The 57951-nt window shown below is 36.9% G+C and overlaps 2 protein-coding genes across 3 annotated transcripts; both read right to left on the bottom strand.

Annotated features, from left to right (window-relative positions):
* Nucleotides 1-11954: 11954 nt before the first annotated feature.
* On the bottom strand, nucleotides 11955-25561 carry rhoab (ras homolog gene family, member Ab). The gene is made up of 5 exons (XM_007240433.4): nucleotides 25429-25561; nucleotides 19921-20078; nucleotides 15953-16073; nucleotides 14042-14172; nucleotides 11955-12787 (listed from the first exon to the last, which is right to left on the bottom strand). Exons 2-5 carry the CDS (start codon nucleotides 20074-20076, stop codon nucleotides 12614-12616), a joined length of 582 nt encoding a protein of 193 aa, XP_007240495.1. The 5' UTR covers nucleotides 20077-20078; nucleotides 25429-25561; the 3' UTR covers nucleotides 11955-12613.
* A 5290-nt stretch (nucleotides 25562-30851) lies between these two features.
* tmem115 (transmembrane protein 115) lies at nucleotides 30852-38908 on the bottom strand. 2 transcript variants are annotated; one of them, XM_007240434.4, is made up of 3 exons: nucleotides 38521-38908; nucleotides 35263-36313; nucleotides 30852-31767 (listed from the first exon to the last, which is right to left on the bottom strand). In XM_007240434.4, exons 2-3 carry the CDS (start codon nucleotides 36117-36119, stop codon nucleotides 31542-31544), a joined length of 1083 nt encoding a protein of 360 aa, XP_007240496.2. In that variant the 5' UTR covers nucleotides 36120-36313; nucleotides 38521-38908; the 3' UTR covers nucleotides 30852-31541. The 2 variants fall into 2 exon arrangements, with proteins under 2 accessions (XP_007240496.2, XP_022526702.1); XM_022670981.2 differs by having other exon boundaries at nucleotides 35263-36308.
* Between the last annotated feature and the right edge of the window lie 19043 nt (nucleotides 38909-57951).

Raw genomic sequence — 57951 nt, 5'->3', positions numbered from 1 at the left:
GGGTGGGGACAGGATATTAATAAAGGAGATCCAAGTGCTAAAGATCACATGGGACAGAAAAGAAATAAGCTAGGGAAGACATGCAAGAAAAAATATAAGAAAAGAAGTCTGGCTTCACATATAATTATTCACATATAAACACATCATAATAAACCTATATGCACAATATGGATTAAGTGGACTAGGTGTGGACTAAAAGGGTATTAATGAGCAGCTGTTATACTTCTTTTGTCTACTACCTTAACTGTACAATAATGTGATAATGTAACTGCACCCTTTTTTATAGAGTAATAGACTTTTAGTTATTAAATATAAATATAAATAAAGATATAACATGGAACACTGGTGAACCTTCCCAGGAGTGACCAACCTACTGAAATTACTCCAAAAGCGCATGAAGAACTCATCCAAGAGATCCCAAAAGAACCCAGAACAACATTTAAAGAACTGCAGGATCTCACTCGCCTCAGTTAAAGTCAATTTTAATGATTCAGTAGTAGGAAAGACAATAAACTATAAATATAAAATAATATAAAACACTGCTTTATACTGGCTTATTAATGTTAATTGGCTCTCATAACTAAGTAAACTCAATGTGTAGTAATTTTGAGCTAAGTAAAATTACTGTGGTCATGTTCATACATTAATATGTATAATATAATATATATTTTATATACTGTTCATAACTTCACATAGTGACATAACCTTTAAATATGTCAGAGGAAAAACTCACTTAATTTAAAGATAAAGGGAGAGAGAGAAAAAGAGAGATAAGAGAGAATAAGAAAGAAAGAATAAAAGAGAAAGAGTACTATAGCTTTATCTGACACTCATGACCTTGGCTCCCTCTAGTGGATCCGGATCTCATCACTGTAGTGTAGTTATTCACTTCACTTTCCAACCTGTCTGCTTTCTTGGCACCTGATTGGACACAATATTTAAGTAGCACGATATTAATCAATAATCATTTAAAAACTTTCTTTTTGTTTTTGCTTTTTTAAATCATACTTACATTAAAATGTTAGATTAACAAAAACCAGACAAAGATAACCTGAGTACATTTAAACGTATTTTTTTAAATGATACCCAGCTGGCACACAACTGTGCAAATGCTAAAATGTTAACATTAAATCAACATAATATCCTCAACCTCCTGCCTTTAAAATTAGAATTTTACATTTCATTACTATACAATAAAAAAACAAAAAACAGTTGGATGGAGGGATAAAAAAGTGGTTTTATTTCCATTTGCAGGAATTATTTTTTATTTGACACCAAATTTGGCACCTGATTGGACATAATATTTGAGTAGCAAATAATCATTTAAAAAATGTTTTGTGTGTTTGCTTTTATTTAATCATACTTACATTTTTCAGATTAACAAACAAACTTTAATATCAGACAAAGATAACCTTGAGTACATTTAAAAGCAGCATTAAAATGTGGTTAAAATATGGTTGAAGTAATGTCTAGTGTTGTTCCAAGTTGAAACAATATTTAATGTTAAATGGTTGTGCAAAAATGTAATGTTGCATCAACATAAAGTCCTCAACCTTCTGCCTTTAGCATTTTACATTTCATCACCATGCATTTAAAAAACACGGTTTGATGGACGAATAAAAAAATGGTTTTATTTTAATTTGCAGAAACTCTTTTTTTAATTTGGCACCAATTCTTCATCATACCTGATGGAATGTTCATATTCTATAAGTTTTCCTGTTTTAGTGTTTTTGAGATCAGATGTTGAATCAGATTGGTAGAACTCAGCTTTACCTATAGTGATGTAAATTTGCTGTAACACTGTTAAATCATAGGATTTTAGAGTTTGAGTGAGCTATTTAACCATAACATCAATGTTAATTTAATATTGATTCAACGTTGATTCAAATTGAAAATGCCAATTGGGTCATTTCATTTATTTAGGGAAAAAACTCTATACAAACCAATCTATGTGAGAAGTATTTGTGCCTAAAACACTCACAGCTACTGGTCTGATAGCCATTTATTGATATTTAATGGTGAATCCAACCAAAATAGGACCCAATTTGTATGTGCCAGGTTATCATTGTAAGAGATGTCCCAGGCCAGATATTCTCTGCCAATAATAAACAGTTTATTCAGCTGCCTGATTGGCAGAATAAGCTGTTTATCATTGGCAGAAAAGGTTTGGCTCATTTTTCATTGGCACAACCAACATACTCAGTTCTGCTGCTCATTCCACAAATTCATGTTTCTTCTTAAATGTGGCTCAAATTATTAAAAGAGAAATAAACAGGATTTCCAACAGTATAAGATTTATTAATAAGAAGTAACAAAGAAATAATCTACCAAACACACATTTTTAAAGAACTTTCTGTGCTTTATTTATAAATGGCATATTTTCTGGATAGCTGTTAAAGCTGTTAAAGATTGTAGCTGCATTTAATTTTATGTAACTAATGTTCTAATTTGAAATAAAACAAAAAAGAAGTGTACACAGGGTACAGACAGATCTGAGGTAAAATTAGATAGGCTAGCTAATGCTAACTAGCTAACCACACCTGTTTATTGTTGATTAACAGTAGCTTTTAGGAACAATTTGCAGAAGTTTTCATGAAAATATTAAATTAATTCAACATTCAATCTACATTATTATATGTAGTTAGAGTTCTTATCTGAAATAAACCAAAGTGAAGTGTCCACAGGGCACAGACTGGGTCTGTGGTAAAATTAGATTAGCTAACGCAAACTAGCTAACGACAATCGTGTAACATAGGTTAGCATTAGCATTATTAAGAATTTGAAGAAGATTCCATGAAAATATTATATAAATTAAAATTTGTGTTCCAAGTTTAAAACATTGTGTTCAAAGTGTTAAAATAAATCAAAGAAAAGTGCCAAAGTAAAGAATCTGAGGTAAAATTAGATGGGTTAGCTAATGCTAACTAGCTAACAATAATTATGTCATGTTAGTTACATTAGCTTTTATGAACAATTATGAAAAAGTTTCCATGAAAATATTATGTAATATTAATTATATTTAACTTTTAACCTACATTGTATCATATGTAGTGTTTTTTTTATCTAAAATAAACCAAAGTGAAGTGCCAAAGTAAAGTTTTGAGGTAAAATTAGTTAGGTTAGCTAACGCTAACTAGCTAATGACAATTGTGTGACATTTGTTAGCAATGGCTATTATGAAAATCTTTAAGACGTTTCCATGAAAATATGATATAAATGGCAAATTTAACTTAACCTAAATTGTATTATATGTAGTATTCTTATTATTTAAAATAAACCAAAGTGAAATGTCCCCATGGCACAGATTGGGTCTGAGGTAAAAATTAGCTAGCATTAGCTAGTGTTTTACTTTTCACAGACCAGAGCGGGTAATTACCTAATTTTCTCCCTCACATGTATTTTCTCTGGATTAATTGTTGGAAATTATATTATTTTAACATCAAATTTGAAAAATAAAACAGCATAATCATATTAAGCCTGTATACAATATTAAGTTAGATGGTTTAGCTGGTTTAAAAGCAGGAACAACTTAATCAGGCTAGATAAGATAAGCCTGGTAAATTGATATTATTTTTTTTATTTGTTATATTTGTTCATATTTATAATTAAATTGTGTAAAATTTTACTGTTGTGAACACCATACCATGTCTGTAAGGCTTCGTGCACAGTGTCAAACAGCCGCCAGGTGTCGCTTTAGGATAAAAATAAGGACAATGCCTCTGAAACCCTTACTAGTGCATATCAAAAAATTAGAATATAATTAAAAAGTTAGTTTATTTCAGTAATTCAGTTCAAAATGTAAAACTCATATATTATATAGATGTATTAAACACATAGTGATCTATTTTAAGCGTTTATTTCTTTTATTGTTGATGATTATGAAGCTTGCAGCCAATGAAAACCCAGAAATCAGTGTCTCAGAAAAATAGAATATTATAAAAGACCAATTGGTACTTTTGGTATCAGTGTGCGCAGTGTGCCAAGTCCTGCTGGAAAATGAAATCCTCATCTCCATAAAAGTTGTTATCAGCAGAGGGAAGCTGTAAGATATGAAGTGCTGTAAGATTTTGTGGGAAAACAAAACTGCACTGACTTTAGACTCGATAATAAAACACAGTGGATCAACACCAGCAGATGACATGCTTACATTGCTTTATTTATTTTTTTTTCTTCAAAAATGGCTCATTTTATTTTAAAGGAATTATGTTTTTTAACGAAATTACAGAAAATGGTAGTTTTTGTGAATAATAGTACAAAATGACGTAATAATAATGAAAAAACAGTTTCCTTATTCTGGGCAGCTCTACGCACTTATTACACATTATATAATATAATATTTAAATAATACATCCATATTTAATATATATTTTTTTACATATAATATGTTCAAAATGTTGTTTTATAATTATATATATTAATATATGTATATTTAGTTCTATATATGTATAAATAGTTATACACAGCCTCTCTGCCACGCGAGGAAAATCCGTTCCGTGACGTTGATGAGTAGCGCGCGCGCTCCCGCTTTACTCAGCTGTCTATTCGCTCATCCCCCCCACACCCTACCCCGTGCACGTGTCCTCCGCTCCCTCTCTTATTGGCGGAGCCGGAAAGCGATGAGCTCATTGGTTAAAAATAGTCTCGCTCGCGGAGCTAAAAATAGCCGCGTATAAAAGGCTGGAGTTTCGCAGAGGCGCGCGCACTACACTTCCGGAGCAGCGCGAGGGAACACTGGAACACCCAGAAAGACACACACACACACACACACACACACACACACACACACACACACACACACACACACACACACACACACACACACACACACTCTCTTAAACACTCACACACACACCCCTCTCTTACACACTCACATAGAAAGAGAAAGAGAGAGACTCACACAGAAAGAGACACGTACACACACCAGAGAGATAGAGACATGAGTATAGTGAGAGATGAGTATATATAGAGAGATGAGTATAGATTTGAGTATATAGAGAGAGATGAGTATATATAGGGATGAGTATAGAGAGAGACAGAGAGAAGAGTATATAGAGAGATGGAGAGATGAGTATATAGAGAGATGGAAAGATGAGTATATAGAGAGACAGAGAGATGAGTATAGAGAAAAGAGTATATAGAGAGAAGAGTATAGAGAGAGAGACAGGGCATTGGTCTCCTCGCGGGCTGGTGTTGGACAGATGGAGAAATGAGTATAGAGAGATGATTATATGGAAAGACAGAGAGATAGAGAGAAGAGTATAGATAGAGATATATAGAGTATAGATAGATTAAAGAGTATAGAGATGAGTAAAGTATAGAGAGATGAGTATAGAGAGAGAGACAGGGCGTTAGTGTTGGTCAGATGGAGAGATTAGTATAGAGTATAGATAGATGAGTATAGAGTACAGATAGATGAGTATAGAGTACAGATAGATGAGTATGGAGAGATGAGTATAGAGAGAGAGACAGGCCGTTAGTGTTGGTCAGATGGAGAGATGAGTATAGAGTATAGATAGATGAGTATAGAGAGAGAGACAGGGCGTTAGTGTTGGTCAGATGGAGAGATGAGTATAGAGAGATGAGTATAGAGTATAGAGAGATGAGTATAGAGTATAGAGAGATGAGTATAGAGAGAGAGACAGGGCGTTAGTGTTGGTCAGATGGAGAGATGAGTATAGAGAGATGAGTATAGAGTATAGAGAGATGAGTATAGATGAGTATAGAGAGAGAGACAGGGCGTTAGTGTTGGTCAGATGGAGAGATGAGTATAGATGAGTATAGAGAGAGAGACAGGGCGTTAGTGTTGGTCAGATGGAGAGATGAGTATAGAGTATAGATAGATGAGTATAGAGTATAGAGAGATGAGTATAGATGAGTATAGAGAGAGAGACAGGGCGTTAGTGTTGGTCAGATGGAGAGATGAGTATTGAGTATAGATAGATGAGTATAGAGTATAGAGAGATGAGTATAGATGAGTATAGAGAGAGAGACAGGGCGTTAGTGTTGGTCAGATGGAGAGATGAGTATAGAGTATAGAGAGATGAGTATAGATGAGTATAGAGAGAGAGACAGGGCGTTAGTGTTGGTCAGATGGAGAGATGAGTATTGAGTATAGATAGATGAGTATAGAGTATAGAGAGATGAGTATAGATGAGTATAGAGAGAGAGACAGGGCGTTAGTGTTGGTCAGATGGAGAGATGAGTATTGAGTATAGATAGATGAGTATAGAGTATAGAGAGATGAGTATAGATGAGTATAGAGAGAGAGACAGGGCGTTAGTGTTGGTCAGATGGAGAGATGAGTATAGAGTATAGAGAGATGAGTATAGAGAGATGAGAGTATAGAGAGATGAGTATAGATGAGTATAGAGAGAGAGACAGGGCGTTAGTGTTGGTCAGATGGAGAGATGAGTATAGAGTATAGATAGATGAGTATAGAGTATAGAGAGATGAGTATAGAGAGATGAGAGTATAGAGAGATGAGTATAGATGAGTATAGAGAGAGAGACAGGGCGTTAGTGTTGGTCAGATGGAGAGATGAGTATAGAGTATAGATAGATGAGTATAGAGTATAGAGAGATGAGTATAGATGAGTATAGAGAGAGAGACAGGGCGTTAGTGTTGGTCAGAGGGCTGCTGGGTGGAAGGAAGGCTGGTAGCTGGGCTGCTGGTTCTGGGTGGGTCTGTATGACGGGTTTCCTTCCTGTTCTGAGCTGAACTGAGCTTTTCTCTGCTCTGAGCTTCAGTAACTGAATCACACTGAGCTTCTGTTCCCCAGCCCTCAGTCAGATTATAGAATTGAAACTATATAAAGAGAGTAAAGAGAGAGAAAGAGAGAGAGAGAGAGAGAGAGAGAGAGAGAGAGGGAGCTGTAAGAACCTTCTGATGAAGCTCACAGGCCTCCATACTCAAATCCGGCCTGAACTTCCTCCACAGTACTGCCGGCTGGGTGTGGTCTCACTGCACTGTTTCATTTTTAACATTTTCTCTGGTCTAAAACTAGTCAGTTACTTAATCCTTTCTAAAATACAGGAAGTTTAATAAGTTAGGTTCTTTGTTTTTGCTTTTTTATCATACTTTCAAATACTACTACTACTACTTATAATAAAAAAATATTAATATAGCACATTTTATACATACAAACGCAGCTCAATATGGTTTTCATAGAGAGAGAGTAAGAAATTAAGCACAACCAACAAGAAAGACAACTTGAATAAATATAATACTCAGCAAAAAATGAATGAAAATTATGATAGAATAATAATACAGTCGAAACCAGACAGATAAAAATAAGATGTAATTAAAAGCTAGAATAAAAATAAATTAATAATAAGGTAATAATAAAATCAGAACCAAATAATAAAGACAAGAAACAACAAGAAGGCTCTAATTAAGAGCCAGAAAAATAAGAATAAGGTTAAAAGCTAAAGTAAAAAGAGATGTTTTTAGCTTTTTCTTAAAAATTGTAACAGAGATTGCTTACAAAGGGCAGCTTTTAAAACAATGATTTTATTTATTAAGGTTAAAAAGCTATCTAAACAAAAACAACAATGTTAATTTTAAAAATTAAAATGAACACTAATAAAATATAATACTCAACAACAAATGAATGAAAATTACGATAGAATAACAACACAATCTAAACCAGACAGATAAAAAATAAAATACTAATAATAAGGTAATAATAAAATCAGAGCCAAATAATAAAGCCAAGAAATAATAAGAAGGAAATAATTGAGAGCCTGAAAAATAAGAATAAGGTTAAAAGCTAAAGTAAAAAGAGATGTTTTTAGCTTTTGCTTAGAAACAGTAACAGAGTGGCTTACAAAGGGCAGTTTTTAAAATAATTATTTTATTTATTAAGGGTTAAAAAAAAGCTATCCAAACAAACCTGACCCTTTGTGAAAGAAGTAATTGGAAAATTGGTGTACCTTCTCAGGAGTGGCTTGGCCTGACACAATGACTACAAAAGGGCATGGACAGCTCATCCAGGAGGTCACAAATAAACCCAGAACAGGTCATGGATCATTGCACTGTATATGTAATTATTACAAATCTTAAAGTAATGAGTAAATCTGAAGACCGAGCAGAATAAGGAAGTGCTGCAGTGTGGTGACTTTCCTGGGAAACCCTTGCTGTGTGTGGGTATGTAATTGTTATAGGTACATTATATGTCAATACCCCATTACCTGGATAAAGGACAGATCACATTTTATGAAAAATTTACGCAGAAAACCATTAAATTTCAAAAGGATTACATGCTTTTTCATGACACTGTATGTTTCATTAACATTAATTAAGTGGACAAATGGGGCCTTTAGTTGCTTAGAAGTTCCCTTGGGCACTTTGTGAACTCATGGACTATGGATATTTAACATATTTTCTACTTTTACGAAAATCTAACGTTTTATGTTAAATTTATGCTTAAATATAAACTTCTGTCAATTTCATCTTCACTGACAGTATTTTTTCTACTAGATTCACATTCAAAAGCCCTTTCTGGATTTTTATTTTTTTATCCTCTGTGATTTTATTCCCATCCAGAACGATCATGTTCGTGTTTTTCTCAGACGTCCTCTGAGAAAATTACAGGCTGAATTATCTACTGTTTTTCTCTGAACTCCGTGCTCCTCCGGTAATTTTAGTCCCGTCCGGACTCACATCTCTGAGTTTCGTCTCCTCGCCTTTAGTAAAATAGATATTTGTCCACTGCTGTGCACCGTAATTACACTTTGGACACGCCACAGTTTCCACGAAGATCCACACTAAAAACACAACAGCGAGTGGAAATGGAGGAGCTACTGAACACCGCAATGTCATGTGACAAAGAAAGCAGAAAGAAAAAAATAAACTCACTGATCCTCCTGTTTCTACAATTGCAGTCCAGATGCAGGAGTTTTATCACTTTTATGAGTAGAAATGTGAAATATTTTTCACAGACGTCCCCCTGAGAAAATAATTCCATTTACTAAACAGCTGCAAAATCATATGTTTTTGTGCAATTATTTTAGGCTCATTATATTTGTAATTTCTCTATTACTTGGATGAAGATCAGAGCACATTTTATTACAAATGTATGCAGAAAATCAAGAAATTGCCAAAGGTTTACACGCTTTTTCTTGACACTGTATATTTAATTAACATTAAGTGAAAAAATTAGGCCTTTAGTTGCTTAGAAGTTCCCCTGGGCACTTTGTAAACTGGTGGACTTTTACATATTCCTTATTTGCCACATACCTTTATTTAATACCGGATAACTTCATACTTTTAGTAAAATCTAGGGGCGGTTTCCCAGACAGAGATTAAGCCTAGTCCTAGACTAAAATGGCCTTTTAACTCAGACTAAGAGAAATCTGCTTTCTCAGTCATGGCTTAAAATAGTCCTGCATTTAGTGTAATTCTGAATTATCTAATCTGATTTCTTGAAGGTAGATTAGTGCTAATGCAGGAGTAAATTGAGGCTTAAATAAAACCTGACAGGAGGTAGGTTCAACTTCAGATTAAAGTTGTTTGTCAAAGAAGACACATGGATTACTTGGACTATGTCAATGAAGACCAAAGAGTACCACCAGCTAGACATGTTCCAAAAGTGACCCATTTCAACATTTTGATGACATTAGTTTTCGAGATCGTTTCAGAATGTATAAAAAAGATGCCATGGAGACTATTTCACAATTGAATCTCAAGCTTTCATCTGTGACTCAGCGAGGACGGCCTTTACCAGTTTGTCTCCAAGTGCTCATGACTTTGAGGTTCCTGGCATGTGGTACCTTTCATCGAGAAACTGGGGATTTATTTGGTGTCAGTGAACCAACAGTATGTAAAGTCATTCACAGAGTATGCAGAGCCATTTGTGAACTAAGAGGACAGTACATACATTTCCCTGATGCTACAATCCAAGTGAACTACAAAGTAAGTTTCTATGAATATGGGCACTTTCCAGGAGTCATAGGCTGCATAGATGGAACCCATGTTCCAATAAAATGCCCATCTACTCCAGATGCTGAGGAATACAGGAACCGTAAAAATTGGTTTTCCATAAATGTCCAAGGTGTATGCACGCCCCAGTTACAGTTTTTTGTTTACACCATACTTGCATCCAACAACAGCTGAGCAGTGGCGCTACAACCAGGCTCATATGCGCACTAGGGGTCTAGTAGAGCGCATGTTTGGCATTTGGAAGAGTCGTTTTCAGTGCCTTCGAAAAACACTCAGGTTCAAACCAAGAAGATGCTGCCTGTAACAGCGTGGATGCCCTGATCCTCCAGTTGAAGAGGATGACAATCCGGTTGCACCACCATTTACAACAGATGCCAGAGAAGGACTTGCGTACAGAGATGCTTTTGCACTGTGTCACTTTAATTAGATATTTTCAACATTATCCATTTTCTTTACGTTCTGTTCAAATCATGTACATTTCACATGTAATGAATTAATACATTTTATTTTTAAAGTAAATGTGTACATTTTGTGTGGTGGGTCATAGAAATAATATATCCAACACAACATAATTATTTATTTTATAGATTTATGTACTGCTGTGGCATTTGAGACATTTGAGCATCTCTCCTTTATCTTCGTTTCCAGGTCTACTTGCAGGATCTTCATTTTCATTTCATGCTCCTCCCTAAGATACTTTAACTTATGTTCATGAAATTCAATTGCCAACCTTTCATGAATACTGAGTCTTTTGTTGTACTGACCAGTAGGCCTACTGGCAGGCACTGCTACACTTGTTGAGGATGTGGAGGGTAAACTGCTTTGCAGCTCCACTTCAGTTCTGTCCACATGGTCTTCTCCTTGAAACCACAACAATTCAGATAATTGCAGATTACATGGCACTGACACAAATACATGTTTAAACTTTAGAAATAAAAGGCAATGAATGAAATTAATTGATTAAATTAATGAATTTACCTAAAGTAGGTGCCTGAGATCCATCATCTGAACTGTCTATATGGTCATCATCTGGTATATTCTCCAAAGGTTGCTGACTCTCCATTATTCCTGTCAGCAACTCATCCACCTGGTCAGGATCTTTATGTGCAGGTCCCCCACCTGTCTTAAACCTCTCTCTTCGGGCTTCAGCAGCAGTCTTTTTTAGGCTTATTTTTACATTTTTCCACAACACCTGTATTAAATAACTAATCTCAACTTCAAGTTTCACAAAAGAGAAACATAATAAAGCCATTTGTTCATACCTGGAGTTGTTGTAATGTTCTTGTAGATGTGTTAATTTGCATTGAATTCATTGTAAATTGATTTCATTCCTTTTCTTTGATTCTGCAGATGATGTGTGTTGTTTATCTTCAATAACCGGCTATCTTGAAACTATTTGCTTTAACAAAGTTTTCTCATGCTCAGTATAGTTTTTTGATCGAACTCTCTTCTCTGCAGCCATGGTTTTACTTGTATTTGCCTCTGCAGTTCAATGTTTTTTTAGGCATTTCTGGGTCCATTCCATGTTTTATAGGCAACTGTGCCCCAGCTAATTCAGACTAACACAGGTGGGTTTGAATTAAGCTAGATTACTTTAGTTCAGGACTCCATAGTCCAGGTGTTAATAATCAGTGGTTAATCTGTGTTTTAGAAAGCCCTTTTTAAAGACATGATTAACTATTCCAGATTAAGGCCTAGTCCTAGCTTAAATTAAACCCTGTCTGGGAAACCGCCCCCTAATGTCTTAAATATAAAAGCATAAATATCACTTTTACTGACAGTTTTTCTACTCTATTCACATTCACAGATGTAAATCTAGCAGAACATCTTTAGAATGTGGGAGAGAGATTTGCAGCATTTTTGGACAAATTTTGAAGAAATGTAAGATGCAATCACATCCGTCAAGCTTAATAAAAAAAAGTTAGTATCCTATAACATTATCGTATCACTGTAAAGCATTTCAAACCATCAAATCTATCAATCAACTCATTAAAAAAACAACCCCAGACCAGAACTCCTTATAGAAAGTATTTTATTACATAAGATTACCAAGTCTAGTTTACAAATTCCAGTCACGTAATGACCGTGTGTATACCTTACTACACACGTGCTCATATGTACATTTATGTATACGTATCTACCCCACCGCCCCCCCAAATTTCCTTCTTTTTTTTGCTTCCAAACAGTTCTTCAGTTTAAATCCCGATCTAAAACAACCCATAAAAATGATTCGTACATACAGATATTACAAATTACGTTCACTTATTCAGCCCTGTATCATGGTTGTTTTAAAAGTGAAAAGAATAAAAACCCCAGCGTTTTAAGGCCAGGCTGAGCTTTTTTTTTTTTTTACGTTGGCAGCATGTTGAGACGGATGGCAGAATTTGGCAGGTGGGTGTGGCTTTAATGACGACATCACAAAAATCAGGTAAAGCATCATAAAAACAAACAAACAAAAAACAAATCCAAGTCCTCTGCAGTTTCTTAAATACTGATAAAACATTTCCATGACTAGAGAGAGAGAAATTAAAAATAAAATTAATAAAAGGAAAACTATGTTCTGGGAGTTTTACACTTTCGTCCGAAGCGTTTGGCGAGTTTGAGGAATGAGCGAGTGTTCGGACAGACGCACACTTTTTCCCCCCTCTCGGGGTTTCAGTCCAGTGCTGTGTTTTCACAGCAGAAGGCATTTGTTGCTCTTTTTACCCCTACGCGCCTGCAGCGCCGCCCTGGTGGCCATCTCGAACACCTCCCGCACGCCGTCCTTCGTTTTGGCAGAGCACTCCATGTAGCCAAAAGCTCCAATCCGATTGGCCATGTCCCTCCCCTCCTCAGCTTTCACTGGTTCCTAATAGAAAAACATTAAAATTAAAATGAGTTAATATGTTATAATTGTTAGCTTATTTATATATATTTACTGACACTCCTAAAGTCATTGTACAGCATAGGGCTGGAGGATATGTCCAAAATGTACAGATCATTTGCAAAAGTAATCATATTTAAACTTAAACTTTCACATTTTGTCTCCTTACACAACCACAAACTTAAAATGTATTTTATTGAGATTTTAAGTGACAGACCAACACAGAATAGCACATAATTAAGAAGTTTTAAAAAACAGAAATACAACTACCTATCTGTAAAACCGTCTTTATCAAATGATACCACAAACGTCTTATTAACAGTTAACATTTTTAACTGTATTCATAATGTATGTTTCCAGTAATATTACTGAAAACAAAAGACAAAAGCTTGGAGTCCTGTAAAACAGGAAAATCTAAGGGTTATTAAAATATCACACCACTAAATGATAAAAAAAAAAAATTCTCTCATGTATTTAAAAAAATATGTTTCAAGTGATATTACTTTATCATTTTGGAGTAATGGGATACCAAACTTAGAAAATAATCTACATTCAATTGTTCATAAAATAGATTTTATCACACATTTGCAGTCTTTTGAAAACCTTTTTTTTTTGTAAAGTTGTGTAGCTGATAGTGTAGCTACACTTTGCTCATTCTAGTTGTCCTGTGAACAGATTCTCCTGATCCACCTGAGCTGTGGATCTCTGCAGCTCCTCCAGAGTGATCATGGGTCATAAGGTTTTTGAAACCTAACCCTGCTTTAAATTTCTTCTCCACAACTTTATCTCTGATCTGTCTGGTGAGTTCCTTCCTGGTCTTCATGATGCTGTTTGTTCACTAGTGTTCACTAAAACCACTGAGGCCTTCACAGAACAGCTGTATTTATACTTAGACTAAATTATTACACACAGCTGGATTAACTATATTAATTGATTAAGTTAATATAAGTCAATTCTGAAGGCAATTTATTGATTGTACTGATTGATTTTATTTAGAAGTTTCAGAATAAAGGGAGACTTTATAGGGAGAATACTTTTCAGGTTTTTATTTGATTAAAAATAAAAAAAAATGTTTAATTTTTTGTTCCACTTCACAATTAAGCGATACTTTGTGCTGGTCTATCACTTAAAATCTCAATTAAATACACTGTAAATTAAAAAATTAAAGTGTAATCAATGCTTCTATTTATCTGCTATAATAAATGTACACCTAGGTGATGTACTATCTAGGAATCTTACCTGCTTCATCTTAGCTAGCTCTCTACGCGTGTGCTCATCATTACGTAGATCCTTCTTGTTGCCCACGAGGATGATGGGTACATTCGGGCAGAAATGTTTTACTTCAGGCGTCCACTTCTCTGGAATGTTTTCTACAAAGACAGAGGACAAAGGTCATAGGTCAGATGCTAACTAGCTTTAGCAATCCTCAAGAGTAAAGTGAGATTATAATCTAGTGTTGTAGTGTAGTATATGTTCACACAGCAGGTGCGTGATACAGGTGTGTTGTATGTGTTGCTCTTCATTTCCATATCCGATTTGCAGATATACGACTCTATCTAAACAGCCAGATCGGAATTTATGCATCTTTTATCTCAAACCGACCAAAAAAGAGGATGTGAGTGCGAGTAGAAGTAAAAATGGACAACAGCTGTGAGTAAGGGCTTCAGTCGCAGAAAAAAAAAGCTCTTGTAAATATTAAGATTGGTAAGGCGTGTCTTCCAATAATGTTAGCAGGCTTGCATCACAGCCATGCAGTGTTTCTAATAAATTGGCCGAATGCAGCTACAGCTCACAGCTAAAGTGCCAAATTAAATAAAACAATAAAAACCTGACTGTGGCCGAATAACGTGTCCTTTTCAGTGAGCTGGAGCGAATTGTCAGTGATAATCTCAGCTTTAGACTAAACTCATTCATAGCTCATTCAAAGCGAAACTTAACGTGAAGCATGAACTGTTCAGAAAATTTTATGACCATACGATTTTTAAAACATCAGTGCAGACATGGACAATAAAACCAAAAATCAACTAAAACTATAATTAAAATTATATAATTATAATATATGTCTAAAATGAATCTAATAAGAACGTCTACACACAATCTTTAATAATAAAATGTGTGTTAGATCCTGAGAGCTCCATTGCGTAACGGCCAAATTACTGAATTTTTCATTGTTAAAATAGATTTTCTCCATCAATAAACTGAAAAACCAAATTCCCATGACTTTTCCAAAACCTTCAGGGTATTTTTATGACCGTATGAACACTGCATTAAAAAGATTGTGTACAGCCTAAAATTATTATATCAGATTTGGTCAGAAAATCAGATTTGGGCCTCTAATAATAAGCAAATTACGTCTTAAGATGAATTACTATGCATGATTAGATGAAGTACATTAACGTCCTTGACCCAAATGGTCAACCAGCTAAAATAGGAATAGGTTTACTAAAATTCTAACCAGATAGAATATAAACTTAAATATATAAAATAATAACGCGCACTATGCTTAGTGCTTGTATGGCGGCCACGTTTGAGGTACAGCCCACACTAATTTTACGGCAAACACTAATTATAAGCCATAAATCACGCCTAGCATTAATATACAACATGGGTGATCTGGTCACAAATAAATACCAAAACATATGGCGTTCACACTTGACACTTAACTTTAATTGTGTCTCCTGAAAGTTATGTTTGTTTGTTATGGGAATTCTTACATCATTTTCGCTGGAGGCGGAGTTGAAGGCAGGGCTGGGGGCGGGGCTTGTTACAGTAAGAATCTTCCTCTATTCAATTCAAGATGAGCACCTATTTCGGCTTGGGTTCTCCAGCAACGAGTATCACCTGTATCCATTAGCTTGTTACTGTAGTACGCCCAGCTAACCCCACCGGACGGTGGACGGTGTGGTATTGTGGTTAATATGCATGTTCTGGAAGGTACTGGGATCTGAGCTCCTCTGAATGTGATCAGATTGTTAGAGCGATAGAATTAAAAATGTGATGCACTTTCTCGTGATCACACCTGTACTTTTTTTGTGGAAACTTATGATTGGCTCGGATCGATCAGGACGCATGTTGTTAATGCAAAGTATAAACAAGGACATCATTAGTAAACAGATCAGATCTTGCTGTGAGATTCACAGGTAAACTCACCTAAACTGTCCGGACTGTCAATAGAGAAGCACATGAGGATGACGTCAGTGTCTGGGTAGGACAGAGGCCTCAGCCTATCATAGTCTTCCTGTCCTGCAGTATCCCAAAGAGCCAGCTCCACCTATAACACACAAAAAAGAGTAACTGTAAACATTAAGAGTGTAAGAAAGCATCTAGATGGAAAAATTTCATGTTCTGTTTCTGAATTTTTATGCAGTTGCATTGTTTAAACATATCAGAGGTGTGCAATTCCGCAGGTGGAGAACCAGTGGGCGTAAGCAAAGGGCAGAGGATGTGCCAGTCATTATTTGAGTAAAACCAATCACATCAGTGCTACTTTTTTCACTATTTGGGGAGTGGCTTAAGGCTTTGACTAGGGGTGGGCACTATTATATCGTATACAATATATCGTGACAGAAATATCGTGATATTAAAAATCCATATCGTGATAATAGGGCTGTTCTGTCTTAAAAGTAGTCTATTATTTACTGTGAAGCTTTAGGTGTATTTATTGTATAATTGTTTTAGTTTGCAGTTTATATGCATGCTCTAAATATTCTGCAATATTATTTGCTGCATTATATTATTTTATGCTGTATTATTTATTTTGCCACATTATGTTTATTCTGTTATACTATTATACTATATTCCTGAAATTAATTAATTATTTTTCTGTTTTTCTATATCGCCAAGTATATCGTTATCACAAAAATACCCTGAAATATCGTGATATTATTTTAGAGCCATATCGCCCACCCCTAGCTTTGACTCTCGTGGGCCGGAAGAGACGACAGATCCTCCACTCAGCCCTCACACGCCAAAGGAAACAACAGATTTCAAATACTAATAATGCAGTGAAGTAAAAAGTAAGATGTTTGAAATAAAAATGCAGCCAAATTTAAGTTAAAAAGCCACCAAAGGACAAAAGATACAAAAACCTATTTAACAGAATAATTAAATATATTTGTTACTGTCTGCTTAAACAATGATCATTTCACTATTGATTACCTAAATGGGCAGGTCAATAACCAAGAAATAAAAGAGCAATGTAGTTTGTTTGAGCTCAGGACAGTACAGGGACCATTTATACAAGAGGCTTTTTCTATATACAGGGTTCGTACACTTTTAACTAATACATTTACATTATTCTTTCATTACTTTTCCATGCCTTCCATGCCGCAATTTTCTAAAACATTAGTGCAAACAAGGACAATACAACCAAAAATCAACTAAAAATATAATCAAAGTTGATTATACTAGGCCTAAAATGAATTACACATAATCTTTAATAATAAAATATGTCAGAATGTGTAAATTACTGATTTAACTCTGAGCTAATGTGTGTTAGCTCAAAGTAGATTTTCTCCGTTGATAAATGGAAACACAAGATTTGTAGACCAAATCCCCATGACTTTTTCAAAACTTTCTGGTTATTTTTTAAATTATTTTTAATCTTATCCAGGCCTGGAAATTGCTATTTTTAAATTCCAGGACTTTCCCAGGTTTTTCACGACCTTACGAGCCCTGATTGTCTATACACTTAAGAAATAAAAAAGAGAAAGTCTCAAAACTCATTTGTTCCAAATATTGAGAAAAAAAACAGTTCTGAATCCAGAATCAGAAATTGAGCTAAATCATGAGCAGAGTGCATCGTTACAGCCCTAGTAACCATTAAAATATTCAGAAATTGCCTATATAAAATATAAAAACAAATAATAAACAACCAAATGAAGTGTACCATGCTCATTTGGCAGCCTACACCTGTCCACCTCGTGCCGATCTAAACTGATATGCTTCTATTTTAAACCACCAGCCCACAGGAGGAGCAATAAGGCCGCTGTTCTGAACAGGGACACTAAACCAGGGCAGTATAACTCAAAATATTCTCAAATCAGAGAGCTCCAGCCGACAGGAGCGGCACCGTGAGCTAATTTAACTGGGTTTGTGGGTCGGAACACATTTCCACAGTTAAGACTGCTCTAAAAATGTGAATATAATCCTGTTGTTTCATTATCCAGCACTTCCTTTACCCGGTTCTGTACTCTGGATGAACTATTACACCAGCTTTAAGAATTTTTATGATCCTTTGATTGGACTCATTTACTGTAATGAAAGGCAACAGATGAAGTTTCATAACTTCTACCGATGGCTTACTGAAAATGTAAGGTGTGTCTAAGCATAGCTGGGAAAATACATTTTTGAGCTGCATCAACTAAACATTTTAATTTAATGTGACAATAATTACGTTATCAACCAAAAATACCATCAGTCAAAAGTCTGGACACTGCTACTTTATTTTATGTATTTTCCACATTGTAGAATAATATTAAAGACATAAAAACGATTAAGGGACAAATAGTTACGGGGAATTCAGTAGTAAAGAGTAAAAAGTGTTATTTCTCCACATTAATCCCCTGATCTAAACCTGATGAACTGAGATGGTGATTTGAGGTGAATTAATTGTTTAGCACCTCCAGAAACTCCTTTCTTCAAGACGCTGAGAAAACTATTCCAGGTGATTCTCCCTCAAAGAGACACTGAGATTAAAATACCAAGTTTCCGCTTAAAAATGATGAGTTTCTTTAATTTTACCAAATTAAAAACCTCTGGAATATAATTTTTGCACCAGGAGTAAAGCAGCATAAAGTTATCCAAAAGCAGTGTGTAAGACTGGTGGAGGAGGAGAACATGATGCCAAGATGCATGAAAAAAACTGTGATTAAAAACCAACCAGGATTATTCCACCAAATATTGATTATCTCTGAACTCTTAAAACTTTATGAATATGAAATTTTTTCTTTGCATTATTTGAGGTCTGAAAGCTCTGCATCTTTTTTGTTATTTCAGCCATTTCTCATTTTCTGTAAATAAATGCTCTAAATGAGAATATTTTTATTAAGAATTTTGGATAAATGTCTGTAGTTTATAGAAAAAAACAATTATTTTTTTTACTTTATATAAATATTAAGAGCAACTTGCTTAGCCCTAGGTGTAAGCAGACAACACATCTGTGTGTGTCGGCACTCAGAAAAGTGTGAACATTGGAAGTGAAGTTGGTGCACTTGAAACGTTTTCACACTACCAGTATGCATGCTTCAGTTGAGTACATTCCGTGGTGTCAAGGTTTGTGTGTGTGTGTATATATAAGGGTGTGTGTGTGCGCAGAGGTGTCTGCTTCTCTATGTTACTTAACTAGATACGCAGGTTATCTTTACTTTACTGCAGTAATTATTTTTACATTTTACTTTTTTCTCACAATTATCTGAACTTTCTCCTCCTTACATTTTAATATAAACAGTCTAGTTACTCCTGTTTCATTTCAGCAGGTTTTCATTCCGGCTTCTCATCGTTCAATAAAACCCCTATCCAGATAAATCTCTCCATCCAGATAGAGTGAATCTGATTGTGATTGGATGTAGAGAAGTACAAACATATACCATTCCGACTCCCTATTGGTTTATACTGTGATCCATCACACCTGCACATGTCTTCAGACAAACTCCAGTCCAACTAAGCTTCTTTAATATATATTTATATTCTTCTGTATGTAAAATATATTCATTTTTAATAAAAGCATATATGCAGTTGAAACACTAGTGAACAGCCAAGTGCCAAATTATATTATCAACTTTAACATTTTAATATTTTAACATTATTATAGTCATTATAGCTTTTAGAAAAATATGTTTTCTGTGGGCGTGGCCTAAGCTTTCGTTCTTAGTGGCTTTATATATTTTTTCTTCTTACATTACTTTTACTTTTATACTTTAAAAATAGTTTTGAAACCACTACTTTTTTTTACACTTTTACTTAGAGTAAAAAGCTTGAGTTGATACTTTTTCAGCTTCTACAGAAGTATTTGATTAAAATCTAGTATCTAAAATATACTTCTACCTACAGAGTAAAGAACAGAGATACTTTTCACACCTGTGTTTGTGTGTGTAAAGATGAACCTGTACAAGATTTACCTGTTTGCTGTCCACCTCGATGTCGGCGACATAGTTCTCGAAGACAGTGGGAACGTAGACCTCAGGGAACTGGTCTTTACTGAAGACGATAAGCAAACAGGTTTTACCACAAGCTCCGTCTCCCACGATCACCAGCTTCTTACGGATGGCTGCCATGTCTGCAACACACACACACACACACACACTATGTTAGAGACACACTCTGCAGCATCACCTCATTGAGGTTAGTTGCTATGGCCACAAAAACACATTTGTCAGAGCACTTATTATAGACGGACCTACTGATAGCTCATGGTGTTGAGTTATTTTGAGAGCACATCATATGTACACTGTTATACTGTAGTTATACACTGACTACTTTACATTTTAAAGCATTAAAGTGTTGTATAATCAGTGTTGTCCCATTAAATTATATGATATAAAATATTTACAAAAACATCCGATCACTTATATCAAGTCAAGTCAATTTATTTATAAAGCACATTTAAAGACATTAAGTGTCGACTAAAGTGCTGTACAATAAAACAAAACAAGATTTAAAAGAAAGCAAATCAGTGGTAAAACTATAAAATATTAGTATTAGTATAACTCCTAGTCTATATATATATAAAAAATATATATAATAATAATAATCTCTAAATCTTTAAAATTAATCTTTAAATTTAATTTTAATTAGTCTTTAAATTATTCTTAAATGTTTCTAGTTATGTATTTTAAACATATCACAAAAAATAAGGAATAAAAAAATAAGGAAAATGTGTGTTTGGTAGATTATTTTGTTGTTTTAACAATTCTCCTTGTTAATACATTTCACCGATAGAAAGCTTGTTAATTTCTCTTTAAAATAGAGAAAGATTTGTAAGGAACACGTATTTGTGGCAGGAGCAGCAAAGCTGAACATGTGCTTAAGGTTGCGCTCATGAAAAAATAAGCCAAATCTTCTCTGCCAATGCCAAACAGTGTATTCTAGCTTAGGGCTGCACAATATATCTTTTAAATATCATCGCGATGTGCGCATGCACAATAGTCACGTCGCAGGATGTGTGCAGTCACTTAATACGTCAATTAAAATAATAATAAAAAAATCATGTTGCAACATTTTGATTCATGACACAAGAAGTAGATACACAGCGCTGTCTCTGTGTCTGTGTGAGTGACAGGCTGCTGCTGCCTGAGAAGCGCGACGGGGACGGGGTAGGAGTAAATACGAGGTAACAGCATGGCCTCCATCCACATGGTTGAGCACATGCTTGTAAACGTGAGCACGTGTGTAAAGCTGTGCTCCTCTCTCCAGCACAGTTTAGCAGTGCAGATATTTCCAGTTACAGCTGAATTCACACTTTTAATCCCAGAAAAACAAACACTCTTATTTACCTTTTAAAAGGTAATGTACTCCATTGCTAATATTGCGATATATATCATCGAAAAAAAGCCTAGCTCTGCTACTGTGGTCAGAAGGTATCTGCTCCAGGAATCGGCATCATGCCATTGGTTTAGCTGATCTGAATGGGGCAACTTCAAGTTGGTGTTCCTCAAAACCATAAAAGTGGCTGCATTACTTGGAGTGAGCCCTGGTACCATTATCTCCAAATAATGAGGTATCTCCAAGACAAAGCACGAAGTGGGCGTCTCAAAAAGACAAAAACCCAAGAAGATCAAAGTTAAATACAAATACTGCATAATTTCTTCATTGTTGATTGGTATTGCTAACAATGCTAACCTGGGCAATGCTAACAGCATTTAATGCAAGTCAAAGAGTGGGATAGGTCTGAACGATTTTCCCACGGAATATTGCGATTGAGATTTAAATTGTGATTACTTTTATCCATTAAACCCTAAACCAGTATGTGTTTAACATATCTATCAAATATAATTATAAACTGTGTGACAAAGTGTGTGTGTATATACACATATGCATTAATGAATTAATCTTAATTTTCGTATTCTTCTAACATTTATCCAGGGTTCATACACAATTTAAAGATTTTTTTTTTACTTTTTGATCTTTTTTATGACTTTTTCATAACTTTTGCGGGCCTTTAGTGCACATTTTCATGACTATTCATGATTTTTAAAACATCAATACAGACATGGACAATAAAACCAAAAATCAACTAAAACTATAACTTAAATTGATCATAGTAACTCTAAAATCAATCAGATAAAATGTTGACATACAATTTTTTATATTAAAATGCGAGTCAGATCCTGAGAGCTCCATTGTGTCGGGATAAATTACTAAATTAACTCTGAGCTGATGTATTTGTAGCTCAAAATTAATTTTCTCTATCAATAAACTATCCAAAATTTTCTGGGCATTTTTATTTTTCCAAAACTTATCCAGGCCTGGAAATTGCTATTTTCAATTTCTATGACTTTTCCAGGTTTTTCATGACCGTATAACCCTGTTTATCAAAGTGTCCCAGATTTTTTATTTATTATTGGACAGAACTACATGATGAGACGGCTCCGCTGAGCATGGGAGCGACTATGAGCCCAAAGACTACAATCCCCAGCACTCTATGGACTACAAATGCGGTGACATCACGACACGCACCATAACACTGTGACCAGTCTCCGGAAGAGCATATCTTTATATCTCAGCTCCTGCGATTAAAATATCGCATCCATTCAAATCGCGTTTTCAATTTAAAAAGTATTAATTGTTCAGCCCTAGAGTGGGATATGATTTGGTTAGATTAAGCTATTTTATATTAATTCCGGACGATAAAGTATATTTCTTAAAAAATAAAACCTGTCAAATAAGTTTGCGCCCACAAACTTTGCTATACATTTCTTTAGTGAGCATTAGTAAAAAATTGTGTTAAGTGTGCACAGAATTACTTAGAAATCATATCACCATTGTTAAATCATTCTATGTTGAGATTTAACACGGTCAGACATGCAGCAAAATTTTATTTTACAGGTTTCACAACAGCATAAACTACATAGCTTACATATCAATAAAACAGTATGAGATTTTATTGTAATGTAAAATATTTATCACCCCAGCAATACCATTTTCAGTGCATCCCTGATAACATAAGTATATTGAATTATTGTAGAGCCCTAGTTAAACAAAGCCTTGCTTAGTCCTCACTTATGCCTTTTTAAAAAGTCTAATTTTAACACGAAAACTAAGAGGTCTGGTTAGATATATAATCATAAATAACTTGGGTTGATAGCAAATCGAAACTTCAACACCAATATTGACTTACACTGGTACTGCAGAACTGTTATGTTTGAGTACATACAGAGACGAGAGAAAAACAAACAAATACAGAATCTAAAATACAGAAACACGGTCTGGGTATACAAAACTAGAACTTATACGCTATGTTATATATTTCTGTGCGTCACTATGGATTACCAGAACATGTGATGCTTTCCTGATTATAAACAAAATACAAAAGTTCCTGGCTTAATTCATGTTTGGATTAAATACAAGTAGCCCAAACCACAGCTATTTATGTCATTAATATAATAAAGATAAAATTGAATAATTAAACGTAATTACAGCCCTTAGAATATTGGGTATTCAGAATATTATAATTAATGAACTTTGACTTATCAAGAGATTAATATGGTATATAACGCTTAAATAGCTTTAATTATAAAGCAAATAAAGCTTACTCAACAATAAGTCGGTCACGACAATTACATCATCGACTAATCATACAATAAATGGACATGACCTCAGTAATAAGTGATGATGGTGATATGATCAATTGTGTTTATTTGTATGCTTGTTCGCATAAATAACAGTGAACTGTATTTTAATCAGTCATGCCAAATTACACATCAGTGTTTCAATAACTATGACGCCATACACACAGTGTGCAGTGACTGCAGTAGGTGAAGAATAAACTATATATTTCCCAAACTATGATTAATTACAATATTGTTTTCTTTATAAAAAGGGTAAAATTGCTTTGTTATGCTATGCTGTTATCGATAAAGAGTAATCAACCCCCTGATTTTAGCTGTTGACTCCACTCTCAGCTCAAATTAGAAAAAAATGCTTTAAAATAGTAGCAGTTTGGGAGGAGCACTGGGTGATGTATGGGTTTAGGGTCGGGACAGGTACGTTTAGGAAACATATCACTTGGATGGTATATTAAAGATGCTTGATAGTTGCTCTATTCTACTGCATGTCTATTAAATGCAGCTGAGCTGTAATGTAAAAGTAAATGATTCTCTATTAAATATATAACTCTACACACAACTCAAACCCAAACCCTAATTTTAACATTTTAAATCCAGGTTTAGGGTTAGGATTTACAGTTTTGGTCAATGTAAGATTTTTGGGTTGAATTATGGTTAGTTAGGCATTTAGGGTTACAGGGTTAGAGTTAGGTGTATGGTTAGGTAAACAGAATGATTTGCTTTCAGCTTAAGATTAAATTACATTTAATAGACATGAATGTTAGCTGACCATCCACATATAGTGCTGCTAATACCACATATACATGTATGATACCATATACGTATACCACATATAATATATACATTTTACCTTCCCACGCAACCTATTCTGCATTGTGTACTTTATAGTATTTTATAGTAGCACTGCATTATCTATAGTCAGTTATATTTTACCTTATATCTTACTATATTTTAATTTAGTGTACATTTCTATTTTATTATATTTATTCTACTCTGTTGTAAATATTTTTCTTTGTACCCTAGTGGGGAATTGCATCCAAGTTTTTCACTGCACACCTGTACTCTGATTTAACAAATATGATTTGATCTATTACATTTGATCTATTACACAAAAGAAAAATATCGAGTTCTTCTTAGTAATGTCACCCAGCAACTTTAGTTAAATGTGTATTACACCATACAACTAAGCAAGTAAGTAAACAAACAAAAACATATATACTACTGTACTGTTTGCTGTAGCTAATAACTGAGGGCAACACTATGCCATAGAGTGTTGATTCTATATTTTATTACAGCTTAAAATCTATATTGTACCGTATATGTCGCGGTATTACTTAAAGACGAAATCGAAATATCGAATGTTTGGGCAGATTGGCCAGCCCTAGCTTTAGCTGCTGTTGTATAGAGCTAACTGGAGCTAGCTAAGCGAGCTAATGCTAAAGCTAGCCTGACCGGGCTCGGTCTCTCCGCTAATGTTCTGATTTATTAAGTTAAAAAGTCGCTTTTCTCCGAGTATAAACTGAAAACACGAGCAGAATTCACCTCTCCACACCTCCAACACATTTCCCGCGGTGATTTACTCCGGATTAAACCCGAATTCAGCGGTTACTGAAGCGCTAAACGGACAATAAGCTCGATACCGGATTACCCGCTCCCACACACAGCTAACCCCGCTACCGCTCTCCTCAGCGCGGGGTCCACGGAAAACAGCCCCGCAGAGCCCTTTAAACAGCCCGGAACACACCGATACCGAACCCACCGGACTGTGGAAAACCTAAACACTAAATCACACCGAATCCCGAATCGAATTAACGCGAGTTAAGAGGTTAAAACCGGTTTTACCTGAAGCGCGGTTTCTCCTCACTGCTGTCCAGCGGTCTGAGCTCGAGCTGCTCTAACGCCCCATACAATGAGCGAGTCGGGGACGGGCACGCGCACAACGCGGGCGCGGGCACAGAGGAGGAGGGGGAGGGGGCGGCTGGAGCGGGCGCGGTTATGAGCCACGCCTGCGTGCGCGCGCACGCGGACAGTATAAATATATATATATATTTAAATGAAATCTTTATTATGTATTGTATATAGTCAATTGGTTAGTCACATTTTAAAATCAGTGTTTTTTATTTTTATTTTTAAATGTTCTGAAATGTAGATTAATACTAAAGTAATCTAAACTATAAAGAAAAAATTGAATTATTTAGTTAATTAGATAATTATTTAGAAAAAAAGGGTTAAAAAAAAACAGAATATGTTTAATATTTTTATGTAATTTAAAACACTTTTTTATTTACTTCATACTGTTTAAAATGTTTTATGAAATAAAAAGGTCAATATGAAAAATGAAATATTAAACACAGGCTTCCAATACAATGGATTTTTTTTTTACATATTTTAGTTAATTAATTTTTTTTGCTGTTAGTCTTCTTTTCTGTGCATTACAGACTGAAAACAGCATTCTTATATATTTTTTTTTCATCACTGCAGATAATTCAGCTATAAAAGGGTTATTTTGTAAAACTAATCAACTAGTGACTTTACTCCAACACTGAAACTCCCACTCACAAAGACAGATTTTAAAAATTATATTTAAAATATTTTAGCTGTTTTAATAAGCTGTTTCCTAAAGTTATACCCATAATGGGCATGACAGAAATAAAAAAAACAACAATTTAATATACAGATATAACCATCAGTATATAAACCACATAAAGATCAAAGGCAGGAGGAACTCCCTCACTGCAAAACACAGCAGTATTAATAGCCACGTTGCTTAGCTGTGCTCGTGGCTCCACCTGCTGGTCACAGCGCGACATTACACAAAAACACATTAAAACACAGTGGATCACCACCAGCAGATGACATGTCTCTCCATCAAACCATCACTGATCATCAGTAAATTTTACATTTCATTTAAAGTAAATGAAGGGATCAGAGTCTGGAGGAAGAGTGGAGAGACACACAGTCCAAACTGCTCGAGGTCTAGTGTGAAGTTTCCACCAATCAGTGATGGTTTGGAGAGACAAGACATCTGCTGGTGTTGATCCACTGTGTTTTATTATCAAAACTAAAGTCAGTGCAGTTTTGTTTTCCCACAAAATCTTACAGCACTTCATACCTTACAGCTTCCCTCTGCTGATAACAACTTTAATGGAGATGCAGATTTCATTTTCCAGCAGGATTTGGCACACTGCCCACACTGCCAAAAGAATCAATTGGTCTTATATTATAATATTCAAATTAATTGAGACACTGATTTTCGAGGTTTTCATTGGCTGTAAGCTTCATAATCATCAATAATCATCAATCACTAAACACTTAAAATAGATCACTCTGTAATTAATACATCTATATAATATGAGTTTCAACTGAATTACTGGAATAATGTAACTTTTCAATGATATTCTATTTGTTTAGTATGCACTAGTATAAAGCTCTGGAAAAAAAGTGATCACTTCAGTTTCTGAATCAGTTTCTCTGATTTTGCTATTTATAGGTTTATATTTGAGTAAAATGAACATTGTTGTTTTATTCTATAAACTACAGACAACATTTCTCCCAAATTCCAAATAAAAATATTCTCATTTAGAGCATTTATTTACAGAAAATGAGAAATTGGCTGTAGTAATTTTCTTTTTTTCACTAAACAATAACTATCCGAAATGCAAAAATAATCTCTGTACAGTTCTTTTATTGGAGAAAAATCCAGAGAGCGATGGGCGCCTCAGCCAATCAGCAGAGAGAGATGTGTTGAGACTCACAGCTAGAAAGGGAAAGATTAACCAGCAGTTAATAAAACCCAGAAACAAACAAAACTATTAGTGAAAAATTATATTTTATTAACCCTATTTTAATCTCAGTCCAGTTCAGTCCAAAGTCTTCGTTTTAATCCTGTTGTTCACAGCGCCATCTGCTGTCCTTAAGACTCCATTACTATTACTTAGTATAGTCCAGCCTAACTATTTTACAGTGGCGAATGAAAATATCCCATAATATTTCAAACTGTATAAAAGTATTACCCAAACAAACTGTATTACCCTATTACTTTTATTTAAAAAAGCAAGAAAAAAAAATATTTAGGCCATTTAATTTACACAATGACAAAAAATGTTATATGTAATTATATCATGATATCAGTGGCAAAGATGACCCTATTATAGAGATCTTATGAGAAGCCATCAACTGTGCACCGTGCAGCTTGATTTAGGGCGTCAGTGTGTCTTTTCTATCGTAACGACGGGAAAAGTACACCTTGCGTGGCTCATAATGCACAAAAGTCATTTAGTAACTCCCTTAATCATTCATGGGTGTGTTTTGGCGCCACTTGCCCTTACCTTTAAGAGCTCTGGCTTTGGCGGATTGCTATTTTAACGGTGCAGCTACCTGAACGTGTCCAACAAACTCTTCTCAGCTGAGGAAACTGAGCTGCTGGTTGACGCTGTGAAGGAGCTCCAGCAGCTCATTTACGGGAGCAGCAATGTTATTTTATTTACTATTCTGTTTATTGTTGATGTAAAAGTTGGGTTTGTGCTGCTGTGAGTTCATGTGCGTGTAATAAGTGGGGGTGTACGCTCGGCTCGGCACAGCACCTGTGTTACCGAGATAGCGATGAACGTCTGACTGTTGGTGTCTGTCTAGGTTGTATTCAGTCAGTGGAGCTCCTGTGTTTTCTGTTACCAAGATAAACAAGCAAAACTCAAGAAATGTACCTGAACACACCTCATTTCCAGAACACCACGCCCATCAGTGTAGATATATTCAGAAGATCTGCTGCTGTTTAAACCAAGCAGGAGGAAATAGGAGTGAAAATAGACTGTTGGTAGGGTGTAAGATAGCAATGAACATTGCAAGAAAAAAATGTTCTTAAAATGGTGAGACAGGTCTAAAAGCAGTGAAATGTTGCTGTATTTTAGAATGAAACCTAGAGGAGCATCATTCTCCAAATAAAATATAAAATATGTGCTGACATGGACCAGAAATTGGATGCACTGAATGAATTGGCCGTAAAAGAAACTAGCAGTCTGAAGGCACAAAACACCAGAACCTTACCTACCATTCCTCTTCACAAACACTAATCTTAAAAAAAATAGTAGCACTCAAAAGTAATACAACTTCAGGAATGTAAGGTGCACCTTATGTATGAATTTTATCAGTCAGGTATTAAGGAGAAGTAAAGCCTTTTGCTGAAGTACAGAGTTATAAGGGTGAGTTTTCAGGGACGTTTCTCCAGCACTAAGGCTGGGTGCAGCAGTATTAGAGTTAGCCGCTAAACGCAGAGCTAGCTCTTTCACCATTCAGAGCTGAGTATATTGGAGTATAGTCTGCATGTTTACCATGTTAAACAAGTTACGTTTTGGGATTAACTGCTAATGGTAGACAGCACTCTAGGTTACCGGAACAATCAGGGTTCCACAGTCTATTGCTGCACAGTTAAGAGGCTGCGCCCAGCCTTAGTGCTGGAAAAACTTCACTAAAAAAAACTCACCCTTAGACAAAATACTGGAAATCTAAGCTTACTGTAAATAAACAGAAGCGCTTTAATCACCCAAATAAAAGTTTTTTAGAAGACAAATCTGTGTAGATTAACATCCAGCATTCGATTTTTTCTTTTTTAAGAATTATAGTTTTGTTTACTTAGGCGCTTCCCCCAGCTTTCTTACTTCGATTTAGGCATCCTTAATAGTGTTGCTTAATGCGCCTTATAATCCAGTGCACCTCATGTATTGAAATAGACCAGAAAATAGACATTCATAGATGTAACAATTTAAAAACAGTAGTTCTGACACGATTCCTAGGAAAAAATGCTAATAATATACAGAAGCCAAAAAAAACGAAATAAATAAAACTAAAAAATACGAAAAAAAAAAAAATCTTAAAATTTAGAATTGAGCGGGGAATAATTTTTAAAATAATTTTTACTGGATGTTCTCATACTGGAGTGAGTCACTGCCAGATCGCATCATGCAACAGCAGCAAATACTCAGCAATCTATTTGCTAAAGTCTTTTAAAAAACATTTTTTTTTTTTTTTTTTTTTTAAGAATTACAGGTTTGTTTATTTATTCGCTTTTCCCCAGATTCACAATTAGAAGATTGTGACAGATTATAATCCAAAAAAATACAGTAAATGGTTTAGTAAAAAAACACATCAACTGCACTTTTACTGTTGGGACTTTAAAACACTTTACTGCACAAACTGGACTAACTAGAAACCCAAGGAAAGAAGCCATGCTGTAAACTCAATGAAGGCGGTCTGAGATGTTTGTTCTGGGAAAAAGGGGCGGGTCTACCAATTAAGTAGATGAGTCTGGCCCCGCCTCTTGCTTCTAAAGCATAGAATTTGGTTATTTTCGGTAATTTAACAACATGGCTTCAACAATTTTGAAGATGTCTTGGGCCAGTTGTTTTGATCCACACCCGAGTGCGGTTACTGTTTTCAAACCTGCTTAAGTGAACCGTAAAAAACAACCATTTTAGTCCATTTTAACCAGTAGTGCAAATAGTGCAGGTGTGAAAATGCCATCTATGACTGAACGGAAGAATGGATGCCCTGGTTCTGTCCCTAATCTGTGATGAGAATGTGATCCGGTCTTGATCTGACCCAGCTATCAAATATACTTCTTTTATTTAAGTTAAACTACTGATGATATTAGCCTGATAAAGCTAATTACCAGAGCTATGAATAAATGCTGTCTCTGCTGCTCCATGCTGTTTACACACTGAGCGCAGTATGTGCAGCGTTCACTGCTCGCAGCCACATAAACACTGTGTTTCAAAGCGAATCAGCCAATTTTCACCATTCGGTGTTAAATCAGCTTCACACTACACAGATATACAGATATACACACTGGAAGACAGAATCTTCTCACTATATTTACTTTTTTTACTCCCAAGTCAGACAACTCCTGACCAATCAGAGGAGACGATGTGCTCGCCTGGTTTATTGGTATGATTGGTTTCGGAGAGTTTATCTTTGTGCGTCATTTGTTTAACCATGTGTTTTAGACCTTATTGTTGTGCACCATTGTGTATCTTATGGGTTAAAGCAAAATTAATGAAATCTTTTCTCTGTGCTGTTGCTGTAAGAAAAAAAAGAGAGAAGGACAAAAAAAAAAGGAAAAATAAAATTAAAATTAAAAGGTTGTGTGTAGACGCCCCTTACTCCACACCGCCTGGAGAACCTGCAGCCCGTGGAACGTATAGCAAAAGTAAGAGTATGTGTAAGTAATTAGGTAATTAAATAAGTAATTAAGTAAGTAATTAAGCCCCAGCAGCAGTTTAAGCATTTATTTAGAAGGAAAACCTCCCAGAAACCTTAGGCACACACATACACACATGTACATGTATTCATACACACACCCATTCATCCATCAATCCATCCATCCATATATCCATCCATACATCCATACATACATACATACATATATACACACATACTTTCTCACTCTCTCTCTCTTTCACACACCCACGACAGGTAGAGTTAAAGATTCCTGTTTGCACACAGCCAAAAAAAAAAAAAAAGAGGAAAAATTATAAAGAATAAAATAGAGAAAAGAAAAAGAAAACTGAGTGCCACATCTATATATATATATTTATACGATTTTCAGGAAAAGTCCAGAGTTAATTTTGTACAAATTCAGAGACGATAGTTGTGTTATCTGGGTGTATCAGAGTGTTTGTAGTTTTGGTCGTGTCTTTTGTCTTTTTCAGGGCTTTTTGAATTGTTGTATTTGTTTAGACAGATGGAGATCTATGGAGATCTATGGCGAATCGTCTGGTTTCCGGGGGCTCTCGTGTTTCCAGGGGGTTCTCGTGGTTGTTGATGTGGTTCGTTGGCGTGGGTACCCGCTCCTCTTCAGCAGGTACAGTGATTGTATCGTAGTTTAATTTCTGAGGGTCAGTTAAGAGGTTTCCGCTCTCGTTGGTGTTGTTGGTGTGTACGAGTGTGTGTGTGTGTGTTTGTTATGAGCGAGCCGGGGCGTCCTCGAAGCTTATGATGCTGGACTCCTGCCCCGCGGGGTTCTGGGTAGTGCTGGGTGCTGGTGGCGAGGGGTCGCGGGTCGGTAGGAGGGGAGCGTCTGTCCGGACCTCGTCTTCATCATCGTCTTCCTCGTCCTCCATGCTGGGCCACGCAGACTGATCCTCCACTCGCTTCAGACGCTCGTTCAGGGCTTTCAGCGCCAGTTGCCTGCAGACCAATCAGAGACAGAACAGAAGTCATTAAGGAAATCAAAGTAAATGAATAAAAAAATAAACTTATTCTAGGCTACAAGGTAACTCTTGCTCTTTGGTCCTGATGAGTGCCACTTTCATCATTAAGTTGTTATATATTTGTGACTACACTTGAAGATACTTTCCAAGTTTTCTTGAAAGTATCCTATGGAGTGAATTTTGTGCCGAAATTTTTACGCAAAAAATAAAATAAAATCTGCAATCAAAATGTTAAAAATCAAAAGGAAAAATTGTATGTTGCAAATTTAAAAGAGAAAAAATACGTAGCAAATATATATATTTAAATATACGTGGTTACTATATTATCCTTTGCAGTCATTTGAAAATTATTTCAGTTTCAGGGTTTCCCCCAGGATTTCCTTGAAGGTGCGGTGGCAGGACCCCCCGGTTGGGAACCGATAATTTATATCACGTTAATGATATCACGATATAACACAATTACACATGTTTCCAGTTATTTTCTTTATTTCCAACTGTCACTGAAAAATGCCCACTTAAAACAAAAAGTTGCAAAAAGTAGGTTTCTTTAAAATAAATCCTTATTGTTCTTTTTTCAGATACGGTAAACGTAAAAGTGTGCAACACAAAATGTTAAATTATACATAACAGAGGAGAAAGGGCACAACAGAATATATATGTATTATTTATTCGCTCTTATCTGTATTAGGTGTTTTAAATGTGAGAATGAGTAAATAAAATAAAAAATATTATTGAATTTAATTAAAAATTGTGCTTATTAAAACAGACAAATAATATCTTTAATCTTTAATTTAATTACAATAAAATGTTTACTGGACCGTGAAAACAAATGCATCACAGAGCTGTTCTAGGGTGCCTCTATTCTAGGGCCCTACATCCTTGCTTTATGACAGCTCCAGAAACAGAAACATAGCGTGATTTTCACTCCACCAGGTGAGTGAGCCTGAGTGGACACCTGCGTAAGTTGAAGCTGTTTAATCACTGTTTAATTCATCTCTCTCTCGCGCGCGCGCGCGCATTATGTTTCAGTCTCTCTCTCTCTCTCTCTCTCTCTCTCTCTCTCTCTCTCTCTCTCTCTCTCGCATTATGTTTCAGTCTCTCTCTCTCGCTATTTACAGGCGCGCTCTCGCTCTCTCTCTCTCTCTCTCTCGCGTTATGTTTCAGTCTCTCTCTCTCGCTGTGTCCTATACTCACACTCTCTCTCTCGCGCGCGCGTTATGTTGGCACTGCATGACTAACTACCGATTTCCACCCCCGAAGGGGCAACGCTGATCAAGCGCGGGAAAAACGCCGGGCTCCGAATTTTCACGAAGGGTGGCGGGGAAGAACGAAGGCGTGGCGGACCGCCGCACTGAAATGAACGTGGCGGAAACCCTGAGTTTGGATTTTGTCAGTCATTGCTTTTATTTGTGTGTTTTTGTGAATTTTCACAAAACTGTTAAAGACTTTTGCTTCTGGAATCTCTCCTTTGCTTTTGCTTTAGTTTTTTGCTTCTGATTTTTGGCACAGTTTTCACGGGTGGGCGGAGCTCAGAAGAAGGCGTTCCCCTTGAATCTCCATTGGTCAGCATAAATATTTAGCACACCTCACCAACGTGAGCTTTTTAATGGAGTGAAACACTTGCTTAGAGAATAAATATAACATTAAACATGACGTTTGTATGAAATGTAACTGTAAAAGTATCTGCTGCTGCTGTTTGCTGAAAGCTGTTCACTCCTGTGTTTGGAAGCACGCTTGAAGCTGGCGGGGAGTTTGGGGGCATGGTCAGTCTCAGATGAGGGTTTAGGGTACCTCTCAGTCCAAAACGAGCTGACCAATGGAGATTCAAGGGGAACACCTTCTTCTAAGCCCCGCCCACCCATGAAAACTGCGCCAAAACTCAGAAGCAAAAAAGTGAAGAAAAAGCAAACGAAAGATTCCAGAAGCAAAAGTCTTTAGCAGAAAAATAACAAAAAAAAAAACCCACAGAAAATACACAAAAACACAAAAATAAAAGCAAAGATTGACGAAATCCAAATATTTTTCAAATAACGGCAAAGGATAATAAAGTAACTAGGTATATTTAAAAAAATATTTCTTTTTATCTTTTGAATTTGCAACATACAATTACAGTCAGTTCATTTAGGTTTGTTTAACACTGTTTTTAAGTTACTACATGATTCCTTATGTGTTCCTTCATAATCTGATAGATCACTTCACTATTCATTTACTATGTAGGAAAAAAGAAAAGAAGAAACAAATACAAACACTGAATGAGAATGTGTGTCAAAACGTTTGACTGGTACTGTATATTTTGGCCATTATATTTAGCCCTACTTTGACATACAAAATAAAATGCATTATAAAAGGGTCTTTGTAATTCTTGTACTTATTTCTGGTTTGCTCCTTAATTTACTACTTAATACATAGATACTATACAGGATACAGTCCTCTCATTTTGCCTGACGAGTTAATGAGACTGTTTCAGTTACTGGTCAATATATGACATTTATATATGTAAATGATATGAACAGAGATCATTATGTAAATTTGGATTGACTGTCCTGTATTTTGCTTCTCAAAAATACAGACCAGTATGAAACACTCCTTTCCCTATCAATGTAACAGAGTTAGCTAATTTAGAACAAGGGCAAATGTTAGTCATGTGTAGTTTTAGGCATGACTGGTAAATTGTTGCTTTCTCCCTACTGAAACAGAATCTGTCCAACCTGCTGCTAATTTTGCATTTTGTCAGCATTTTAAATAGGTGTGTGCTGTATCCTATTGTACATGATAATAATGCTAAAAAAAAAAAAATGAAACCACCAGTGTGCGTTTTTTTTGTTTTAATGACTCAAAGTGCAGCAAATGTTCCATGCAACAGCACAGCCAAACAGCTGCAGAGGAACAGTATGCTAACTAGCATTAGCCAGGTTAGTATAACACAGAGTCTGTTAGCTAACAGCTGGGAGACACTTTGCCGTTTTTTTCCGGACACGAGTGCGCTTTCCCCGTGGGCCTGGTACGTATAGTCTGTTTGCAGTATGTTTTATTTATTAACTGGAGAACCATGGGAATTGTAGCTGAACTGAAACATCATTTTAATACTATAATGCTAGTTGCTTTTAAAATGTTTTGATATTTTGATAATTTTAGGTCTGTTTATTGTGTTTACAGAAATATTTGAAAAGCAGTGCTAAAGTTGTTTAAATATCTCTTTATTTCTGCAAAAAAAAAAATATATATATATATATATATAAAAATGTGATAAATACTGCCCAGCATTACTGTAAAATGTCTTAAATGATGTGCTGATACTATTTCACATTCATATCCCACCCCTAGACCCTAATGAAAAGCAGTCACGAGGCTGCTGACATGGTGGTAGTGGTGAGTAGGTGAGAAAACTAAACATATTAAGAAAAATATATTTATTTTTGCTAACTTTCTTTCGTGTTGTGCTGTTGTGTTTTTGTTCAGCCGTAGCTCTTACCGTCTCCTCTCTGCGTCCTGTGGGTCTGTGCCAGGCAGGCTGATGGTGATGGAGGAAGGCGCGCCGACATCGTATCTCTTCACCATCTTCCGACACACCTTAATCTTCACCAGGACCGTGTGCACCAGGCCGGCGATGAAGCCCACGGCCGGCTGCAGCACCTCGGGGAAGAAGGAGGCGAAGGCGAAGTGGTCCGACATGTCGCCGCGCCCGCGGCTGTGTCTCTGGTAGAAGCGCAGGTACACCCACCCCGCCAGCGCCCCGTACCCGCAGCCCGCCAGCGGCGCCGAGCTGTCCAGGAGCCCGGCTAACCTCAGCACGGCTAACGCCAGCAGGGCGAGCGCCGGCGCCGCCTTGAGGCGAATCTGCGGCACTCTGAGTACCGTCGTATCGCCCGAAGTCTGCTTCAGAGCCACCAGAACGCCGCCCAGAAAAGCCGGCGCGCCGAACACGTGCACGGCGAACAGGTACCTCAGGTCGAAGGTGATGGCGTAAGTGAGCACGTACGAAAGTCCGGAGAGCAGCCCGGCGGAAACGTTCACGACCGCGAAGAAGATCAGCAGCTCCAGAGCGCCCCACAAAGGCTCCAGCAGCCGGCCGGCAATGATCACCGTGGCAACATTAGCGGCGACGCCCCACACGTGCTGCTCAACCACCGGGTGCGTCACCAGAGTCCAGACCCAGAAGTTCGGCGGGAAGAGGTAGCCAGGCGTGACACCGAGCGCCACGTGCGTGTCCACCACCCACGAAATGAGGTACATCAGCAGAACAGTGGCGCAGATGGCCTTCACCACCACGCTGGTGCTGGCCAGAGCAGACAGGAAGTGCTGCTGCGCCACAGGGAGGTAACGGTTCATGTTGCCGACGGTCGTGACCCTTCCCTCGTCGCGCTCTGGAACTCAGGAGCTGAAGGAACGACGGTCGGTCCTCAGCGATTGGCGGCTCAGACGCGGTCCGTATCCACAGCGCCGGGCGAGACCAAGGCCACTTCAATCCCTGACATCCAAAAGCAGCATGGCAGCTTCATCCAAACCGTAGTGGGGTTCCTATACTGGAGGGAACAGATAAAAAAATGGTGATGTAAGAAAAACAGACTAAAATAAAACAACAATACAGAACAATTTAACATAAAATAAGATAAAACACAATATAACACAAATTACAGGAAATAAAAGAATTGAAAAGTAGGTAGATAGGCAGCTGGTAGGTTAACTAAATTAATTTAATAAATCAAATTACTGTTTTAATGCGATTTTCTAAAAGAATCCTTACGTATTTTACACTTTTCCTTAAGTTAGGCAAGACCTATAAATGTAAATCATAAATTAAGAATCACTCATATTTTAAGAATAATGAATTTATTTTTAATACTATCCAAATTTAGAGGAACGTATAATATATATATTTATATATATATATATATATATATATATATATATATATATATATATATATATATATATATATATATATATATATAAACAAACAGAGAAACAAGAAGAATAAATATGATTTATCTGGCAGCCCTAATGCAGAATCACTGTGTTGTCTTGTATAAAGCATGTGGGACGAAATACAATAGTCTTTTCAGTAACAAAGAATGAATTGTGCAAACAAAGGTATAACAATAAATACCAATAAATAATAGTGTTGCACAAAAAATCCCAAAACAAACCAGACGCATTTTTTTTTTTTTTTTTTTAAGTTTTGGGCCATTTTTTTCATCATTTTGGTGGATCCTTTTTATTTTTATTTTTATTTTATAATCCAAAACCTGGTCTGGCAAATAACTAAATGTTTAATTATAATAAATCAAAGGGTTCTATCTCACAAGATCTTGACAACTTCCTCTGGAATGATAAATAAATTACTGTTCTTTTTACTGAATTTATGTTTACCAGCTGATCTAATTGAAGAAACTCAAAATATTTCCTCAAATAACTTGAGATACTTAACACAAACTATCTCCTGCACTTTTACTGCCTTCCCTTCTTCAAACACCCAACCTGGTTCAACTAATCAGCTGTTTCACAAGCCCCGTCACAGAGTTGCAGATTGCGTGGTAAAGCAGGAAGACCACTAAAATGTTCAGGACAGGGTGTGTCCAGGACCAGGACTTAGAAACACTTTTAAACTTTTACACAGAACTGTCTGTAACTACTTTTCTAACTACTTTTTATTCCTCCATAGTAAATGAATAGTGAAGTGATCTATCAGATTATGAAGGAATGCATAAGGAATCATGTAGTAACTTAAAATTGTTAAACAAACCAAAATACTGTGAAGTATTTAGGTGCTCTCATCTAGGAAGCTGTTAACTTTAAGCAGTTTATGAGGCTGGTAACTCTGATGAACTTACAGAGGAAACTCTGAGGTCCTGATGAGTGCCAGTTTTATCATTATTTCAACATTTATATGGGTCCTTCGACTTCACTTAAGGATATTTTCAAACGGCTTGAAATTTTTCAGATTGACTGACCTTTATTTCTTAAAGTCTTTCTTTATTAGTTGAGTAGTTTTTGCTTCTTATAATATGGATTAGAACATTACTCAAATATAGTAATTCGTTGGTAGTCGAATAGATTACTAGTAGATTACTTTGGTAGTCGACTAATCTGCTGATTATTTTTTCGATTAGTCAGTGATTATTTCAGCTATTATATAGCCCTACTCATAAAGCTGACTGAGAAAATGCAGATATGTGCAAAACTGTCATCTAAGCAAGGTACCATATTACATACAGATTAAACCTTATACTATCTACCTCAATCATCTTAACACTTCAAAACTAAGAGACAAAATCAGAAAATAGAGATTAGACGTAAAGGCAAATGTTACATAACTCTAAATGACTCTAAATATCTTTTTCACATACAAAACAGTAACTTTAGCAGCTAAAAAGTTGATGAAGCAGTTGGCTAAGTGCTGCTAACTCCTCCAGTGTTTTTCTGAATCAGTCTAAAGCTTTATATTTCTCTTTTAGACCCAAAAAACTCGATAATCTAGTGAAATAACTCGAGACAGATTATCACATTATCGCCAGCAGTGCACTATGAGCCAGTCAGCCCACCTGTTAATTAGCTAGTTTTAGCTAACCTATCAAGCTAGCTAGCTACGTTAGCCACCTAGCTAAACCAACACTTGTCAAACTGCTTAAACTCTTACCAAGCTAAATAACTAACTAACTTACTATATATCTGTCAGTGTTTATTCTTTATAAGATTGATATATGTTCTTATTCCAGTCTCCTGTACGCACCTCTCTATCTCTCTCTCAGCTCCTTATCCTCTTATATAAACATAAAGGGAAAAGGAGGGTCCAGCGTTAAGGCCTCGCCACGCCGGCATGTCCTCCCCTCTCGGCCTGCAGTGCTCAGGAAAGTCCGGGGATCCGCTGCTCCAGCAGGCCTCGCCTCAGTGATTTCCGTGCGCCGGATCTACGCAAAGCCCGTAAACTCCGTCCAGCCGCGCTGTTTACAGTATTTAGAGTAAATACAGTACTATGTACTCTTCTGTAGTCCGCGCTGTGTGTGAAAATACTGTAAATACTCTCCTGTAACAGAACTACAGCTGAGGAACTGCCAGTCTCTGCCCAGCTAAAGCTCCACTGCGATAAAGCACAACGCCAGATTTGCAAACGTCACCATCAACCGTCAGCAGCGTGACTTTACGGCGGCGCGGCGCTAAGCCTGCTGGGAAATGTAGTCACGTAGAAAATAGACCAGTTAGGGTGTGTAGTTACAGACTACTCAGCAGTGATGGCATAGTTACTTAATGATTACTCATTACTAAACTTTACTCCTTTAAAAAGTAACTTAAACCCTATCCGAATGGGATTAGTTTCTCAGGAGGTTCTGGGTAATTTACTCTTTTATGGGTTTTTTTTATCCTCTGTGATTTTATTCCCGTCCAGAATGCTCATGTACGTGTTTTTCTCAGACGTCCTCTGAAAAAATTACAGGCTGAATTATCTATTGTTTTTCTCTGAACTCTGAACTATAGCTATTTGTCCACTGCCGTGCACCGTAATTACACTTTGGTTGCACGTTTCCATGGAGATCCACGTTAAAAACACAACAGCGAGTGGAAATGGAGGAGCTACTGAATGCCGCAATGTCATGTGACAGAGAAAAAGCCTATAAACTCACTGGTCCTCCTGTTTTTTCAATTGCAGTCCGGATGCAGGAGTTTTATCACTGATTAGAAGTGTGAAATATTTTTTACAGACGTCCCCCTGAGTAATTAATCCCGTCCGGATAGGGTTTAAGACTACAGGTTAGATTACAAGTTACTCTATTAGTTATTTATTCAGCCCCTATTTATCATAAAAACGACAACCAGTTTTGTTAATAGGCGTGTTCGACTTCACACAGACCTAAATAAATATATATTAATATTGATAAATACTATCATTTAAATGGTAGGATGGCCAGGTAGGTTCAAACAAGAAAATTTAATAATTTTATATTATATAAATACCTTGCATACAAATTATACACAGTTCTCAGTGCTTACACTTAAGAATTTATCCTAATAGTAACCTAGCTGTTATACAAAGCACATATCTATACAGTTGAATGCAATATCAGAGGATTTTCTACTTTTAATCCTTTTATAAAAGCCACACAAGATCCTCTATAGTTTGTGTGGGCTATAGGTGGAGACTGTCTGACTTAACTTCTCCTCACCTCCACAAAACTATGTCCCATGTTTATACTTCTCTACATCCAATCACAATCAGATTCACTCTATCTGGATGGAGAGATTTATCTGGATAGGGGTTTTATTGAACGATGAGAAGCCGGAAAGAAAATGAGCTAAAATGAAATAGGAGTAACGAGGCTGTTTAAAAAAAAAAGAAATAGAAAGTTCAGATAATTGTGTGATAATTTTAAAATAATTACTTCGGTTAACACATTTTTTTTTACTAAATAATTCCATATGTTTTTCTTTATAGGTTGGATTGCTTTAGCATTAATCTAGTATGCAGAACATTTTAAAATAATGAAAAAAGCACTGAATTTAAGGTGTGTTGAAACTTTTGACTGGTACTGTACACACACTCATTTGTGAGACTCTTCTCATCTTTTGCACACTTGATTATCTCCCTCTGTCTCTTCATTTTCATTAAGATGTATAATTAGTCTTTCCATCTTCACCTCCTCCTTCCTGCTCTGCGGTATTATTATGCCTCTGTTGTTAAAAGATGGAGAGGCTATTAAAATGTTGAAATGTTTACTGTATCAGACATCCTCAGACTGCGCTGATAACAAAGCCGCATTAAATCTTATTTATTAGCCAAGAAATTAACATTCATTCGAGCTCATATTATTTTATTCTATCCAGGATGAATGACAGGCTGTGTGCTGTTTATATCATTAAGCTGCTGTGTTATTAAAGCGTAGTGTAGTAGTTAATGATATACTGGGATATAATGGCTGAGCAAAGAGGCAATTCACATTATTAAAGTGAAAGGATTTAAGATTATTGTGGGAAACGGTTTAAAATAACTGAAAGGAGTCTCTAGTTTAGATCCTGTTGGTTCCTCTATGCTAGATATAAGATGATATAAGATTGAGAGGGTTTGGAGGTTCTACAGGTTCTGTATGGATCCTGCAGCACATTTACCCACAGATGTTGCTACAGCTGGGCCTGTAGATCCTGTAGCTCTACACTCGTAGGTTGTAGCTGAAGCTGCAGAGTCCCAGCTGCTCCATAAATGCTGGATTGGTGATAAATCTGGAGGGAGGGCAGGACTACATGCTTTTCCAAAATTATGTAATTCCATGATTTTAAGTAAAAACTAAAATGTTTTGTGGGTATAATAAAAAATCTAGTTTAAAAAAACAGTTTAAGATTTTCAGTAAATACGAAAAAAGTAAAATAAAAATAATAAATGTTACCCTATATTTTTAAGCAAAACGAGAAGATTGTTTTTTAGATTGTGGTAAGTAATTCATCAAAATGACCATGCTGCTTCTTTTCAGTCCTATAGGGCAGCATGGAAAACACTTACACGCCTTCTAGTGGAAAAACCCAGAATCTAATCAGAGCACACCTGTAATCATAATTTTATGCTTGTGGGGCTCTGAGTGGTCCAGTGGGCTAAGCCCTGCCACTATGATCAAGAGATCACCGTTTCGAATCCTGGTCATGCAGCTTGCCATCAGCTACCGGAGCCCTGAGAGAGCACAATTGGTCTAGCTCTCTCTGGGTGGGTACAGTACAGTAGATGGCGCTCTCTCTTTCCCCTCATCACTCCTAGGGTGATGTGGATCAGCACAAGGCTGCGTCTGTGAGCTGGTGTATCAGAACCGAGTCGCTGCGCTTTCCTCCGAGTGTTGGCGCTGTGATGCTGCTCGACAAAAGAGCTCAAAAAGAGGTGGAGTCCGAAGAATGAACTGTGTAAAGAGTGAACTCTGTAGCTCCAAGCCAACATACTGTGATCACTAGGAACACAGAATAAAGATAACTTGCTCTTACAGCCTACAACACTGAGGCCTGGCAATCAACACAGATATATTACCTTAATGCACAACTAGGATAATGTATCTATCCAACCATCTAACCATTCATCCATCTAGTGCCAGGAGCCAGTGGGAAAGCTGTATAAACCAACACTGTAGAAAAAGCATTGACATGTGTAATATAACTAAAAGTTGGTTGAACCCTCATTTTGTCACTGGCTTGACAACACATGTTTAAGTTTTCCTGTTGAAGTTCTATAAACCTTTTATTGAGTTGTACTGGTCGGTAAGTTCTCCTGACTAAAACAAAATCACTTTTTAGAGTGTACAGTATATAATTGCATGATCGCGTCACACATTGTGCAGCAGATATAACAGAAGCGAGTGTATTTATCTGTGGGATCTACAGCTCCAGCATGCTGTCAGACACACAGTGCTTATTCAGCCTCGCCCTGCCTCCCTCTCGCCAACTCCAGTGCCTCAGCAGCTCCAGACCTGTCATCTCCAGCCCTGAACTAAAGGAGACGCGTGTCGTGAAGTCATGTACCATATCTGTGATATGAAATCATCACACGGCTGCGAGGCGCTGTGACTGACACGCTGTATTCTTCTCCTTCTTCAGCACAATGCTGCTTTCAGCTGTTTATCACAGAGCAAGATCTGAGGCAGGAGCGAGGTTTCCTCGCTAAACTCTCTGTTTTGACAGAAATGTGTGTGTATGTGTGTGTGTGTGTGTTCAGTGGTTCTCAAAGATGCACAATAGCTGTGATACTGTGTGTCAACACATCTACAGACAATGTGTTATTAATACACTCACAATATAGTATTACATCTTAATACGCTTTAGTTAAAACACTTTTATTGTTTATTCCATTAAACTGATATATACTATGCATTCTGTGTTTTATACATTCATTGACAAAACACAAAACACACACACATGCAGTTTTATCTCAGATATGCAGATATGTAAATAATTACAGGTGTGTTTCTTGTAAAAAGGCTCTCATAGGCTATAATGCAGTTTAAGACCCAAGTTTTGCTTAGTTAGAATTCTCTACAATGTTCTATATTCATGCTTCAATCTGATCTAAAACATGGTGGTGGTAGTATCATGGTTTATCATGGTAGTATCAGGATGGCTTGCAAACAATGATAGAACCGTGAATTCTGATGACATATTATATCAGACAATTCTAAAGGAAAATAATACGTTTCTTTGATTTTACCAAATTGAAAACCTCTGGAATATAATCAAGAGGAAGATGGATGATCACAAACCATCAAACCACCAAACTGAACTGCTTGAATTATTTTTGCATCAGGAGTAAAGCAGCATAAAGTTATCCAAAAGCAGTGTGTAAGACTGGTGGAGGAGAACATGATGCCAAGATGCATGAAAAAAACTGTGATTAAAATCAGGATTATTCCACCAAATATTGATTGTTTCTGAACTCTTAAAAAACTTCATCTTTTTTGTTATTTCAGTCATTTCTCATTTTCTGTAAATAAATGCTCTAAATGAGAATATTTTTATTTGTAATTTGGGAGAAAAGTTGTCTGTAGTTTATAGAATAAAACAACAATGTTCATTTTACTCAAAAATAAACCTATAAATAGCAGTCTGTTAGTGCTGAATCTTAGAGGTTCAAAGGTCATTTGTATCTGATAGCGTTCCTTAGTGACTTTGCCCTGTTTCACATAATCTCAGTCAGCAAAAGACCTGATCATTAGTGCATTACACCCTCCCCCCCGTCTCTCTCTCTCTCTCTCTCTCTCTCTCTCTCTCTCTCTCTCTCTCTCTCTCTCTCTCTCTCTTTCTTTCTTTATCTCTCTATCACTGGGTTATATGGCCAAACACAGCACAAAGAGCTCCAGCTGGATGAACTGGTTAAGCTGGACCAGTGTAGGCTATGCATTTGTTTTATGATGATGGTTTTTCAGAGCCACAATCAATGATCAATAAGTTTAATCAACCTTGCTATAATTGATGAGGTTGGACACTTTTCACCTTTTTTTTAAGTTTTTGCCTCCTATTACTCTAAAATTCTACAGTAATATAACCTCATACTGATAATATTAATAGTATAGAAATTGTTCTTTAATAATTTAATGATTTGATGGTATTATAGAACTACAAAATTTGGTTTATTTAAAACCGAATGGACATTTGACCTTCCATTACTCCAAAATGCTATAAAAACTAAATAAATACCTTTTTTATAGATTTATAATAAAGTTATTAAACTTGAGACATGCAAAAAAGCAAGCTGTCACACTTTACTTTATTGTCTTGTCTCTTTTTCCTCTTTTGGATCTATGTGCTTCTGTCCTCTGTTTTCTTGTCTTGTGTGTCTTAAGCTTTGTTTAAAATGTAACCTAAATTAAACTTATTATAAGACACCTCTTATTGCATGATACTATTTTGTATTTTACACTATTGTTTTTTAATTACACTAAAGATTATGGCATTGCACTGTTCTTTTGGGATATCTTGGATGAGTTCTTCATGCCCTTTTGGAGTAATTTCTGTTGGTCGGCCGGTCACTCCTGGGAAGGTTCACCAGTGTTCCATGTTTTTTCTCCATTATTGAATAACACAGTAGTTCTCAGTATGCTGAAATGAACCGAACCCATAAACCAACAGCGAGACCTGTTGTTATATTATTATTATTATTTACAGTAAGTTGTGGAGAAGCTCTGAACTTGCTGTGGAGCTGCTGTTCTGTATAAGAGGCTTTAGGATGTAGCTGCGGCGGCGGTTCAGACGGTCTGTCTGAGATTACAGAGAGGATCTCCTGCTGCAATTTTCCTCTCTTTCACTCTTCATGTCAGGCATCAGCAGATACTGATCCAGCTCACCGCCTCTACAGAACCGGGCCGGAGTTGTGCTGCAGGTAACTCACCCCCGGAGCTTACCTCCGTACACCTGAGCACTGCGGCGGCTCAGCCGCGGCCTATCTGCTCCCTCAGGAACGCAGCCAATAAATCTGTCAGTTTTACTCCATTACACTCCTCCCGCTATCTCCAGCTCAGGACTGCAGACTCACGCCGGGATTAGTGAGGAGAGTCCCGCTCACCATCGGTCACGGCTACATCTGTAGTGGTACAGGAAATAAAAGAAGTGAACATAACATTATAACCACCCCCCTGCTTATACACTGAAAAAAACAGATGAGTAAAATTTACTTTAAAAAGTTTCACAACTTTCTGCATTTGCTTTTTTTTAAGTAAATTTAATTTCAGATCAATTTAAGTAACTTCAACTCGGTTTCAAGACTTAAATAGAGTTACACAGAGTAAATAAGTGAACTGAACTTCAGTTAATCCTTTCTTTTAGTAACTTTACTTAATTCCGCATACAATATTACCTAATTAAAATTACTTTATTCATACAATATTACTCAAATAATTTATGTGTGTTTTAACTAAAATTATATATAATAATATTGTATAAATTAAGTAATTGTAATTAGGTTATATTGTATGCAGAATTAAGTAAAGTTTACTTAAAGAAAGGATTGATTCAGTAAAAATAAATGAAGTAAAGTTTACTAAAAGAAAGGATTGATTCAGTAAAAATAAATGAAGTAAAGTTTAATAAAATAAAGGATTGATTCAGTAAAAATAAATGAAGTAAAGTTTACTAAAAGAAAGGATTGATTCAGTAAAAATAAATGAAGTAAAGTTTACTAAAAGAAAGGATTGATTCAGTAAAAATAAATGAAGTAAAGTTAAATAAAAGAAAGGATTGATTCAGTAAAAATAAATGAAGTAAAGTTTACTAAAAGAAAGGATTGATTCAGTAAAAATAAATGAAGTAAAGTTTACTAAAAGAAAGGATTGATTCAGTAAAAATAAATGAAGTAAAGTTTAATAAAATAAAGGATTGATTCAGTAAAAATAAATGAAGTAAAGTTTACTAAAAGAAAGGATTGATTCAGTAAAAATAAATGAAGTAAAGTTTAATAAAATAAAGGATTGATTCAGTAAAAATAAATGAAGTAAAGTTTACTAAAAGAAAGGATTGATTCAGTAAAAATAAATGAAGTAAAGTTTACTAAAAGAAAGGATTGATTCAGTAAAAATAAATGAAGTAAAGTTTACTAAAAGAAAGGATTGATTCAGTAAAAATAAATGAAGTAAAGTTTACTAAAAGAAAGGATTGATTCAGTAAAAATAAATGAAGTAAAGTTTACTAAAAGAAAGGATTGATTCAGTAAAAATAAATGAAGTAAAGTTTACTAAAAGAAAGGATTGATTCAGTAAAAATAAATGAAGTAAAGTTTACTAAAAGAAAGGATTGATTCAGTAAAAATAAATGAAGTAAAGTTTACTAAAAGAAAGGATTGACTGAAGTTCAGTTCACTTATTTACTCTGTGTAACTCTATTTAAGTCTTGAAACTGAGTTGAAGTTACTTAAATTGATCTGAAATTAAATTTACTTAAAAATGCAAATGCAGAAAGTTGCAAAACCTTTTTTTTAAGTAAATTTTACTCATCATTTTTGTCAGTGTAATACATTTTTATTTTATTTCTTTATTTGCACATTGTAGAATGTGACATAAAGTAAACAAATGTACAAACAAACAAAATGACTGTGCAGGGAAAGTAAAAAAAAAACTAAAAGAGGATTGTACACAGTACTTTCCCTAAAGGTAATAGCATAGAAAATCAGTTTAATTATTTAATGTTATTTCATGTTAATATAAACCACATTATGATTATTGATACGGTTATTGATACAGTTATTAATAACTGATGACTGATCAACAGAACAAAGAATCCAAAGTGTAATGACGGATACTGACCACCAGGGGATTTAGGCCTGTAAAAGTGTTGTGCTTTCTGATTGGTCCATGGGAACCTGCTAAACTCATGTGTCCAGTGCTGAGCCTCAGAGATCATGAAATAACCTTTTAATTCAAGTTAATTTTACCGTTTCTCCTCATTTTCTTTTTCTCCTTTTCTCCTTTATTCCCCTCATTACCCACAATCCCTCAGCGCCTGTCCCTCCACCCCCTGATACAGGTGAACACAGCAGGTCAGCCACACAATAGCCCAGACCGAACAAAGCCGGCGCTCCTGAGCGGCCGTGTGTACGACACTCAATCCGACACGTTCAATTAACTCTGTACAATACGTCCGGTTAACGCGCTCTGAGCCGCAGCAGCCACCCGTCTTCCCCCTGCGTCTGTGAGACTAATAAGGAGCAGGTGTGAAATACAAATCAGAGGACAGGTACAGATTACCCCCGAGACCAGAGCTGAGAGAATTAATCACCTGAGCAGAGCTCTTCTCCTTTTCCAGCGTTTTCTGTGAGCTTTAAAGGAGAACTCTGGTGTTAAATTGACTTTTGTTGTAGTAAAACATGATCAAAAAGTTCTTATCTTTGATGAATAGCTCACGTCCGCTCTCCCACAGCGTTCAGAAATCCAGAAATTTTAACAGTTTCCTACAAACACCCTTCAGACTGGGAGATACGGGGCATAATTTACCCTGAAAATTACTTTTTACACCGTTATCCAGCTCAAAGTAGCTCTACTTTGCCTACTTGCTAGAATCCGAGAGGAGAGCCCTGACATTTAAAACGAGGCATTAATAACTTAAAATGTGCAGAAGAAGCTTATTAAAATCCACTGTTTACATCCCATAATGCTACTAGCTTCAGCTTCGAGCGCCGCCATCACTGTACTGATAATGACATAGACATATATATACATAGACTATATAAAAAAAACAACAAAGTAGGATAAGTTTTATGTGTTGTAAGTATTTACAACCTAATTATTAACCATTAATAAACCCGCTCATAGACTATCTATAAACCCTTTATAAAGGAGCATTATTTTAAAGAGGTACTAAATGGACATCATGTATTTTTTTTATTTGTTTAATGTTCAAAAAAGACCTTGAACCAACTGAAAGGAAACAGTGGCTTAGCCCCGCCCACTGCACAGGAAAAACAACAATAACTAAGACAATAAGGCATGGAAGCCCTCTAAATCCAATATAGTAAAGTTAGAAGAGCTCATTTTACAAATTTCATGTCATTTTGAGAGGGTTTTATCACGCTTCCTTTACTGTTTAGGGATGATTTGTGGGATAAACAGATTAAAATGAAATTTAAAATAAAAAAGGATAAACATAATATAATCATATTTTAGTTAATTGAATTTGATTTAAAAAATAGATTTTATAGTAAAATATTTTCATTTTCATTAATAATAAATAAATAAACAAATAAATAAATAACATAACATAACATAATTCAGGTCTGAGAGGGATGGAGCACCACTAGTGAACAGTGTTGGGCACGTTACTTTGAAAAAGTAATTAGTTATAGTTACTCGTTACTTCTCCAAAAAAGTAACTGAGTTACTAACTGAGTTACTCCACTATAAAAGTAACTAGTTACCAGTAAAAGTAACTATTGCGTTACTTTTATTATTTGCCCATCAAAAAAAAGGAAATCAATTATGTTTTTACTATTATTATATTATTATATATACGCGTCTGGTGATGAAATTAAACAAACCAAGCCACACTCAAAGTAAATATGTATATATAAACAAAACAAAATAATGGACAAAAACAACAATCTAATGACCGTTAAAATGGTATTAATATAACAGCTTCACCAAAAGAGAATAGAGCTTAGATCGGGCCCAAAAAATCCGACCCGACCCAGCCGGAGCCCGTGCACATTCTGCCCCAGCCCGAACCATGAACTGTCATTATGAGCCAGAGCCCGACCCGATCCGCCCCATAAACTGTCTGTTTTCGGGCTGATTGAATGAGCGAAATATAATCAGAATTATGTTAGTTAACACTGTAACATAGAAGCATAGAACTATTATTTAATTTAAATGATTTTTAAGAACAGCTACACACAATGCTGCAAGTCAAACGCGGAGGCCTTCACGTGCGCCCAGAGCTCAAGTTTCCGGCAGTGACGAGAGCGGCAGCCTTCCAGCAGCTCCGTGTAGCGTTTCACCTTAAGTGAACTTTTTCACTGTTTACTTTCTTTTTTCGTCTCTTACTACGCTGTAGTGTGTGTTAATATGTATCCCATGGATACGGATCGCCAAACTCTGCACATGGGCTGCAGAAACTTTGTTTACTCGAGGGAAGAACTTCTCGCGCTGAGAACAAAGAGCCGCGCCGGCGCGAGGCACCCCATTCCGACGGAGCTTAAGCGACGCTCCAGGGGCTGTAAAGCCGGAGCTAAGCTAAAGGCTAAACAACGGGAAAACCGCTGGAGATACAAGCCCTGTATTCCAGCAGTGGTGATGGGGAACGTGAACTCGCTGGCCAACAAGACAGACGAGCTCGCAGCATTAGTGAGAAACCAGAGGACCTACCGGGAGTGCAGTCTCTTCTGCTTCACTGAGACTTGGCTAACCGCTAGCATCCCCGACGCTAATGTAAACATCCCTGGATTCGTCACTGTGAGAGCGGACAGAGACAGCGCGCGGAGCGGCAAATCTAAGGGCGGTGGGCTCGCTATCCTCATTAACAACAGATGGTGTAATCCTGGCCATGTGACTGTTAAAGAGACTATCTGCTGCCGGGATGTTGAACTGCTCGCGGTGAGTTTAAGACCATATTACGTCCCGCGGGAGTTCTCACACGCCATTGTTGTTTGTGTGTATGTGCCCCCCGAGCGGACGCGGAGGCTGCGTGTGACGTCATACACGCGACCATCGCTAGGCTCCAGACACAACACCCGGATGCTTTTGTCGCTCTCTCTGGTGACTTCAACCACATCACGCTGGACTCCACACTGACTTCTTTTACCCAGTATGTGGACTGTCCCACCAGAAAAAAACAGGACAATTGACCTCCTGTATGCTAACATCAGTGATGCGTACACCGCCATCCCACTGCCCCCACTTGGAAAATCTGATCACAACCTGGTTTTCCTGAAGCCTCATTACAAACCCTGTGTGATGAGGCAACCAACCACAACACGCTCCTTCAGGAAGTGGTCTCAGGAGGCAGAGGAGACCCTGAAGGACTGCTTTGCATCCACAGACTGGAGTGTGCTTCAGGACTCTCACGGTGAGGACACTGAGGGGTAGCAGACTGCACAACTGACTATCTGAACTTTTGCATGGACATTGTGGTTCCTGTAAGAACTGTTCGCTGCTTTGCCAACAACAAGCCCTGGATTACAAGCGACGTAAAGGACCTCTTAAACAAAAAGAAGAGGGCCTTTAAAGACAAGAACCAGGAGGAGTTGAAGAATATTCAGCGTGAACTCAAGTCCTGCTTAAAGGAGGCTAAGGAGACCTACAGGAAGAAGGTTGAGCAGAAGTTACAAGTTAACAACATGAAGGAGGTCTGGGACGGTATGAGGACAATCACAGGGTGCAAGCCAAAGAGTGATAGTGCAACAGCTGGTGGTGTGGAGAGAGCGAACGAACTCAATCTCTTCTATAACCAGTTTGATTGCCCTGTTTCATCCTCACCTGCTTCTGTCTGTCCTGCTATCTCAGCAACCTCAGCCTCTGCCCCACTGGACACCTCCCTACCTCTTCTGAGTGCTGCTCAGGTCTCCCTCTCACAGACTGTCAGCACATCCAGTCCGCCCCCCCTCACCTCCCCCCTCCACCTCTCTGCAGACCAGGTCACAGGGGCGCTGAGGAGACTCCGCTCAGGGAAATCAGCTGGACCTGACGAGGTGAGCCCGAGACTTCTTAAGGCTTGCGCCTTTGAACTTGGGTTACCCTTGTCGAATATCTTCAACATGAGCCTGCAGTTCCTACGCTGTGGAAAACGTCATGCCTGGTCCCTGTTCCCAAGAAACCTCGCCCCAGTGAGCTCAATGACTTCAGGCCGGTAGCTTTGACCTCGCACATTATGAAGACCATGGAACGACTGCTTCTCCCACTGCTCAGACCCCAGGTACAGCATGCACTGGACCCTCTCCAGTTTGCATATCGGGAGAAGATTGGTGTTGAGGATGCAGTCATCTACCTCCTCCACCGAACCTACTCTCATCTTGACAAGGGGAGTAGGGCTGTGAGAATCATGTTTTTTGATTTCTCCAGTGCTTTTAACACCATCCAGCCTCCACTTCTCAGAGACAAGCTGGTGAAGATGAATGTGGATCCTCACCTGGTGTCTTGGATCACAGACTACCTCACCTGCAGACCACAGTACGTGAGGCTCACTGACGGCACATCGGAGACTGTGGTCAGTAGCACTGGAGCACCACAGGGGACTGTGCTCTCCCCCTTTCTCTTCACTCTCTACACATCAGACTTCCAGTACAACTCTGAGATGTGCCACCTGCAGAAATTCTCGGATGACACTGCCATCGTTGGGTGTGTGAAGGGTGGTCAGGAGGAGGAGTACAAGAGACAGGTGAATGACTTTGTTGCTTGGTGCCGACTGAACCAACTGCAGTTGAACATATCCAAGGCCAAGGAGATGGTGGTGGACTTCCATAGGTCTGGACCACCCTTGCAGCCAGTCTCCATCGAGGGGGTTGATGTGGAGACAGTAAAGACCTACAAGTACCTTGGTCTGCAGCTGGACAACAAACTGGATTGGTCAACAAACACAGACACCCTGTACAGGAAGGGACAGAGCCGGCTCTATTTCTTGAGGAGACTGCGGTCCTTTAACATCTGTAAGAAGCTTCTGCAGATGTTCTACCAATCAATCGTGGCCAGCATTCTCTTCTACGCTGTGGTGTGCTGGGGAGGCAACATGAAGAGGAGAGATGCATCACGGCTGGACAAGCTGGTCAGGAGGGCCGGGGCAGTGGTTGGAATGGAGCTGGACTCTCTGGTTACAATAGCTGAGAGAAGGACTTTGGATAAACTGCTTTCTATCATGAACAATGATAGTCACCCACTTCACACCACCATCATGAAGCAGAGGAGTGTGTTCAGTGGCAGACTGCTGTCACAGAGCTGCACAACAGACAGACTCAGAAAATCCTTCATCCCCAGAGCCATCAGACTCTTTAACTCCTCCCATCGGTTGACGGGATGCTGCTGACGACTGAGTTTAACTCAGTCACACCACTTGGACATTATTCAACAACTTAATTATTTATATTAACACTTCCCCAACCTCGCTTACATTAAAGTATACCTTACTCATGATTGGGTATTCACATTTTCACATTCTCTTTTTAGAACTGTCTTGTAACGTATGCATACTTATATTATATTATATTATATTTCTATGTCACATCAGTCACTTTCGTAATCGATGTCATTGCACTTTACTCTGTTAATTATTTAATTATTTATGACCATTAGCAACATCTACTGCACTGCTCCGTTTACAGATAGATCCTTACCTTGTATAGTCAGTTTTTTTATTTTTTTTTATAGCCTTATATATTTTCTATTCTTCTGTGTTTTAATTTATGTTTGAATCTGTTTCTTATTGTATTGTGTTGTTGCTGCTGGATGCCTAAATTTCCTTGGGGATAAATAAAGTATCTATCTATCTATCTATCTATCTATCTATCTATCTATCTATCTATCTATCTATCTATCTATCTATCTATCTATCTATCTATCTATCTATCTATCTATCTATCTATCTATCTATCTATCTACGTGATTACATTTTTCATTTTTATTATAGTTTAATTTTATTTTGTGTTTGTTTTTTCTGTTCAGTAAATTTTAATTTGTTTTTAGACTGGGCTTGCTGGTTTTTATTAGTTTTCACACATCTCATCAGAGAGGTCAATCTAAGAAACGTGAGAGAGAAAGAGAGAGAAAGAGAGAGAAAGAGAGAGAGAGAGATTTGCGTAAGTTACTCACAGGTAAATGTTCTCACAAACTGTATCTGCTGTTTCTCTTTCATCTGCATCATATTGTAATCCCATACATAGTTCTGCAGTTTCTCAGTGTTTTCTGTCGTATTTTGCGGTTAGTGTGAGCGGTTTAAATGAGAACTAACGCCACGGATCACGAGGTGCCGCACGCTGCTGCTGCACTGCCGTATCCGACTGCCTGCTGAATCTGACTCCGCTTTGCAAACAGAATCGCCACAACACCGCCCGCTGTAAAACTCCAAGAGTGAAAACAGCGCTTATAAATAAATTAAACACAAAAATGAGGGTATTCTTTCAGTAATTTCAGTTTGTTTTAGTTAGTTTTTTAAACACAGAATACAGTTCCAGATTGTTGTTTTTTCCTTTTAATTACCGTTTTTATTAGACTCAGTTAACACAAATGTTTTTTCACTTTCAGTTTTCGTTATTTCGTTCGCTTTAGTGAACAATAATAATTGGTTACTTAGCAACATTGTGATTATCACACCAGAGCTTTATATAAAATAAAAATAGGAGCCCGATTTCGGGTCGGTCCTCGGGTCAGGTCGGGTTCGGGCAGAGAATCTAAGCTCTAAAAGAGAAAGCAGCAGCACCACAAAAACCGGAGCAGCTAAAAAGAGCTTAACTTCCTTAAATCGGAACTTGGGCTGTCCACGGCAATCACTGAATTAATTAGAGCACGCAAATCGTCACAATTGTGCCTCACTTCACCACGCCAAACCACTTAAACCTACAGGCACAGCGGCCAGAAGCTCAAGTTCACCGGAAAGAGGAGGGGTTAACCAGGGCAAAGTGAAGTAAAAAAAAAAAAAAAAAAGTTCATAGAGCGGCTAAAGTAACGTGCAGTAACGGGGTGTCGGAAATGGTAACGGCGTTATAGTTACAGTCAGAGTAATTAGTTAGATTACTCGTTACTGAAAAAAAGTAACGGCGTTAGTAACGCCGTTAGTTGTAACGCCGTTACTCCCAACACTGCTAGTGAACCTTCAAAGGAGTGACCGACCGATTGAAATTACTCCAAAAGGGCATGAATAATACATCCAGGAGGTCATAAAAGAACCCAACAAACATCTAGATGATCTCCAGAACTTTGGGTTAATATTCTTTACATGACTGACGAGACAAAAGTTTTTTTTTTGTGGAACTTCTTGGAATGTGTGTGTCCATCTGTTACATCTGGTGTAAAACTATAAACTAACACCTAATTTCAGAAAAAGAACATCATACTGACTGCAACACATGGTGGTGTTGGGCTGCTCTGCTGCTTTAGGGAACCAGGAATTCTGCAGTTTATCAGAAAATCCTGAAGGAGAATGTCCAACCCTTAGTTTGCGTGACCATAAACTTGGTGTACTTGGGTTCTGCAGCAGGACAATGACCCAAAGCTCACCAGCAGGTTCACATCTGAATGGCTCATAAACAAAAACTAAATGAATTGAGAAACTGGCAGGTTGCTCCAATGATTCTTTGAGTGTGTTGTTTTGCAGCAATCAAGGCTACATTACTATTATTTTCTATGAAACACACTCTATTTACGTCTCAGTAAATCATATTTTCTTTATTTTATATCACATAAAACAACCTTTTCTCAGAAAGACAAAAAAAGTCCCATTCCCATTCACGCCTCTGGGCCTTCACCTCCCACACAGTGAGGAAGGCAGAGTCTCCAGAGTCTATAGAGATGGTCCAGTGATAGTAGAAAGTCCAATTTAAGCAGTGCCTCATGGCTTTAGAGAGATATCTGCCCGGCTCCTCAGTGAGTTCTAATAACTTTGGCATTTCCCATTCTCCCGACTCATAAAAATGCTGATGACTGCATGCAGGACGCGGCGGCGAGGTTCTGGATGGAGGCTATAAACGGCCGTGGCAGTTGGAGGCGATTGGGTGGGCAGGGGATGGGGAAGGGCTCCTTAATGGACAAAATAAATGGCCACTCAGGCGGCTGTACAAACACCATTTGTCCTCTCCCAAAATCCCTCCTGACAGTCAGTCTTTCCCTGAACTAATGTTCCTTCCTGAAGGCGACGGAGCTGCAGATTTATGGACCTGAGTCTCCGCGTACACGCCTCACCTCACCTCATACTGTAGGTGGCGCCATATGACTACTGGACACTACTGTTGCGTGTTCACTTACTGTAACTCTTTATAGTCTATATAGCAGATGATCTGTTATATACAGTGCTGTGAAAATATATTTACCCCCTACAGATTTAGATAGGTTTATAGAGTAGATAGAGAGATAGAAAAACAATATACAAAAAAAAAGAACTATATAAAGACTCCTATAATGATTTATTTTAGATAGATAGATAGATAAGCAGTTAACAAGATCTCAGAACCTCTAGAACTCTGATTGACAGACAGACAGACAGACAGATAGATAGATAGATAGATAGATAGATAGATAGATAGATAGATAGATAGATAGATAGATAACTGTATATCTTTCTATCTATCTATCTATCTATCAAGATCTTAGAATCTCTAGAACTCTAACAGACAGACAGACAGACAGACAGACCGATAGATAGATAGATAGATAGATAGATAGATAGATAGATAGATAGATAGATAGATAGATAGACAGATAGGCAGACAGACAGACAGACAGACAGACAGACAGTAGTGCAAATTTGTAATGATGTTAACAGTGGACAATTAATAAACTAGTAATGCTGAATATGATAAAAACTATATATAAGAAAAGATATATATATATATATATATATAAAGACTCCTATAAAGATGGATTTTGTTTTTGCTTTTTAATCACACTAACATTTTTCAGATTAACAATCAAACTTTAATATCAGATAAAGATGACCTGAGTAAACACAAAAAGCAGTTTTTAAATGAGCATGAGCTATTTTTCCAACATAAACGTCCTGTTTATGATCATCCACAGCATCTCAATCAATCAGACTTTAACTAGACCCTCCAAAAACTTCATTTAGTTGTTTTGTTTGAGCTATTTAGAGCTGGACCTGTTTGTGTGCTTTGGGTCATTGTCCTGCTGCAGAACCCAAGTAAAGAACTCCTAAGCTTCAGAGAGCTCACAAACTGACAGTCGGACTCCATTCTCCTTCAGGATTTTCTGGTATCTATTACAGCAAGTTATCCAGCAGCCCCAGACCATCATCACACACACTACCACCACCATGTTTTACTAGTGTTTTTTATCTCTTTCTTATTATTGAATCATTAACACTGATCTTAACTGAGGCGAGTGAGATCCTGCAGTTCTTTAAATGTTGTTCTGGGTTCTTTTGGGATCTCCTGGATGAGTTCTTCATGCCCTTTTGGAGTAATTTCGGTCGGCCGGTCACTCCTGGGAAGGTTCACCAGTGTTCCATGTTAATAGGTCATAATGCTGTGATTAATCAGTGTAGATTACAGTTCATTGTGGGGTTGGTACTGTTTTTGATGTTCACTAATAAAGGTTGAGGCATTTGTGTTTTTAATTTTTTGTGTAGGGTAAGGTCACATTTTCTTTATGATCTAAGTTTCCAAAGTGTCCACATCCACACCTCACCTTATAACTGTAGGTGGCGCCATTTGATGTGCGTTCTTTATGATTGATAAAGTGTATTAGATGTGTTAAGAATTGCCTTATTTGGTCTAAGTAAACAATAGTCCTATGCAAAAATCAAACAGGGTGCTTCAGTAATCACCAATAATCTCCTCATATAAAATTGTCAAGGCGTTTTCAGTCATTTCTGCATTTTATTGAGACTTTTATCACATTATATATAACATTTCATCAATTTCATCCAATGCACATATTAAAAAAGCATCTAAAATGGATTAATCGTCAAAACAATCACTTAATTCTCGCTCAATCATAAACGATTCTCCTCAAAATGACGTTTTTCTAATTCCTAATCCAATTCCCCGCTGCAGTAAACACATTTGTTATGACTATAATCTTAAAGGAAATGACATCCAGCTCACAAAAGAGAGAATGATAACAATATGGATGCACAGCTTTAACTCGTCCTCACTTCTCTCTCTCTCTCCTCCCTCGTCTTCCTACACTTTCATGTCCCCCACCCCGTCTTTCCACTGCGTTTGGGTCTGAATGCCGGGCCGTTATCTCATCCTGCCAGTTCTGCCCGTCTTTAGATTACTGGGCGGCTTTAGCTGAACGTATCGCTGCGTTCTGTGAACTCACGTCACGCCAGACGTCCTCAGACAGACGTACAGACAGACGGAGACATATGGAGACAGACGGAGACGGAGACGGTGGGTGTCGAGGTGTATGATCTCAGAAAGAGTCGCTGGTACAGGAGTGCACTTCTTATGGCGCGTAAAACCAGTTAAACACTGAGTTTACTTAATATATTTACTCAAAAACAAAATCACTGCAATACCAGCATTCAGCCACAGAGGGAGCTCTTCAGCTCCAGACTGTAAAACTGGAGGTAGAGTGAGGCAAACATGGTGATACACATGGACTCAAATCGTTTACACACATTTAATAAATCTGTTCTTAATCAGATTACTGCAGTAATCTGATTATTTACATGGTCTGGTTACAAAACAAAATATGAGTTTTTATTTAATTTGTTTATTTTAAGTTTGCACATTATCTAATTGTTTTCATGTAAATATGATCGAATATCGAATATGATTTGAATAATCGGAATAGTGATTTGAATTATGGGAGTAAATTTAAGTAAACACTTAAATCTTTAGAATGTAAGTGTTGGGTAAAGTGGTTTGAATATTGGGAATACTGATTTGAATCTTTGGAATAGTGATTTGAATAATTGGGAATATTGTTTTAAATCTTGGGAATAGTGATTTAAATCTTGGAAAGAGTGTTTTAAATCTTGGGAATAGTGATTTGAATAATTGGGAATAGTGTTTTAAATCTTGGGAATAGTGATTTAAATCTTGGGAATAGTGATTTAAATCTTGGGAATAGTGATTTGAATAATTGGGAATATTGTTTTAAATCTTGGGAATAGTGATTTAAATCTTGGGAATAGTGATTTAAATCTTGTGAATAGTAATTTGAATCTTTGGAATAGTGATTTAAATCTTGGGAATAGTGATTTGAATAATTGGGAATAGTGTTTTAAATCTTGGGAATAGTGATTTGAATAATTGGGAATAGTGATTTAAATCTTGGGAATAGTGATTTGAATAACTGGGAAAAGGGATTTAAATCTTGGGAATAGTGATTTGAATCTTGGGAATAGTGATTTGTATCATTGGAATAGTGATTTAAATCTTGGGAATAGTGATTTGAATAACTGGGAAAAGGGATTTAAATCTTGGGAATAGTGATTTGAATCTTGGGAATAGTGATTTGTATCATTGGAATAGTGATTTAAATCTTGGGAATAGTGATTTGAATCTTTGGAATAGTGATTTAAATCTTGGGAATAGTGATTTGAATCTTTGGAA

Source organism: Astyanax mexicanus, chromosome 12 (assembly GCF_023375975.1).
Source record: "Astyanax mexicanus isolate ESR-SI-001 chromosome 12, AstMex3_surface, whole genome shotgun sequence".
NCBI lineage: Eukaryota > Metazoa > Chordata > Actinopteri > Characiformes > Acestrorhamphidae > Astyanax > Astyanax mexicanus.
This window is presented reverse-complemented; position numbering and strand designations above follow the sequence as displayed.

Excerpts from the sequence above, each read along its gene's own strand:
- rhoab (XM_007240433.4), bottom strand. The coding sequence starts at position 20,076 with ATGGCAGCCATCCGTAAGAAGCTGGTGATCGTGGGAGACGGAGCTTGT. Across the intron at positions 16,074-19,920 it reads TCGAGGTGGACAGCAAACAG|GTGGAGCTGGCTCTTTGGGA; the intron begins GTAAATCTTGTA and ends TGTGTGTTATAG. Across the intron at positions 14,173-15,952 it reads TGACAGTCCGGACAGTTTAG|AAAACATTCCAGAGAAGTGG; the intron begins GTGAGTTTACCT and ends CTGTCTTTGTAG.
- tmem115 (XM_007240434.4), bottom strand. The coding sequence starts at position 36,119 with ATGAACCGTTACCTCCCTGTGGCGCAGCAGCACTTCCTGTCTGCTCTG. Across the intron at positions 31,768-35,262 it reads CAGGACGCAGAGAGGAGACG|GCAACTGGCGCTGAAAGCCC; the intron begins GTAAGAGCTACG and ends ATTGGTCTGCAG.